We start from the raw sequence: 72,089 nt of genomic DNA, 5'->3' as shown, positions 1-72,089 counted from the left end.
TTAACAAAATGGTAACACCTTCCCTGAACTCTAAGTAGATTCATGTATCTACAAAAGGAGCCATTTCTTTTATGTTATTTTCCCCAAAGGTCATTTTGTTCTTTCCTAGGGCTGTGGCTGCTTGAGGCTAGTTCCAGTTTGATCGGCTGGAAGGAATTCTATTAGAGCCAGTGAAAATAGCTCTGAGAGTGAAAGGCTATCCAAATGAAGGGATTAACACAGAGCCAGGGAGACATGGGATAAAATACAAATAAGATTCAAGAACATGATCTCTTGTTCCCTTGTGTAGACACTTTCCCATGCAAGAATTATAATTTTGTGTGACATTCTCAGTTTCAGAGGATGGCAGTGGCAACCCTCACCCCCTGAGAAAACATGCCAAGAAAAGCCCATGATAGGGTCTTAGGATTGCGATAAATCTAGGGTTGCCATCCCCGAGGACCTCCAAACTGGGACAAATGTAGGACAATGTTTTAAAATGTAGGACTTTTTTTTAAAAAAAATTCCTGGCCAGGAAATTAAAAAAAAAAGGTCCTACTTTTAAAACATTGTCCAATGCCTCGCTGGGGCCTGGGAGACAGCGTCTCGCAGGCCCCAGCGAGGCCTTGGAGGACTCTGCAATCGTGGAGCCGCTTGAAGGCTTTGCCGGGGCCTTGGGAGACAGTGTCTCCAAGCCCCCGGCGAAGCCTTCCAGGGCTCCGTGATCGCCGGCCCAGGCTTCCTCCCAGGCCGGGAAGGAGGCAGGGGCTCCTCATCGCGGTGATCGCCACGATGGGGCAGTCTCCGCTTCCTCCCCGGCTTAGGAGGAAGCCTGGGCTGGCTCCCAGGCCGGGAAGGAGACGGGGGCTGCTCCTCCATCGCGGCAATCGCCGCGATAGGAGCAGTCTCCGCTTCCTCCCCGGTTAGGAGGAGCCTGGGTCTGGCTCCCAGGCTGGGAAGGAGGCGGGGGCCGCTCCCTCATCGCGGTGATCGCCGCGATGAGGCAGTCTCCGCTTCCTCCCCGGCTTAGGAGGAGCCTGGGCCTGGCTACCGGCCGGGACAGAGGCAGAGGCCGGCTCCCATCGTGGCGATTGTCGCGATGAGAGCAGTCTCCGCTTCCTCCCCGGCTTAGGAGGAAGCCTGGGCCTGGCTCCCAGGCCGGGAAGAAGGTGGGGGCTGGCTCCCATCATGGCGATCGCCACGTTGAGAGCAGTCTCCGCTTCCTCCCCAGCTTAGGAGGAAGCCTCGGCCGGCTCCCAGGCCGGGAAGGAGGTGGGGGCCGCCCCTCATCGCTGCGATCGCCGCGGTGGGAAGCAGCCTTCTCCTCCTCCCTGGCCTCGTGGAGGCCTTGAGGACCCCGCGGTCGGAGCTCCGACCGCGGAGCCGCCTCCAAGGCCTCGCTGGGGCCCAGGAGGGAGCGTCTCTGCGGCTGGAGCTCCAACCGCGGAGAGCCCTCCCAGGCCTCAGCAAGGCCTTGGAGCCGCCGCGGCGGCTGAGGTGGCCGCGGCGGGCGGGGCCGTCCCAGTTTGGGCGCCAAATCGGACCGGGACCAGGATGGCACTGCCCAAACCGGGATTGTCCCGCCCCCCGGCGGGATATAGCAACCCTAGATAAATCAGAAATGACTTGATGGCACACAACAACAACAACAACAACAACAGCTTGTCTGAAATTAAAGCTCAGGAAAATTACCTGGAACTTGATAAAGTTGCTTATGGGACTGTGTGTCTGTGTACTGTGTGCCTTCAAGTTGGTTCTGACTTTTGGTGACCCTGAGGCAAAACTATCATGTGGTTTTCTTGGCAAGATTTGTTTACAGATGGTTTGCCATTGCCTTCCCCTGAGGCAAAGAGCATGTGACTTGCTAGAGGTCAACCAGTGTGTTTCATGGTTCTGGTCAGCAGAGTGATAGTTTAACACTCAAACCACTTCACCATGCAGTTTTATGTGCCAGACCCTGACATTACTGGCTGAAAAGTTCAGTATCTTGTGTTAGGCCCTTCTACATGTTTTCTTGGCAGGCATTTATAAACCAGTACTTGACACAGAACAGTGATGTCAGCCAGATGTTGCATCAACAAACTTCTCCCATAAACAAAGGTGAACATTAGGGTTGAAAGCTAGTTTGAAAGAAATAGATGTGAATGGTTTAGAGACATAGGCTTCCTCCTCTGCACCCTTCACCTCTACTTGCTTTAATGTACTGTCCAGTTTTCCTGCAGCTATTTGTTCTTTAGTTTAGAAGATGCAGCACCTCCTAGTTCATCTGTGTGTTGTCTTCTGGCCACGAGGAGCTGAGGGAGTGAGTTTGGGGCATGTCTGCAGCCTTCCGAGGCCCTTGGCTCCACCTTTCCCTCCAGGAGCTGCTGGGAGTGAGTTTGGGACGTGTCTGCAGCCTTCAGAAGCCCTTGGATCTTCTGGCCACTGTAGGAAGGATTGGACCATGAGTTATATGGATGTGACCCAAATTCATTTTCAGTGATAGCCCTTGGATACCATTGCCTCCTTCCTTAAGTCTCCCAAAGCATTTATAACTTCATATTGTATGGTTTACTGTTGGGGGTTTAATGTGAGGTGCCTTAGTCTAGTTCATATCTTCCAACATTTCACAGATGAAAACCAGGAAATATGATCAAGTAGTGTGTAAAGAAATACAGCTGAACACTAAAGTCACAATCATTCAAGCCATTGTATTCCCTGTTACCATGCATAATTGTGAGAGCTGGACAGTGAAGAAATAAAATAGAAATAAAATTAATTCATTTGAGATGTGGTGCTGGAGAAAGTACTGAGGATACCATGGACAGCTAAAAAGACAAGCAAATGGTTCCTAGAACTGATCAAGCCCGAACTCTCCCTGGAAGCCAAGATGACTAAAGTGAGGCTGTCACATTTCAGCCACATAATGAGAAGGCAGAATTCATTAGAAAAGACAATGATGCTGGGGAAGGTGGAGGCAAGTAGAAAGAGAGGGAGACCACATGCCAAATGGATAGACTCAATCAGGGAGGTCATGGGCCTGAGATTGGAGGACCTGAGTAGGGAGGTAGAGAATAGGAGGGCTTGGTGATGTCTCATTCACAGGGTCGCCATGAGTGAAGATTGATTTGAAAGCACCTAACTGCAACAACAATATCAGAGGGTGTCAAGATGCCTCAATTTCTCATGGAGGAAGAACAAAACTAGGAGAAGCTGCAGTAGTTTGCTTTGCCTGAGCTTATTGTGAATGGGAAGATTCTGCCCTCTCCTCTCCCATCTGCTGAGTTAACTGAGCACAAACTAATTTTACATTTTGCAGCAATGGAAGTGAGGACAAAGGGAGAAAGTGGGAGGAGAAAAAAGAGGCTGACATATTTTAAAAGCAGCTGAAAATGTTGGATAGCAAAGGATTAATTGAGGTTGTCCCTGTCAAGTCAGGACAGCTGGAGGATATGCCAATTCAGTCCAGGGCTTGAAAAAGATCCATTTTTGAGCTCTAACTCCCAAGATTCCATACCTACTAGAGCCACTGCAGAAAGGCAAGAAAAGAAATAACCATTGTAAAATAATAAAGAAATTGGCTGGTGTTCTCAGAGCATTTGTCTTCTTCCCATTCACAGGTGTTCCTCTCAATTTGAGATGCTCCCTCAAGTGATTCATTCATGAGTATGGATGAAAACCAATTGCGCTATGATGTGCGACAGTGTGAAAATACTGAGCACTACAGAGCAACTGTTGCTCTTTATTTTCATTACCACAATTATTGTTAAATTGGTCCTGGTGTGATAATCTCCTTGGTCTCTAGAGCCCAGTTGAATGATCTCTTCCACAAGTTTGCAGTCAGTGAATATAGAATTTAAAAAATCTGATTAAGCTGCTTGTCTGTATAAATGCACATAGGCTTTTCTGTCTAGGCAAAATTTTTACCACTCGAGTATATTTTCAGAGGTTCAAGGGATGCTTGAGGATTTCATTTAATTTCAGTTTAATGTGAACTGATCTAGTCTACATTTCCCAGACTAATGTATTTTTGGACACAGTTATTCTTTGGATTTTGTACTTCTAATTTTGTAGTGTGGTTCTTGGATCAAAAATATCAATGTACATAAAAACATGTGTTTTAGAGTAAAATAATTCACAAATACATATTTTAGAGAAAGTATGTTTACAATAATGAATTTTGTGATAAAATATGTGCACAGAATATTTAAAAGTGAATTTTCAAGCACCAGTGTTACCTGCGAAAGCAGGGCAAACCTATGAGAGAAAACAAGCAAAACTGACACCAGCTGGAGATCAATTAATCCATCCATCCTTATGTGTTAGTTGGTTTATACTGTGCACATTTTAGCAGACTGTACTTCAGACATTTGTGCAGATGCAGACTCATACAATACTGCCTGTTAACTTTTGGTTTTGACTTTTACTACCCTGCCATTTTCTACCCCATCATCTCTAAACTGTGAATGTGGGTCTTTTTATTTGTTTGTTTACATTTTATATTGTTAGATAATTGTATGTGAACAATGTCTCTTTAAAAGTAGGCATCACCACATGGCACTATTGTGAGGCTGCACACCATTTCCAGCTCCCTCCAGTGTAGCTACAGTGGGCGGGTGGGGAAAAAATGTGCCCCCCCCAAATTTTTTGCTTCAGCCCCCAAATTTGTAAAGCATTGAAGAGAGTGAGATACTGAAAACCAATCACCTCTAGAATGCTTATATTTGCTGTGTTTTTCATTTGCTTGGTACCTTTGCTTGTCCTTTTTCTTTGCTTCCCTAAGCTATTTCTAAATTCTGAATTTTAATTTGTTGCAATGCTAGAAATCTACATCCATGTCCCTCTCCCCATAAATATTTTTATACAGGATATCAACCAGACCTCCCAGATTATAACAAAACTCAAGGCATGGCCATATTTACTATAGATCAAGGAGGGGGGGGGAATGTGTTTCCTTCCCAGTATTGTTAGGCTGGAACTCTCATTATGCTTCCTCATTGCTATGTTGGCCAGGGCTGATGGGAGTTGCAGTCCAATGACATATGGAAGGCCACATGTTCACCATGTGTGGTATAGGGCCAAATTTACCTTCATAGTGTTTGCAGGTGTAAAATGACCTTTGGCAAAAGAGTTTTGAGAGAAGCAGCTAGTTATCCCCCACATTCCATCCACAGCCACCACCATGTTTTGGACTGCAACCCTATCATCCGTTAACATTAGCAGCTGAGGCTGATGGCCATTGTAATTCAAATGTTTGAAGGGCACCAAATTAGAGAAGGATGTTTTGCTGCATGCTCACCTAATAAAACTCAAGCAACCAGCTGTGCAGACATGACTGATACTTGTATTGATTCTCTTCTGGCCTTGACTGGGGGATGGATACTGCAGCTTAGAGAAGGCAGCTAATCTCTGCTGAGAGAGCATATGTTATGTTTGAGATGTTTATTAGCCTGTGTTAATCTATGCTAAGTACTTTTGAAACAAATCCCAATCATGAGGTAATTACCAGGTTTAAATATATATCTTTTTACATCTGAATATCCTGTCAGTGCTCAAGTTTTATTTAGACTTACAATAAAAGGAAACTGCATAGGGTAAAATCCTCATCACAGTGAAGTACACAGAAGTACATACACATACACGGATGGCAATTTCTGCAGTTTCACGGTACATGAGTATAGCTTTAGCCTTCAGCTCTTAACAACCAGACAAAAACAAAATAGAGAAATCTGAGTAATTTGAAGTTTGGATGATCTCAGAGCTCTAAGGATTTGCTTTTTACTCTGCTGGATGTTAACAATGATTTGGACACACTTCTGCCAGTCAAGCCTTACACTCATGTGTATTCATGTGTGGACTTATCATACAGATAGATATATCAATATAGACAGATAATATTTGTATAATAATATCAATATGGATACTTACAAGCATTATATGAAATTTATTTTTCAAAGAGGAGCAGATCAATTGGCCAGTGTTGCTTTAGAGAACCTAGGTTGAGTGGTTAAAACTTTCTTATTTAGAGATCTTTTGTTATACTGAGGAAGCAAAGAGGGCATTTCTTTGTACTAAGTCCAACAGAGGTAAAGTGCTTTGCATTACTGCACATAGCCTGAGCTACACTCAAAGAATGGTATGTACTTTGGGATGCTACTGAAAAGCTAGACTGTTTCAAAGAATGAAAAAGAGTTTTAAGATTCTTAGGACAGGAATATGGATGCAGAGTATGCAGCTGCTTTTCCTGGCATCTGGCACCTCTAGTGTTACTGGCATCTACTCCCTCCTTTGACCTTTGGCAGAACAAGTATTGCTCTTACTGACAAGGATGGATTTATGCTTGTGCTGCTATTAGTATTTGCATTTGAGCTTTCTCTGTCTTGGCTAACCATATTGATATAAGACATTCACAACATCTTGGAGACAAAAAGTCTCCATGAGCTAAGTTGTTTAGCTGCTTCTCCCTGGGCTATAGGCATGTATATTTTTAAACTCCCATCAGGAGTCTTGCCGACTGTGTTTTTATATTCTAGCATGCCTGTAAGGAGGGGCTGTGCTTTTTCATTTTAGAGCACCAGACCAGTTGGGGGCACTGTTATTTCTTAATCCTTCCCCCCCCCCCCCTTGCCTTCATGTTTCATGTTCCATGTCCGAAACGCAGAGACTCAAGTTTTGAACAACTTATGGTGACCTCATGAATTTTATGGAGTTTTCATAGACCAGGAATACTCACAAATGGTTTTGCCAGTTCCTTCCTCAGAAATATAGCCCAAAGTACCTGGGCTTTGGCAGCCTGCTAGTTCCTAACTATTCCTGGTTCAGAATTTAAACATGGTGGTAAAAAAATAGAGCAACAGGGGTCAGTGATAAAAATGATGAGCCAAGACTACTTTAATCTATCAAAAGGATGTGGCCCAGAAAACAGTCCAATCGACTCCTAACGCTGAAAAGTATATCTGGTTCTCTAAGCAGTCTGCACCTGAACCTTCTCCAAAGCCATTCCCAGCTATTTGGAGGAAAAGTAAATATAAAATGCTTTATGCAAAATTAACAAAACAAACAAAACAGACTTAAAATTCTTCCTGTGGTTTGCAAGGGGGAGGGAGAGGGCATGGACGCGGGGAGCGCTTTGGCTGGGGAGGAAGAGGGTAACATCGATGTAAGCGGAGCTCCCATTGAGGTGGTGTGGGGCAGGGGGAGGTATGGCGGTAGGAAGGCGGACTTGCGTTACAGAGGAAGGTGAGATCGATGCTTAATATCTATCTCTCCTTCCGGTCCCCCTCCTAACCAAAGGGACCTGAGGGTCATTCCAACCGTGCCACAAACCCTGTCGCTGTTCCCTGTGCATGCCAGGTCGATCAACAAGTCCCACACCGCCAGATCTTTGGGACAGTATTGCGACCTGGCTGCATTACCGAACCTGGCTTGGGCCTGGGAGATTGCTGTGTGGGCCAGGCCTTCCCTGCCAGGTTTTCGGTGGTGAAGGAACAGCCCAAGGTTAGGTGGGCGGGTGTGGGTTGGTGTATGTATCTGTTGTTGTTGCCTTGGTCCACAAAAACACCTTGTCTCTCACCAGGAACCACATCCGACAAACTTCTTTTATCGAGTGTATCTACCTGACCCTAAAGGTTAGGGACAGTCTAGGGATTCTGTTGGTGTATCGGCCACCCCGTGCGCTAACGGACTCCCTTAACGAGCTGACACAGCTGGTTGCGGAGCTGATGTTGGAGACGCCCAGGCTGTTAGTCCTGGGCGACTTCAACATCCCCTTCGCGGCCAACTATGTTCCATCTGGTGTGGCTCGGGAATTCATGGATACCATGGCGGCCATGGGCCTGTCCCAGCTGATTACGGGCCCAACGCATTTTGCGGGTAATACACTGGATTTGGTTTTTTGTACGGATGCGGAAAATCCGTGGGCGGAAATAACTAATATTTCCCCCCTGCCATGGACGGATCATTTCCTCGTGGAGGCAAAAATCAAGGCCTCTACCCAGATCCCCCCCGGGGGTGGAGGACCTATTAGGATGGTCCACCCTCGAAGGCTGATGGAACCTGAGAGGTTCCAGGAAGCCTTAGAGGGGCTCATGGTTGGAAATGACGGCGACTCTGTTGATGCCCTGACTGGTATCTGGAATACCGGTCTCTCCAGGGCTATACACAGTATCGCTCCCAAGCGCCCTCTCAGGCCTGCTTCCAAACGTAAGCCCTGGTATACGGAAGATCTCCGGGCAAGGAAGCGGGTCCTGTGACGGCTAGAGCACCGCTGGCGGAAACACCTACGCTTAGCCGACAAGGCTCTCCTAGACCGCCTTTTGGAGGACTACGGAGAGGCGATACGAGCAGCTAAGAACTCGTTCTATGGTGCTCGTATTGCATCCGCGAGTCGCGTCCAGCAGAGTTGTTCAGGGTAGTCAGGGAGCTAACTCAGCTCCCTCCTGCCCTGAACCAGATCCTTGAACCTTCAAAGGCCTGCTGTGACCAATTTAACAACTTCTTCGCGGATAAAACCTCTCGGATAAGCGAAGATCTAAACGCCGCCATTATCGCAGAACGTAGGGTAGAGGTATCCAGAGCCTCCGTGGACTCCATTAAACTGGATCAGTTTGAGTTGGTTAGTACCGATGATGTGGACAAGATCCTTGGAAGCGTTCGGAAGACAACCTGCTCCCTCGATCCCTGTCCCTCATGGCTAGCGGCTCAGGGGGGACCGGTGGTAACCTCGTTGTTACACCGGATTATAAATACATCTCTTAGGGATGGGCAATTTCCATCCAGCTTGAAATTGGCCACTATAAAACCGCTGTTAAAAAAGCCCTCCCTCGATCCCCTGATGCATAGTAATTATCGGCCAGTCTCACTGCTGCCATTTTTGGGGAAGGTGATCGAGAGGGCGGTTGCAATCCAGCTTCAATCGATCTTGGATGAAACGGATTATCTGGATCCATTTCAAACTGGCTTTCGGGCGGGTTACGGGGTGGAGACGGCCATGGTCACCTTGGTCAATGATCTCCGTCTGGGCATCGACAGGGGAAGCGTGTCCCTGTTGGTGCTCTTGGACATCTCAGCGGCTTTCGATACCATAGACCATGGTATCCTTCTGGAGCGCCTGGTAGAGGTGGGAATTGGGGGCACTGTGCTCCAGTGGTTCCGGTCCTACCTCTCCGGGAGGTTCCAGATGGTGCAGCTGGGAGACGTGTGCTCCGATAAGAGGGCCCTTACATCTGGGGTCCCTCAAGGAGCCATTTTGTCTCCCATGCTTTTCAACATTTACATGAAACCGCTGGGAGAGATCATCCGGAGACATGGGGCGCGGGGTTATCAGTATGCTGATGACACCCAAATAGTCTTCTCTATGTCTCCGACTGATGCAGTGACCGGGGATGGCATCTCTTCTCTCGTGGCATGCCTGGAGTCAGTAATGGGCTGGATGAGGGAAAACCGACTCAGTCTGAATCCAGAGAAAATGGAGGTGCTCGTGATAGGTTCTCCTGGCCCGGGGATGGCGGTGGTTCCACCTGTCCTGAACGGGATCACGCTTCCCGTAAACGACTCGGTACGCAGTCTGAGGGTGCTTCTTGACTCGTCGCTTCACCTTACATCTCAGGTGGATGCGACGGTCAGGAGCACCTGTTATCAGCTTCGGCTGATTCGCCAGCTGCGTCCCTACCTGGGCCGGAGGGACCTTGAAACGGTGGTACATGCTCTGGTAACCTCTCGTCTGGATTTCTGCAACGCGCTCTACATGGGGCAACCCTTGTACCATACCCGGAAGCTACAATTGGTACAGAATATGGCAGCCAGACTGGTTACTGGTACATCCAGAGCCAGTCATATAACACCTGTACTTAAAGATCTGCACTGGCTGCCCATTCGCTTCCGGGCGCAATACAAGGTGTTGGTTATAACCTATAAAGCCCTACATGGCTTGGGCCCAGGATACCTTGAGGACCACCTCTCCCCATACAATCCGCCCCGCACACTCAGAACATCTGGGCAGCAGCTACTGAGGGTACCTGGGGCAAGACTAGCCTCCACTGCAAGGAGGACATTTACCATCTCGGCCCCGACCCTCTGGAATACGCTGCCCATAGAGCTCCGCTCGACTACCTCCCTAGCCCAGTTCAGGAAGGATTTAAAAACCTTCCAGTTTAAGCGAGCGTTCCCCGATACGGGCCCTAGTTAGCTCCCCCCCCGATAGCCAATATTGAGCTGGCTAGTATCTGTTTTTAAGGTATATTTTAATCTGTTTTACTGTCTTTGTATATTGTACATTGTATATATTACTATGCTGTGCACCGCCCTGATTGGAAGAAGGGCGGTATACAAATAAAGCTTCACTAGGGAGGTAGTTCTAAATAGCTAAATACATGTAAGCCCTTTCCTTATTTATCACCTACCACACCTTTAATAATGGGAGCATCAAAAGATGACTGTGGAGCATGGGCAGGTTGATATGAGAGTGGGAAATCCTCTTCGAGAACATTTTCCCCTTTATATGTGAGGATGCATCCTTCACATGGTATATGTCCAAATATTTTGGTCCCAACAACATGCAGAAGATAACAACTTACCAAAAAGCAACCCCACAGATCAATTTTGCCCATTTACAGTTTAAAAATTACAGCCAGCAATGCTGAAATGGGTTAAAGATTTCTACTGCATGCATCCAGATTTTACCATCGAAGAACTTGGAACAACCTTGAGTAAACGAATAGCAAAAGTTATCTCCTTAAACCACGAAAAATCTATTCTCCAGGGTATAAAACAGTGTTTCCCAAACATTGGTCCTCCAAGTGTTTTGGACTTCAATTCCCAGAAGCCCCCAGTCACTTGGGTCAACAATCAGGAATTTTGGGAGCTGAGATCCAAAACATCTGGAGATCAAATTTCTTCTTTGAGTCATGAGGACTAAAACTGGATCATATTTAATGTCATTTGCAGGTGTTTGGGCCTAGTTGCAATCAATTGAAATATGGACAATTTTTATTCTGGGGAAGATACAAAGGGCAAATCATTAGTCTGAGTGATAACTTAATCCATGAAACAGAGAACCATTGATTTTTAATTGACTTACCATAAATCTTGCTGCAAAGTTAGAATTATTACACAGGTTAAACTAAGGTGACATGCTGCAAAGATGTGCAAAGCCCAGAGCCATTTACAGACAACTCTTGGCACTGTAATTTGTTAATTTCAGTTTGCAATATAGTGCTGACCTACTGAAGACTAAGAGCTAAACTGTGCAATACATGAAAATATGTGTTATGTAGATAGATGAGATACTGTGTGATTCCAAACAAGAGGTGAAAGTTACTCAGTGCCTGACAGTATACTAGCATTTCAGCATTTCAATTCTCTATTCATGTGAAGCACACAAACATCAGAGGTCATTGGTAACCATTCCCACAGTCTCACACCATCACCTTTTCTTTTGCATGACCAAAGTGACAATTTAAATTGGTTCCGATTGCAGCTGCATCTTTTGGCTGTGTGTTTTGCTATCCTTTGTTTCTATTGTTCTTCTCCCAAACTAGTGACATTCTGGTCTCATTAGCAAAGCCCTTTCTACCCTCATTCCGGTGGCCAGTTTTGGCCACATCCTCTGGTTAACTTCTTGTTGGCCATGGAAGAGGTTGTCGGCATAGCAGTGCCTCCTGGTTCTTCCCATCATAACCCACTCACACTATCCTCTTTCCCCCTTGCTTTTTTTACCTTTCTCTCATAGCCATTCAGGCATGGTGGACCTTTGACTCTTTTGAATAGGAAAGCTGACAGTTTGGCCAGGTGGAGCTACATTTCTCAGGCTGTCCTCCTTAGTGTAGGAGGAAGGGAGGGCAATATCCCAGCAGTATTTGAACATCATTCCTTTCTCCTGGATTTTTGTCTTTGTCCTTCCTCTGTTCTCTGCAGGATGAAGGAAGGGGTTGCAGAGACTCAGGTTTTGAACAATTGAACTTTTTTCATTTTAATAAGCAGTGATACACTTAAAACCTAAAACCAGCTTTTAAGAAAGGAGAGAGAAATTGCTTCAGGCAAGCACATTTGTTGTTGTTGTTGTTGTTGTTGTTGTTGTGTGCCTTCAAGTTTTTTCTGACTTATGGTGACCCTAAGGCTGACAATGTGTGACGCACCCAAGGTCACCCAGTAGGTTTCTCCTCCTCCTCCTCTTCTTCTTCTTCTTCTTCTTCTTCTTCTTCTTCTTTAATTTTATTTTGACTTAACATGATATACAAAACATTTCTTTCCCTCACCCAGTAGGTTTCCATGACCAAGTGGGGACTTGAACTCTGGTTTCCAGAGTCCTAGTCCAACATTCAAACCACTACAACACACTGGCGCTAGTGGAAGAAATTGAAAATGGTCAAGCCAACTCTCCTAACCTGGATTATTTGACTGTACGCTCCTTCAACTATGCATGTGATTGCTTGCTCACAACTACTTTCCCCTGGCTCTCCAGGGAGAATCAAGAAGTCTGAATGAACAAAAGTGTGTGTGTGTGTGTGTGTGCGTGTGCGTGTGCGTGTGCACGTGTGTGCTGGTATGTGAGTTTCTGCCTTTCCCCCTGTGGGAAATAGAGTGATGGATACGCTGATGCAAATCCACTTTTCTGTCCTCTTCACTAGGGGAAGTGCATCCAAATGTCTGAGAAGTCAAAGCACCAATAAGGATTAACAGAAAGGTTATACAAAAGATTTTTTAAAAGCTAAATAGAAAGCATTTCATCAGGATAATATGGCATCATACACTTTATGCTTATAATTTGGGAGAGGGAAAGGAGTGGGGAACAACTATACTGGTACACCAACAAGGTGGTCATATATTATTATTTATGCCTTTAATCACTCCCACACTGAGAGAACCAGAAATTTCCCCCTTCTTTTGTGTGTTTTGGAGGGCTTTGGGGGGGACTTTGCAGGGTTGGAGGAAACAAAAACACTGCATTTTAAAGCAGTTTTGGCCCAGTTGGGGTGTGTGTGTTTACTTGAAAATTGCTGTCCCAATGATTACCAATTAGCATTAGCTAATAGCTCTTTTGCATTAGCCTCTGAGCCTGAGGCCTGCCATCAGCAACAGAACAATACACATGCAAATCACTCCTGCATTCCCAGGCTCACACAGTATGTGTATGTGTATACACACACACACACACACACACACACACACACACACACACACAACCTTTTCCAGGCAAGCATTCTCTGAAGATGCCAGCCACAGATGCTGGTGAAACGTCAGGAAGAAACTCTTCTAGAACATGGCCACATAGTCCGGGGTCAAGGAAGGTTGCATTCTATCACATTATTTGTTCAAATTGTATGCAGAAAATATCTTATACAGAGCAAATTTAGACAAGGAGAAAGGAGAAGTGAAAATCAGAGAAAAGAATATAAACAGTCTGAGATATCAAGACAACAACATATTACAGTGCGCCCGCGTTATATGTGGCTTGAGTATATGTGCTCAAGCTGTGCAGGAGTGCGCAGGGCGCAAGGGGTTGTGTGTTCCATTCAACTGAATGGGGCTTGAGCATAGGCGGAATTCACGTTATGCGGGGGGGGGGGTCTGGAACAGATCCTCCGCGTAAGGCGAGGTTCCACTGTACTAGCAGAAAACAACAAAGACTTGGAACAATTACTAAAGGATGCCAGACAGGAAAGTGTCAAGGCAGGCTTAGTGTTGAACGTTAAGAGAACAACCAAATAATAATAATAATAATAATAATAATAATAATAATAATAATAATATAAAAAAAATGACCACAGAGGAAATTCAATCTAGATGATGAGGAAACTGAAATAGTTAAAGATTTCCCATACTTTAGCTCAATCATTAATCAGAAAAAGAAATCAGAAGAAGATGAGGACTGGGAAGCGCAGCTAAGGAAGAAATAGACAAGATCGTAAAAGTGCAAAGATATAAAACTGAATACCAACGTTAGAATCATCCAAGCCATTGTATTCCCCATACCATGTATGGCTGTGAGAACTGGACAGTGAAAAAAGCAGATAAAAAGAAAATAAACTCATTTAAGGTGTGGTGCTTAAGAAGCATGCTAAGGGTACTGTGGACAACCAAAAAAACTAACAAATGTGTCCTAAATCAGATGAAGCCTGAACTCTCCATGAAAGCCTCCAATTGAGGCTTTCATACTTATGTCACATCATGAGAATGCATGACTCATTAGAAAAGACAATAATGGCCCGTTACACACGGGCACCCTAGGACGGACTCAGTCTGTGCTAGGGTTAGAAAGGGGCGTCTCTTCCAGGCGCCCCTAACCCTACCATGGACTGAGTCTGTAACAAATGGCGGCGGCCATTCCACATGGCTGCCGCCATCTTGACATAGCGGATGCTCTGTGTTCACACGTTGCGCCCCAGAAGTGATGCCGCAAGTGCGCAACTAGCACCTCGCGGCGTCTCTTCCGGGGCCCAGGAAGGAGCGCAATTTTCGCGCTCCTTCTCTGCAGCGTCCGGAAACCGTGCCGTTTGGCTGCTGTCGTTCCTGGACACTGTAACCGGCGGTGGCAGCAGACCGCCGCTTCTCGGAGGTCTGTAATGGGCCAATGCTAGGAAAAGTAGAAGTAAGTAGAAAGAGAGGAAGACCGCAGGCCAGATGGAGAGGCTCAATCAGGGAGGTCATGGTCATGCACCTGCAGGACTTGAGCAGAGTAACTTAGGAAAGAGGGGGGTTGGAGTGCCTCATTCATTGGGTTGCTGTGAGTTGAAGTCAATGCAAAAGTAGCTAACAACAACAACAACATAAGTGGCTATTTCAAATAGAATACAGTCTCATCCAGAAGGGGTTGAACCCATTTCAATCAGATTGCAGGTTGCAGATCATTAGATATTATTGGGCTGAATCTCCCTTAAGTCCTAACCAGTGCAGCCAAGAATGACAAATGCTGGAAGCTGCAGCCCACCAACTGAAGATCTGTGCTTTTCGTATCTCTGACCTAGACTGATAGAGCCTCAATTAATGGTACCTCTGGATGAAGTTCCAGCTTGGTGATCTCCATACACTGTAGGTATTAATGCAATTTAATTTCAGTGGCTGATACAGTGATTCAGCCAGCATATTTTTTAGATATTGTAGTCTTATTGTTTCTAGTGAAAGAAAAATGTTGCTCCTAAAGCAGCAATATCAAACATACTTACCTGGAAGAATGTATATAACTCAAGTTAGTGGGACATACTTCCAAATGAGTATACTTAAGACTTAAGCTGTAGGTATGAGGCAATTTCCCTGATGATAGCCCAGTGTCTTCTAACATGTAACTGTAGAGTGATGAATGTTGTTTGATGATATACTCTCTGTAACATTTCCTTCAAACTATGATAAACTATTTCCATCAGACTGAAAGAAAGTAAGAACAGGTATTACTAGTGGATGACATCTCTAAAGAATCTTTCTGGTAGCTATTGTAATGAAATCCCAAGTGAGGTTTTCACACAAGGGAAGATAAAGTGCAGCACATGAGCATCACTTGGAAAGCTGTAGGGCCCCCTGTATACCCCCCATCAGCTTCCTTCCTTCCTTCCTTCCTTCCTTCCTTCCTTCCTTCCTTCCTCTTTCTTTCTTTCTAGTGGGCGAACTTGGGGTCCCCATCAACAGTGTCAGCAACTCCTTGGTATTTGGGAGGAATTATTAGCTCAAAGGAAAGTCTGTGAGAGGTGAGCAAGGGGGATCTTTTCACCTATATATACCAGTATATATACCAGTATGCAGAGTGTCTCCAGTTTCAACAAATAGAAGAGTTTTATTTTAAAATGTGCAAAGGTGCATGCGAACACACAAATCCAATGCAACTTTAAGAACCATACAAGACTAACAGACAGGAAAGGTGTGAAAGGTTGCTTAGAGAGGAATTGGGAATTAGAAGGTGCGATTATTACCACCCCTGAAGAGAGGATTCCACAGAAGATGGAGAGTGATTCAGACAGAGTCTGAGGGATATACAGAGAGCAGAGCTCTGGTCTGCAGAACAGAGCCTTGGTCTGTAGCAGCAAATTAGCTATGTGTAGGGCAGATATTTATATCCTGTTTTGCACCCTCAAGGAATACTTGATGTCCCTACATGCTGTGACAAAGACTTTCTCATGGACTTGACAAATAGATTCTGGGATGGCTGATGACTTTAGCTTCAGTGTGACAAAACTTTGATAACCCCTGGATAGTTGGATAGGAGAGGTTAATTGGGACACAGCCTGGGTTGAAGAGGAGGCAAGGTCATTAACTGCTTTGCGATGGGGTTACTTCGTCTTCATCACAAGATGATATGCAGAAAGCCTGGGGGAGGTGGGAGTGATCAGCAAACCCGTTCTGCATTTACTGTAGTATTATCTAAGTCTTACACATGCCCTTGGGCCAGCGTGCCTTTTCCATGTGAAACTTCCTAGTGTTTCAAAGGTCATAGTGACCTCTCAGAAACATGTCTGACACTAGATACCAAACATGAAAATATGAAAAAAACATATTCAGAGAGAGAAGCTTAGGGTAGGCTAAGAAAGCCACCCCCACCCCCAAGCAGAAGTCATGTCTTGTCACTTCCTGGTTTTAATAAAGGCCTCACCTGGGCCTAAAACAGGCCAGAGAGTCCCAAAAACACAATATGATTATGAAAAGGGCAGAGACATTTTATGATGTTAGAAGGAAATACTGCAGTCCTGAAAAGTAGATCTGAATTGTATTACACACATACATACATACACACACACACACACACACACACACAAATATGCAAATATAGAAATGTTAGAGGTAGGATCTCTGAGTGGGATCCTACCTCTACTCTTGCAAAGTGCACTTTGATCTAAGGGAAAATTAGTGTTATGTTTCAAAAAGGCTAAGAAGTGATTCTGTCATCTTCTCTTTTCCCCCCCCCCCCCCCGGGGCAGTGGGGTGGGATGGAACCCTGGAGAGAAAACTACAACTAATTGGGTCACTTTGTAAACTAACATTCTGTTATTTAATATCCAACATAATTTCCCCCGAACTGTTCCTATGCATTACATTCTTGTCCTAAGGGGTTTACATTTACATAGACAAAATGAGAATTTATAACTGGAAATAAACCTACATTCTTATTAGTTTATCCCCATACTGTAAAACAGTGCATCTTGAGCTTTCTGATGTAGGGAACAAGCACATGGTGAGGCCAGCACTATATTTATATCCATTAGCTTCAGTTTTCTTTCTTTACTGGAAACTCACTGCACACTGGCAACCAATTGTAGATGGCACCAGTTTACACACCATCAATTTGAATACCATTACTGTAAAATAAGGAAATGCCCATGTCCCTGGGATCCATCAGAACCCTGTTCAGCTCTCTAAGCAAACAATGTACTTTCAGGCTCATCACTAGCCACATTTCCCAAGATGGCATGCATTTCAGACTCTTATAAGGGTAAGTACTAAATGTCCTTCAGAACTTCCATGCTTATTGTCTTATAGGATGTATATATCCAGTGTTGCCAATCACCCTTGAAGGAAATCCCCCTGAAAATCCCCGAAACGCCCCCAAATTCCCTGGGGCATCTGGATCAGGGGTGGGACATCTGGGTAAGGGGGGTGGACCTCTGGGTCAAGGGACCACAAAGCACCATGGGAAGGCAAAAGGTGGTGGTGGTTGGGACTTCCGGGTCAGCCATTTTGGGGGGTGGGGACTTCCGGGTTGGCCATTTTTTGGGTGGGAAAGGCATTTTCGGCCATTTTTGGGGGGCGGGAAGTGAAATAATTCCCCATAAACAGAAAGGCTTTTAATTACCCAACGGGAAGGTTTAATTCCCCAGAAATTCCCCATATTTTTTGAATACCCGGAAATTATGCAGAAAAATTACCCTCCTGGTACTTTCTACTAATAAACTCTCTGGGTTTCCCCCTGTTTCTCTGGATAAACTCTCTACGCTGCTAAATTCTTCCAAACCTACTACCTGCTCTCTTGATCCTATTCCCTCCCATCTCCTAATCTCTATAGCCCCTTCTCTTCTGCCCTCGCTCCTCTATATCTTTAATCTCTCTCTCTCTATGGGTTCCTTCCCTTCTGACTTCAAACATGCTCTCGTTTCCCCAATTCTGAAGAAACCCTCTCTCAACCCCTCTTCTTTGTCTAGCTATCATCCAATTTCCCTTCTTCCTTTTCTTTCTAAGGTCCTAGAACGGACCGTTTATTCTCGCTGTATTAAGTTTCTTGAAGCCAACTCCATCCTGGACCCTTTCCAGTCTGGCTTCTGCCCATGGCACTCTACAGAGACAGCCCTCACCAAGATCTCAAACGATCTCTTGCGGGCCAAGACAAATGGCCTCTACTCTATTCTCATTCTTCTTGATTTGTCTGCGGCCTTTGACACTGTTGATCACTGTCTCCTGGTTGATTTACTCTCTGACCTTGGGTTCTCCGACTCTGCTCTCGACTGGTTTAAATCTTACTTGTCAGACAGATCTTTTGCAGTGATCACGGGTGGTCAGACTTCGTCCTCTGTTCCCCTATCTGTTGGAGTTCCCCAGGGCTCTGTCTTGGGTCCCCTTCTGTTCTCTCTATATACACTGTCCCTAGGTAAACTCATCAGTTCTTTTGGTTTCTCCTATCATCTGTACGCTGACGACACTCAGCAAGCTGTATCTCTCCACCCCTGACCTTTCGACGGGACTTGAACAGCAAGTTTCTTCTTGTCTGACTGCCATCTCTCAGTGGATTTGGCTTCAGCGCTTGAAGCTCAACATGTCTAAGACTGAGCTTCTTGTCTTTCCACCTAAACCCACCCTTCACTATTCCTTTTCTGTTTCTGTCGACAACACTTCTATTCAACCAGTTCATCAAGCCCGCAGTCTTGGCTTCATTTTTGACTCTTCTCTGTCATTTATTCCCCAGATCCAGGCCACCGCCAAGTCCTGTAGATTCTTTCTCCACAACATTGCCAAGATCCGTCCATTCCTCTCAGCCTCTACTACCAAGACTCTGGTCCATGCCCTAGTGGTTTCGCGACTAGATTATTGTAACCTCCTTCTGACAGGGCTTCCTCTTTCACACCTCCAACCTTTAATCTCTGTCCAGTATTCAGCTGCCCATATTGTCACATCCGCTCGCCACTTTGACCATGTTTCACCTCTTTTATCCTCCCTTCATTGGCTCCCCTTCCCCTTTCGCATCCGGTACAAGCTTTTATTATTGACTTTCAAAGCCCTCCATGGATTGGCCCCTCCTTACTTATCTGACCTTCTTTCTCCTTACATTCCTACTCGCACCCTCCGCTCTTGTAGTCAAGGTCTCCTGTCACAGTGTAGGACTACCACTGCCCCCTCCCAAATTTGTCCCTTCTCGCTTGCTGCCCCTTACTCCTGGAACCTTCTTCCCCCACATGCACACCTCATCACTTCTCTACCCAGTTTCAAAATTGAATTAAAGACTATATTGTTTAGAGAAGCATTCCCAGAGGTGAGCCCCTCTCTGTACAGCGCTGTGTAAATTTACAGCGCTTTATAAATAAAGGATAATAATAATAATAATAATAATAATAATAATAATAATAATAATAATAATAATGGCTTTTTATTACCTGGAGACCGGGGAATTCCCCAGAAATTGGCAACACTGCATATAACAGAGTCTCCTGAGTTCTGGTTGGTCAGTCTCTGCCTGTGAAGAATGTGGGTTCTGGATGGGACAACTGGAGGAAGAAGTATATAGATGTTGGAGGTGTTTGTAAAGCCAACTTAAGTGCTACTCTAAGATTTTAAAAAAGGGCAAAATAAGGAAGCTGTGGAGAAACTGTACATACCCTCCAACATGTCATAGGTGAAAACCTGACATCAGTTTTCAGATAAAAATGTAACATCAGTGTGTGGTCAATATAATAAAAGTTATTAATGAGGGAGAACAAACACGCTAGGAGAAGCTTCAGCAGTTTGTTTTGTCTGAACCTACTGGGAAAGGCAAAACTCTGCCCCCTCCTTTCCTCCCCCTTCCTGAGTTAACTCAGTGCAAACTACATTTGTGCTTTCAACTCCATTTGGAGTAATGGAAGTAAACTTAGTCCTGTTATTTAGAAACCTCTGTCATTTGAAAAAATAATCCAAGCCAGAGAATTTCAAAGATTCTCAGTTAAATGACAGACTGAAATTGGTATATGTGATCATGATTAGCAATCAAAGTTGAAAAAAAATAACCATTGCTTATAATTTTTTAAAATGCCTAGTAGGTGTGAGGCCAGAGTTTGAAAGTGACTGCTTGCAAAGAATGAGATGTTTGTAATAAGTGGCTTTTTGTAGTAACTATAGCATAAACTAAGACACATAATTATATCATAACAAAGGATGACTTTTTACCTTATGTGGTATAACTGTTTTACTTCCTTTAATAGTTACAGTGATATGTGGCTTTACTACTTAACTGTGTTTTTTTTTTTTACTACAGGCCAATAACTTGTGGATGTGCCATCTTAACAATGCTACTAAAAAGTAACTATTTTATTTACTGTAGATTAATAAGAAAATACTAACACTTAATTATAATTAATTATAATATCAATTCACAATTTTGGGAGCCTTGAATCTGTACACAAGTAATTATTACATAATATAATAATGTTTGAATTATAGATAACCATTCTATAATGGTTATCTATAAAGTTTTCAAATTCTACACTAAGTATTTCACAAAACTTAAGCACAAGGCCCTGTCCACAGATGCATAATGTAAACATTACTGTAGCTGTAGCGATACACTGTAATAAAAATTCATGTGCACTAGAAAGTTTAAAGCGTGACTTATGTCCAGGCAAATACATATGGTTGAGTTTCATGTTGTTTCTTACAAATCAGTTTTAAAATAACTGCACAAAATACATGTGAGTTTATGAATTCAGCATCTTGCCTCAATAGTAAACATCACTGAACATATATCACTACTATGAACTGTTTGTAAAAAGAAAATAAAATATTGGCATGATCTTAGCTCTTCAATACTGTACATCTATCATCAGTCTAGCCCACCAACTGTCCACTGGAGGTCACTGGTTGTTTGCAGTGTGATAGCACAGTCTAACTTGTATTGATCTACTGTGGAGTAGGCTTAGTAAGAAGTTAGTTTGTTTTGTTAAAAGATCCCTTTTAATGAAAAGCAACATTTAGATAAACTGTGGGCACTTTGAAAATATACATGCTTTCTGAATCATAGACACTGGTTTTTGATGGTGTCAATGTGAGAATGTACATTGTATGTATAATTTCCACACTTATTCAGCCCCCCATTTAGAACAAATCATACCATGGGTAGTTCTTTCATTACAGTGGGATGGCTATCTCAGGCAGCAGATTTTGGATGTGATGAAGGCAACAAATTTTAAGCTATTTAATTTGTTGCTAATGTGTTTCTGTTGCCAAGTATGGTACATCTGAGATTTCCCGTTTCATGCGCTTTGTGATGAGAAAGAAGAACACCATTTTCTGACCTGCCTCAGACTGTAAAATATCTTGATGTAGTCCTGAGTTACACAGAAGCTGCTTCTACTTGTTGCAGTAACTATACCATGCAGAAGTAGCTTCCATATTTCTGGGATTGTGTGTGAAGATGTAGGATTGTCAGAAATTCTGAACCTGGAATAGACAAGCATTGAAGGAGCATAGATACATGAAAAACAAGCCTTATATTAGTGTGTATTTTACAGACGGACAAACCATTAACCTTTATGAACATCTGCATTCTATTTTTGTATGCTTATGTGTGTCACTTGATAACCATCTTAGCTTCTCATTAACTTCAGCTGCTCTTCAGAGCATGACTGAGGAAGTTCCTCCCTGGGGTCTGGGTAAAGGAAAGTTGAATGGTGTTGCTGGAGCAGCCTCAGCATTTAGGAGTCAGAATACAGTATGTACAGAACAAAGTTCAAACCAAACAAAAGGAACATTTTGTACACTCACTACATCTGTGATATTCCCATGTAAAGCTGATTCATGTCAACCTGGCTTTGTTAATTTGTCACCTTTTTAATTTTCCTTACACTCCATACAGGGATGTACAGTGGTACCCCGGGATACGAATTGATCGCGTTATGAAATTTCCGGGATACGAAAAAGTTAGATTGGAAAAAACTGTTCCGGGATACGAAGGTTTTTTCGGGTTACGAAATTTTTTTCGGCGCAAAATTCAAACGCGCGGCTTTCCAGCGCTAACGGAAAGCCTTTTCGGGTTGCGAAATGCATCGGGTTACGAACGGGGCGGCGGAACGAATTAATTTCGTAACCCGAGGTAGCACTGTATTCCAGAAGCTGATGTCAATGCAGGCAAAGTATATCTAAGAAGTTTTCTGTTAGATGTGAACTTGTGGAAGGAAAATGATGCATACAAAGGGTACATAGTCAAACAGTGAACCTAATGTGGATGTGCAAATCACTGCATTTTGGGCAGTGCGTAGCCTTCTCTAGTGGATAAAATTATGTAGAAACTTGTTTCAAGCTCATGACTCTGTCCTAAACACTGCAGTGTATCTTTTGGGCAATTATATTTTCACACACCCAAACAGTAAGCAGAACTACTACAGGGCTCATCCTAATAAAATAAGAAAGTACAAACCTAAATGGGGATGGGTACAATATCTGCTTTGGGGAATAGCGAACATGTTCAAATAATGTATGCAGAAATACACATCATTTTTTAAAAAAATGTTCAAAAATTGTTGTTGTTGTTGTTAGGTGTCCTCAAATTGACCTCAACTCATGGTGACCCTGGGGATGAGACATCTCCAAACTCCCCTGTTCACTGCTCTGCTTAGGTCTTGTAGATTCAGGCCTGTGACAGCCTAAGTGAGTCTGATCTGTAGCTTTCCTCTCTTTCTACTGCTAGCTTTGCTAGCATTATTGTCTTTTCTAAGAGTTGTACCTTCTCATGATGTGACCAAAGTATGATGGCCTCAATTTAATCAACTTGGTTTCTAGGAAGAGTTCAGGCTTGATCTGTTCAAGGGCCCATTTGTTTGTCTTTTTGGCTGTTCACAGTATTCTAAGCACTATTCCCCAGCACCGCAGTTCTAATGCATTGATTTTCTTTTTATCAGCTTTATTCACTGTCCAGCTCTCACATTCATAAATGGTGATGGGGAATACAATGGATTAGATGTGAAGTCGAAGGCCTCAGAGCCTGACAACCCCCACAAAAAAGCAATGGATTAGACGATTGTAACTTTAGTACTCAGTTGTATATCTTTACTCTTTAGGATCTTGCTCACTGCCTTTTCCATTCCTAGTCTTCTTATTTCTTGACTGAAGTCTTCATTCTGATCAATGTTTCATCCAGGATACGGAAAATCTTTAATTATTTCGATTTCCTCATTATCTAGGTTGAATCTATGTAGATCCTCTGTGGTCATTATTTATGCTTTCTTTATGTTCAGCAACAAGTCTACCTATGCACTTTCTTCCTTGACCTTTCTTAGTAATTGTTCCAATTCCATGATGTTTTCAGTTCATAGTATGATATCATCTGCATATCTTAGACTGTTGATGTTCCTTTCTTCTGTCTTTACTTCTCCTTCTAAGTCTAAACTTGGTCATCAAATGATATTTTCTGCATACAGGTTGAACAAGTAGGATGACAATATGCAGCCTTGCCTAAGCTCCTTGCCAATTGGGAACAACTCTGTTTCTTCATATTCTGTTCTAACAGTTAATCGCCTCTTGTCCTGATTTCTCATCAGGACTATCAAATGTGGTAGCACTACCATGTCTTTAAGTCTGTTCCATAACTTTTTGTGATCCATGCAATCAAAGGCTTTGTTATAGTCTGTAAAGAACATGGTGCTTTTCTTTTGGAATTGCATTAGCCATCCTATGTCTGCTATGTGGTCCCTAGTGTCTCTGCCTTTCCTAAATCCTTCTCGGACCTCTGGAATTTTTCTCTCCATGTATGATTGTCATCCTCTAAGGCTGAGAGAGTGTGACTTGCCAAAGGTCACCCAGTGAGTTTCCACAGCCAAGGCAGGACTTGAACCCTGTTCCTCCTGTGTTCCAGTCCAAGGACCTTTCCACACAGGGCACAGAAGAAGGGTCAGTTCGCATTGGTCGGTGCATATTCGCATCATATCGCATCGTTCATTCACACCCGCGCTCTCTGAATATGCTTTGCCGATTCGTATTTGCGTCATATCGCATCGTTCATTCACACCTGGGCGGCCTTCCGAATTGAGGTTTTGCGAATCGGCCAATGCGTATTCAGGCAAAATGAGGCAAGTGCAGATTGGATAACCACACCAGCCCAATACAATGTGTATTGGCCGATTTGCATCGGCAGCCTTGCGCATGCTCTGTGGGGCTCTGAACAGGGGCAACATTTTTAACTTCCGGGGTGAAGAATGAGGTCACTGTTTAGCGCATAATATCGTGAGAATTGCTGCCTTTAGCAACTTACAAAAGGGGTATGCACCATCTGTATATGTGTGTGTGTGTGTGTGTGTGTGTGTGTGTGTGTATGCACACACACACACACACACACACACAGATATACACACATGTACACATAGTGGTACTGCCAAAAGTGTGAAGCCGTATTTATATGTGTACACACACAGCTCTGTGTATGTGTGTGTGTATATATACACACACACATATACATATACATCCCCCCCAACACAAAAGGTTTCTGCTTCATCTCGTTCAGTGGAAAAATTGCTCCCCAGCCCCGGCGGTTGTCCTGAAAGGGGAAAGGGCCAATGGAAGGAGAAGGGGGAAATTCCAGCGCAGCATCATGGGAAATTTGTAACCCGGTGGTCTTCAGGAGAACCAGCGGATTGGATGTACACACCAGCCAAAGCAGCAGAAGTTTTGCACTGGCCATCAATACGGATCCCGTGAATCCACTAATTTTGCGGACTCACAAAACGGAGGAGCTGGCTGCCTTCAGTTCGGAACCCAGCCGTGAATACGCATTGGCCAAAGCGTATTCACGTTATATAGCATTGGTCAATACGTATTCTGAGCTCACAGGTGTGGAACACCAATGCGATATAACGCGAATACGCATTGACGAATGCAAACTGACCCTACTTCTGTGCCCTGTGTGGAAAGGTCCCAAGTCTAAAACCACTGCACCACCTTGGCTCCCAGTGTTCTAGCCCAATGTTCAAATCACTACACCATGCTGGCTCCTAAAGTATAGGATGATTTAAAAAGAATGGTTCAAAGGTAAAGCTCTTCTTTTTTGGTTTTGTACCATTCTTTTTTCTTTTTCTTTTTTTATTATGGTTGGGTATTACAATCAAAAGCAGAAAGCTTAGCATTTATTAGATTCTCTTTTAACGGAAACCAGCTAGGTATCCTGTCTTTCAGATGAAATCAGTGGCAAACTCCCTCTGAACAAATCTTGCCAAGAAAATCATGTGATAGATTTGCCTTATGGTTGTCTTAAGTTAGAAATTACTTGAACATACACAACAACAAATCCTGCCTTTGTTTGTGTTCTTCTGCCCTGTAAAGCAGTTGGTAGTATTCTGTAACACATGAAGCAGAGTTGATTATTTTAAAAACCAAAAATACACTGAACAGGCTGATCTTTAGAAAAATAGTGACACCAATAGAACATGTGTAGATGAATGCATGAATGTGTGCACATCTGGGCTGACATGGTTATAAGTGTGCACATACGAACCTTGCTAAAGAAACAAGTGAAGAGTTCCATTCCAAAGAATGAAAAAGAAGAACATTAAAAAAAAGAAAGCACACAAGAAGCAATGTAGTTTCCTGAGGACCAATGTGTTTTAAGTAAAAGATCATTGCTTGGGGCAAGTAAACCTATTTCCTGCAAGGAACTGCATGAAACAGTAATACATCGTTTGCTGAAATACCTCCTAAGACAACCCCAAGGGAACTTCATGCTGCTGGGTTGAAAAGCTGAAAGATAACTACAGACACGAATGTTGTTCAGCTTGTCAGCATGATATTCTCTGATTTATTTTAGCAACCAAAGAGACTACTGATCTGCACTGGAAATATGTTGGATGAACATGTACCATGACAGCAAAACCTGCCCATGCCATAACATGCCTGCATATGTGGCAACAGTACACTCACACGCATACATGTACTCAAGTCTCTTGTAACAAAAGGCAGTCTCTAGCTGTTTCCAGTCTTTCCCCTGCTCAGCTCTTTGGAAAACTTTTTGAAAGTTTGGTCTAAAATCTGGACCAGATTAATCATCCTATTTACATGGAATGCCAGCCTCTATTGGACTCCAGCATCCCCTACACACCTATCAGTAGATAATTTGCATGCATTTTGGCACACTGAAGCCATGCAGATGCTCATGAATCCAGAATGTGTGAAAGGATTGCCTCCTGCCTCCTCCTGTTTATCCATAGACATAGCCATGCTAGTCTGGAAAATCACTGTGCAAAGGGCTCTTATAGCACCTTTGAGACTAACAGAAAGAAAGAAGTTGGTAGCATGAGCTTTCATAGACTTGCATGCATTTGAATAAGTAGTCTCAAGTCTATGAAAGCTCATGCTACCAACTTCTCCCCTTCAGTTAGTCTCAAAGGTGCTACAAGATCCTTTCTACTTAAGTTCATTCTATGCAGACTTGAATATCAAACATATGAATATTTGATGCAGTTGCTTTCATATTTTATTTTACAGGAAGAATCTTTTACTCAAAATAAATTTAACCTCTTTACTTCTTGGGTATCATTTTGGGGTGGATAGCGCCCCCCCCCCCCCGGCTATCATTAGGCAGAATGAGGCAACTGCTTCAAGAAGCAGATGTTGGAGGGCAATAGTGGCAATCCTCCAGCCATTTCATTAGTGTCACCTGGTGATTTCCTTCTGGACAAAGTTGTCTTTGTCAAATGGTCTTTACTGCTGCCCTCAGGAGCTATGGAGGATATTATCCCATTGTCATGCTGAAGTAAGATTCTTCTGCCACTCTAGTGCGCCTCTTTTTGTTGAAAGGATGGGTGAGTAGGCACATCTTGTCTTTTGCCTCAAGCTGTATAATAGATTTGTTATTCAAAAAAGCACACATGCAGTAGTCTTACTGTAGCACTCAATCCCTTACGCAATTCCAGGCAGGTTGCAGAAGTAGGTGTGTGTGTGCGCACATGTGTGCAATTTGTAACCCATTGGTCTCCCTCTCTGTTGGTTGCTTGAGTGTACCCCTATTACTTTCCATGCATTGGAGGAGGAAGGTCTAAAGCAGAGGCTAGGCTTATATAGTTCTCCCCTCCCTAAATTAGAACTCTCCATGATCTGAGCTCTAAACTACAGGGGGATCTGTATGTATACAGCAGCCTCCTCACTTCAGAACTTGCCCCTTGAATAAGCAGAAGGTGGCCAGGCTGGGACACTGGGTTTGTGACAGAAGCATCCATTTGTGCCCTGCTGCCCACCCGTGGAATACTGTTGAAGTGAGTTTCTAGTGGGGGGGATATACTGGGGCCTCAGTGACACTCTAAAAAAATTAATCATATCCATTTTGCTTTAAGAAAAACTGTTTTGATTCTGTACCAGCTAAAATGGTGCATCTATTGCTGGAGTTTGATATTCTCTGGTTTGGAAGATGAATGTGTGCAACATGTTAAAACTTGGCACTGTTATAATTCCCCATCCCCAGAGATCTGGTTTCAAATGTAAGATGAGATTCTGGACATAGGAGCTCAGTATTCAGATTAATTAGGCTGATTTGAATGTGCAGATGTTCTTCTAAGGTAGCCCCTTCTCACTTTAGATCAATGATGGGAATCATGAAGTTCTCTAGACATTGTTGAATTGCAGCTCCTGGCATTCCTAACCATTGGTTATGCTGGCTGGGACTGACAGGACTGCAATCAAACTACATCTGGAGGTCTGCATGAGTCTCACCCCTGCCACAGATGAAATTTTCCTAGAAAGCTGACTTCCTCTGGTCAGACAATTTGTTGATCTAGCGCACAATTGCTTATTTCAGTAGACCGTACCTCTCCAGATGTTTTTCACACAACCTGCCACCTGGAAATGCCAGGCATCAAGCATCAAACTTTCTGCATGTATGGCATGTGTTCTGCCACTGAGCTATGGCTTCTTCACAAACACTTATTGAATTTTTTCTTGGTCACTGTGAACCCATGTAATCTATGAAGACAGCAACTTCCTAGGGCTATGAGCAGAAGTCCTTTAATGCTAATCCATTATTTCTGATGAAGCACTTGTTGGTTGTTGAGAACTATGGGGCCACACCAGTGGAGCATCAAGTCTTTTGAGGATCTTCTCTCTATCTGGGACAATTATTTTGCTTTCCATTTTACATGGCTGCTGTCACCAATTCAAATCTAACCCCACCTTTTGTTCCTGGATGTTTAAGCCAGCAGAATTTCAAAGTGTCCTTCTCAGCACTTGGGATTGCAGTTTTCAGGATAGTATGATAAGGCACATGGCAACATCAGTATACATGCACCAGTATAATGAGACAGGAAATAACTCTTGGCAGCTGCCCTGTTTTTCTAAATTCCAAGAAAGCTAATAAATTTTAAGCCAGCTCCAAACAGGGATACAGCTCAGTGTTGACAGAGAACACACTTTGCAAGTGGAAGGTGACAGCTTCAGAATAGCCACTTCCAGCCAGTATACCATAGTCTTGGGCTGTATAACTTGTGGTGGCTGTCCAGATGTTGTTGAACTCCAGTTCCCATCAATCCCAGTTAGGCTATCCAATGACAGGGGAGGATGAGATCTGTAATCCAAGCTCTCCCCACCCTTGGTGTAAACCATGTTGAGCTACTTAGATAAATGGTCTGCCTCTTCCTCTGCTGGACTGAGGAGAATATGTTCACTAGTGGTTCTTGTGAATCGTATTGCAAGGCTAGGGAAAGTCCTCGCCCCAATGAACTCCTACTGTTTTTAAATATTGTCCAGGCTGGGTGGAGCTGATGGGAGTTGTAAGCTAAAACATCTGGACAGCCAAAGATTCCTCTACTTTATCATAATGAAAGCAAAATTTTAGTCATAACTGTTTTATTTCAGGGGAGAGAGGTAGCTGCAAAATAACTAGCTCCATAATTTTTTACAAATTACTTGCACCGCTATCACATGTCCAGTTGTGGCCTTCCTAATGCCAAAAAGGAAATAAAACTCAAATTCTTGTGAGAAAATCTTTTGAGGCTCAGGCAAAAGCATTCTGTTTAAAAGCAAACTTTTACACAAATGGAACAAGCTTGATATAGACAAACCATATGTTGAAACTTCCCCCTGCTGATTTAGAAACTCTCCCAACATTTCACAAATGAAAAGCAAGACATGTGCCTGAGCAACATTAGAGTGTGGTCAAAAGGGTGTGACCAGGCACAAAGAGAGCAAAAAGAAGTAATGAGGAAGAACAAACAAAATTACTAACTTAAGCAGAGAAACTCTGGAATTTATGAATTCAATATAAGAAAGTTGATTAAAAAAAACAAAACAAAACTTTAAATCAATATGTATAATACTCTGTGTGTGTGCATGCATCAGCACAGCATGATTAATAATATGTATATTATATGTATTATAACTATAATATTATATGAAAACAATTACGATGTAGTGGTTTGAGTGTTGGACCAGGACTATGGGAGATGGGTTCAAATCCCCACTCAGCCATGGAAACCCACTCGGTGACCTTGGGCACCCTCTCAGCCTCAAAAGAAGTCAATGACAAACCACATCTGAACAAATCTGTCCAAAAATCTTTTCCGCCGGGCCTATCCATCTGATCTCCTCTAATTTGATTTTGAATAATATCTTACTACGATGACTCGATCCTTATGTTTGTGAGCAATACTGTTACAATCCCTCCCTTTTTATTTCTTCTTTTGATTAATGTATTTCGAATTATATGTATTTTATGACGCTTTTACTTGTAATCCCGCTTCGATCCGAAGGAAGAAGTGGGAAATATAAATAAAATATTATTATTATTATTATTATTATTATTATTATTATTATTATTATTATTTCAGAAAGCCCATAATAGGTTCCAGGAGGGTAGCCATAAGTCAGAAATGACTTGGACGCACACAGCAACAACAACAACAACATTTCATAATTCATTATTCTAAAATCAGAATGCCTTTATTGAACATGCTCAAAATTACAGCTTCTCTCAGATCCACTATGAACTCTGTGTTCATACCCACTGTCTGCCCAATGTAATTTGTTGATCAGGTCAAATCCCAGTTTCTTCTTAACCTTGAACCAATTGTAGATTCTCAACCCATCTTTCTTCAAAGGGTTATCTTTTAAAATACAAATGTGGTGGCAGTGGGGATAGGAAAAATAATGAGCAATTCTTTTAGTTCCAGGAGACAGGCTGTAATTAACTGTAAGAAAGATGTGGTTGGAAAAAACACAATTATAAAGAATAAATAAAGAAATAATTAAACACACTCAATTGCTCTTTTAGAAGGCTACAGTCCTGTACACATTTACATAGTAACAAAGCCCACTGAACACATTGAGGAGATATATGTAGAATTGCATTGTCAATTTACTGTAAAGGGAACATTGCTTCCCCAAAGTAAGTAGACAGAAAAATCTCTCCCAATGTTCCATCTCCACAAATTACAGTTTATTTATTTATTTAGTTTCTTTTCTGTGGCACAGTACAGCCCTAGCACACAAGGGATTAACAAATCAAAAGGGAGGGATGGAGAGAAGAAAACCAGTAAAACTAAAGCTGAAAATAAAATTTTTATGCATCATAGAAACAAACAAACAAAAGTCAAATCAGGAATGCCTCTCTGCACTATTGATACCATTTTACAGGAATGGGGGAAAGGCAAGATTTATATATCTGTAAGAAAGAGAGATTGAAAGAGTACCAGGTGCACCATTCTGAGAGTACTATAATTCAAAGGGGATATCCTCAAGGAAAGCCCCTCTTAACTGAAAGAGTGTCATGCCCTAACTGGAAGAGGCCTCCTCAGATGAAGAAGGGGAAACGGTGAGCCCAGATAACAGCCTCCACTGAAAACCAGAGAAAGCTGCCAGTCCTGCCCTGGAAGCAAGGCCTGGACCATCACATACTGACCTTGACAAGAGGGAATTGGAGGCTAAGGTACTTCATTTTTTGGAACACTGAAGACTAAGGACTGTAACATTGTGTCAGTTTAACTAAAATGAAAACACCCTGGTTTCTGAGCAGCCATTATCACACATTTTTGCAACTGTGCAGCTGCTGTTTCCACCACCGGCGTCCTCTCTTCCTGATTCCCCCTTAACCCCACCTCCCTGCCCTATGCCTTACACAGCATGCCTTTTAGGTTTTTATGCTATATTTATTTACTTTTCTTTCAACTTTTTCACACATTTCTGTAGTTCTGTTATTTTAATTTAAGTTGGAATAAAAGAGAAAAGGAATAGAAAAAAATTAAAGGCAACCAGGCTGCTTGGGAATAGGACAGAGGGGAGGGGGACAGGGGAAATGGAGAAGACTGTGACAACACATCCCTGCCAATATTGCAACTGCTCCGATTGCAATATTTCATACCTGAGGACCAAAGCGGCTGGGAGGTCATTGACAGGTTTTCCCCATCAATGAAAAGGGATGCTCTTACCATGCTTGGAGGACACAGCAGAGGCGTTGTCGTGCAATAAGTATTGCCAAAACTGTTTCTCTGTCCCACCACCTTCTCAGACGCATTTGGTGGAAACTAGGGAGAGGAGGGCCTTCTCAGTGGCTGCTCCCAAACTTTGGAACTCCCTCCCATGAGAGGCCCGGATGACCTCATCCTTGTGATCTTTCAAGCAGCAATTTAAATCATTTTGTGCCACCAGGCCTTTACAAATGGTTGAGGCTGAGCTCTCAATGCTGTGTGGTGCTAGTTTTGAAGTTTTAAAAGGTCTGTATATAGTTTTATTTTTTATTGTTTTAATGTGTTTTAGTATTTTTAATTGTTTTACTATGTGTTGTCTTTTTATCTTTTTAACTGGATTTTATTTTTTCAATGAGTGATGTGTTTTAATACTGTACTAATTTAATTCTATTTTAATGGTCACTTTTGTATGTTTTTAATTGTATTGTTCTTTTAATTTGTAAGCTGCTTTGTGTCCCAATTTTGGGAGGAAAGCAGGAACAACAACAATAACAATATTTTCCAGGTCTAATTGTGGTTTAAAAGCCATGTGTAGTAATTTCCTAAAACAATAACAAAATCACCAGCAAGGGAATGGCCAGCCTTAAAAGGAGAATGCTGGGATAATGAGGCCAGCTGTGCTACATTACAGGAAGGTGGCTATAAATTAGCACAGCTCAATTATCTTTGTCACTGCGGTGGTATCTGCTGTCTAGTTTTCTGAACCTTGGTGATTTTTATTTTTTTCACATTCCTCTTTGTTTATTCCCGGACTGGGTTTTGACACTGCTTGGACTGTTTTTGTGTGTAGACTCTGGACTGCTTTGACCACATATCTTCTTTTTTGGATAGGACACTAGATGGCTTGGGTCATCCCTTGCCTTCTTCTTAAACTAAGTTGTGTACTCTCCAGGGCACTTGTTGCCTTTAAACAAGACACTGTTTTATAAAGTGTGTTTATTCCTTACCTCAAGAAGAAATTTGGCACATTTAGCCTTTGCCCAAGCCTACTGGGAAGGAAAAACTCTGATCTCTCATTTTCCTCTTGCTCATCTGGGTACAAATTACTATTGCATGTTGAGCTCACTTTGTAGATATTGAAGTATGCTGAGGAAAAACAAGGACATTTTAAAAGCAGCTGAATACAAGGGATAACAGAGGATTAATTGTTATTTCTACCAGATCAGGACAGTTGAGGGGGTTTACTCATACATGTTTTATCCTCTCATCCATTTCAGGCATATAGAGGTTGGTTCTGGAATTCCTAATGGAGTGTGTGTATAGTGTTTATAAAATGCACAAGGAGGAAGCACAGTAAAATGGATATGGATGTGTCATGTTGCACAATCAAGTACACTAAGAGTTGGGAACCTATGGTTTTCCAGATTTTATTGGCATCCAAGTTCTATTAGCACCAGTCGGTATAGCCAATGGCCAGGAGAGGTGGGAGCTGTAATCCATCAGCATGCCCCCCATGTTTGTTCTTTTTGTGTAACTTCAAATAATTTCCAACTTATGGTGACCCTAAGGGGAATCTATCAAAAGGTTTTCTTGACAAGGTTTGTGCAAGGGATTGCCTTTGCTGCCCTCTGAAGCTGAGAGAGTGTGACTGGCCCAAGCTGAACTTCCCTGGCTGAGCAGAGATTCAAATCCTGGTAGCCAGTGTCCTAGTCTAAGCCTCAAACCACTGCATCAAACTGGCTCTCTTAGGTGTAAATTACAGTGTTTCTTATGACACGGTTTAGGTTGATGCAATTACCTTTCTTGGTTTTGACTTTAAGAAAAATATATAAATACATAAATGTATAAAAATGTGAGTATGTCAGGTAGAAAATAAGATATAACAAGCTTCTTTTCTGTTCTCTCCCAGCCCCTTTTTAATTTCTATTTGAGGAAAAATTTCCTTGCCTTTTTAATAGCATCGTTGCCAGTGCAATGTATAGGTTTTGGCAGATGTTTTTAACTGTAAATTTTGAAGAAGGAGAGAAGTGCACACAGTATTATATTTATAGGCTATGTCAGAATAAGCGCAGTGTGTAGGTGTAAGCAAATAACAATATGGTTGCTGTAGTTTCATTTTGAAGTTTGAAAAAAATACTCCTTATGTAAGAAACATCTCAAGCAACGCATCTCTTTGAATAGTAGATATAAAACATTAAAACAACAACAACAGACATATGGTGGTTTCTACCAAATTCTGCTGCAACCCATGTGGGGAGAGACTGAAAAAACAAACCAGGACTCATAAAGTTACATCCTTTTTGTGAGTCTCTGTTTGTAGTGTGTACTCTGGTACCCAGGCAATTTTTATGTGCTTTTGAACTTGAAGCAAAAGAGCCACTGTGCGCTATGATAAACTGCTGCATTTCAGCCAGGGAGGCTTGGAACCAAATATAACAGTTGTAGCCCATCTTTCTAACTCCCAAAACACAACTGGGTTACTTTTAGAATAAAATGGGGAAAACTTTTAAGTGCTACTCTAAGATCTTTTGAGCAAGAGCAGGATATAAATAAGTCTTTCTTAAGGCCGGAGTGACCTCGGATGAAGGAATGCCATAACATGATCATTCCTCAACTGGTGTAGCATCTGTGTTGATTCCCATGTGCTGTGTTTTGACAGACAGAAGCAGGTACAGGTGGATGCATTTCACAGTAGCTCTAGGTCCATGGATTTTTGCCAGACTACATAGGCCTTATCTCATTCAACCCAGCCTATCTGGGTCATTTCATAGCCAGCCTGAATGTCACATAGTTTCAAAATTATAACCTTCTAGATGACCTGGAAGCAAACAGACGAGACCCAGCTGACAGATGAGAACAGTGTGAAGCATTATGCAGCATGGCCAGTTTGGAACGAATGCACACCTATTTTATTCCACACTACAAGGGTGGGAATGGGAAGTTCAGAGTGAGAGGGACATAAATATGGCTGAACTTATGCTTTCTTGCTTTCTGCTTCTGTACATGGCTTTGCAAAAGAATCAGTGGTTATAGTAGACTCATAGACTGAGCTACAGAGTAAAGTGTACATGGGCTATGATGGCCCCCTACCTTTTGCTCCTGTGTGTGTCCACCGTACACACTCACACCGCACACACGCACCCCTCCCTTCGCCAGAGCTTTGAAAATACAATGCTCTCCCTTTGCTGTGGCCTTGAAGGGAACAGGATCATCCTAGCTAGTATCTCTTTGCATTCGAGACTGCTAGCAAATGTAATAGCAAATGTAATAGCAAATGTAGAGCCAATAAGAAAATGTGTGACCATTGCGTGGACAGTGAACGCAACCAATTATTTGTTGTTTAGACAATAGCCAATTAACTGCCTGTTGTATAATCATGTGTGTACTAAATAGCCAATTAGGCTAATGCTATGTAAACAATGAACTGTGTTTTACTATAAAAACTTTTGGAAATGGCTATTGGGCGCGGCAGCAATTTTATCACCATCTGCTGGTGTGCTGTCGTCTTGGCCAAACTAAAGTGCATATTGCCTATGGAGATTTCGGTTTCTCGTATCTTCACTCAAGGACACTCCTTTCAAATGAACATATTGGGAATGTTTCCCTAACAAGAGGTCATGACTCAAGTCCATTGATTCCAGTAAATTTATTCTATTTATGATCTAGTCTGGATCCAACTCACTATATGAGCAAGCCTAATCCTAAAGGGTCATTTTTACCTATAGAAGCTGGTTTGTACTACTGCAGATACAGTTGGTCAGGTAGACTCTACCTAGTTATAACAAATGAGATATTTATTTATTTATTTATTTATTTATTTATTTATTTATTTATATTTTATTGGTTTATATGCTACCCTTCCTCCAATAATGGGACTCAAGTTAGTTTAAACAATATATCTAGTTAAATCAAGGGGTGGGCAAAGTGTGGCCTGTGGGCCTCTAGGGCTGTTATTGTAACCCCATGGCTCCCAAATGGTCAAAAAAATTTCAAAGATTTTAATTTTTCTCCAAATTGTCACAACATGACATGCAGAGAATGTACAGGGCATTTCCACCTCGCTTGAAACTCATTTTTTTGCAAAATTGTTCAAAGACATTCTTTTTTGCATCAAAAATGACCCAAAATGCCATCTAAGGGTCCAGAAAGGCTCCAAACATGGTGAGAATGCCCCTCAGAAGTCATTTGCCCACCCCGAGTGGACAACTGTGGAAACTTGGGGGGGGCGCATTAAAACTATCTGAAATTCATTTAAAAAAATAGACAATTAAAAAGCAACAAACAGCACTCATTAAAAGTTAATCACAGTAAAAGTCTGATAATAAAGAAGTTTTTACTTGCAAGCAGAAGGAGAACAAGGAGGGAGCCATCCTATCCTCCCTAGTGAAGGAGTTCCAAAGTCTGTGAAGAGCAACCATTGAGAAGGCCCTATCCCTTATTCCTGACAAATGAGCATAGAAAGATAGTGGGGCAAAGAGAATGGCCTCTATCAAAGGACTTTATGACAAAGGGGAAATCAGGGGTTTAAAAAGCCATTTTCCCATGACATTCACACAATCGCGGCAAAGATTTTCCCACGATGTCAAGATTAGAGAGTACTTATCCTGGAAAGAACCAGGAATGCTCCAGCAACAAATCATTCACAGGGAAATCCTGTGAGTGATTGATTTGTTGCTGGAACATTCCTGGTTCTTCCCGGGATAAGTCCTCTCTAAGTGCTTATCCCGTGTAGGAAAATATTTGCTGTGATTGTGTGAATGTCCCAGGAAAATGCCTTTTTAAACCCCCAACTTCCCACCATGTGATAAAGATCTTGCAGCTCAGACAAACCCATAGAAATTTGGTCCTTCAGATAGCTTGGAACCAGCCCATATAGGGTTTCATAATCATAACCAACATTTTAAATTGTGTCCAGAAATGGAATGGCAACCAGTGGAGCTGTTCCAACAGGAGAAGTGAATGTTCCTTGTAGCCAACTCCAGTTAGCAATCCTGCTACAGCTACTTGGGCCATCTGAACTTTCTGAGCACTTTACAAAGGTAACCCTAATGCAGAATGTAATCCAAATGGGATGTAGCCAAGGCATGTGATACTATGGCTAGATCAAACGTTCCTAGGAAAAGTTGCAGCTGGCACAGTAGCCTTAGCTTTAACTGTGCAAATGCACTTCTGCTCACTGCCAAAAGCTGGGCCTCCAGGATGAGGGCAGAATCCAGGAACACACTCAAACTGCAAACCTGCATCTTCAAGAGGAGTCTCTATTGGGATAATAGCCATTTCCTACTGCATAGCCTCATATATTACACAGATGAAAATTGGGATGCGTATGATCAAGCAACATCAGAGTGTAGCTGAGATGTCAAAAGTTATTAATGAGGAAGAACACGCAAGCTTGGAGAGATTGCAGCAATTTGCTTTTACCTGGGTCTACAGGAAAGAGCAAGATACTACCCCTCCTGAGTTAACTGAATGACCTGCTGTGAACTCTCTTTTCAGTAACTGAAGTAAACTGAGCATAAAGGGGGAGGAAGAGCAGGGGGAGGAGACAAATGGGGACATTTTAAAAGCAGGTGAAAAAGTGGGTTTTTACAGAGGATTAATTGGGGCTGTTTTTGCCAAACTGCATCAGTTCCAGGGTATGCTACGCTCTTGTCATTGAAATTGTCTGAAATTATACTGCTGTTGATTATCCTGGAATGTATTGTACCAGCACTGGCATTGCTTTAAAAGGGAGTGGAGATGTTGTGTGAATACTGGGATCCTGGTGCATAATTCTGCAAGATACATGTTCTATAAGCTGATGTGAGCAGGGAAGGATTGTCATTCCAAGAACCATCAACCTCTGAAGGAGTTGGAATTCCACCTGTCATATGATGGAAGAAACACTGAAGGAGGAGAGGATGTAGGAGAACTTATTCTATTTTCACGGTATCATAAAATTCATTACCAGATTCCCCCCCCCCAAACATAGTCACATATTTTGTTCTGCCCTTCATATTCCCTCCATCTTCTACTTTGTAACAAACATAAAGGTCAACCAGCTGCAGGTATATATTCATGAGAAATTGTGATTGATCTCGTTTATAAAGGTATAAAACTCTGGCCCACACTTTTCTGAATATTATATGCAGATTTAATATCTTTTTATGATGATAGGATGCTTATAGAATTTCTTAAGCAAGGGATATACAAGACTTGTTTCAGGAATGTGAAGGGCAGGACTTATTATGCCTAGAACAGGCAGAATGATCAAAGGTGATACAGAAATAAAAAACAAGAGGTGGCAAAATCAGGCTATCCTGTCTACTTACGGTATCTATCCATCCCTCCATCCGTATAGCTACATACATACAGAGCCCTGTGTGGTCTAGTGATTTGACTACAACTCTAGAGACCAGGGTAGAATCATACCCCCAGGGCCATCCAGTTCAACCCCCTGCCACGTAGAAATACACAATCAAAACACTCTGGATAAATGGCCATCCTGCTTAAAAATCTCCAAAGGAGACTCCACCACATGCTGAGGCAGTGTATTCTACTGTCAAACAGCTCTTATTGCCAGGAAGGTTTTTCTAATGATAAGGTGGTATTGCTGTATTCATCCCTGTTCCTAGACCAAGTAGCAATGGTGGCCTGGTGTGCTAGTGTAGCTTCATTTGATATGCCAGCCACACACTTTCTTGGATGAATCACACCTACCTTCAATAGTTAATATTCCAATTGCCACAAGATTAGACTATCATAATGTCCTTTAAAGGAATGACTGTCTTTGAAAGTCTGGAAAATGTGTTTGTTTCAAAAATACAGGTGTTAGGATTTTGGTTGACCAGATTACAATGATCTCTTACTAATTATAGTGACCATTAAATGTTTTAATCTTTGAACGACTATACTTTGGAATCAAATATATTCACCATCTCCTCCTATAAAATAAAATACCAACACTCTGCTTTCAGTTCCCTGACCATTAGAAATATAGCACGTGGATATGTAAAACAGGGCTTTTGCAACCATGACACAAAAGATCTGGAATGGCCTCACTAGAGAGCTCTGCTAATCATGGCACATTTTCAGATGGGGACACTGAAAGTAGTTTTATTTCAGTAAGTTTTTAATACATTATTGTTCTAGCTGGTTTAGTACTCATAATGGCTTTAAATTATTAGTATTCTGTTTTATTGAGTGGTTGTCATCTGTGGTTTGTTATTTTTATTGTTGTGTACTATTTTACTTTTCTTGGATTGTAAGCTGTCTTCAATGTTCTATGTAAAGGAGGGATACCCATTTTTCAAAAATAAAGGAGTAAATAAATTGCAGATTTGTTCATGGCTGTTTAGAATATAGTGATAGAAATTATGATTGTTTTGCTTTACTTCAATGATATTTCAGGTGTGTGTGTGTGAGGGGGAGCTTTTACATGACCACATATACCTTTAGTTATGACAGAGTACTATGGGAGCATTGTCTTTTTGGCTGGGCATTAAAAAAAATTTTTAATCCACAACTCTGGAGACAATGGCCCCCAGACAGTACCTAGACAAGGGCTACAGGAGGGAATGAAAGCCCCTCCCCACGTCTGATCTTGAAAGGAGAGAACTAGAAGCATAGAGCTGGAAGAGACCACAAGGACCATTCAGTCCAACCCTATTCTACGATGCTGGAATACACAATCAAAGCACTCCTGAGAGATGGCACCCAGCCTGTGTTTAAAAAACTCAAAAGAAGAAGACTTCACTAGACTTTGAAACAACACTATCAAGAAGCTCTTACTATCAGGAAGCTCTTCCTAATATTTAGATGGAATCATTTTTCCTGTCATTTGAATCCTTTGCTCCGGGTCCTGTTCTCTGGAGCAGCAGAAACCAAGCTTGCTCCATCCTCAATATGACATCCCTTCAAATATTTAAACAGGGCTATCATGTCACCTTTTAACTTTCTTTCTCCCAGGCTAAACATACCAAGCTCCCCAAGCAATTCCTCACAGAGCATGATTTCCAGACCTTTCATCATTTTGGCTGTCCTCCTCTGGACATCCTCCAGCTTGTCAACATCCTTGGATACCTCCTGCTAGCCTTTCATAGTCAATATAGCTTTCCCCATCATATTGCTCTGCTATTGCTAGGTTAAGAGCAGATTAGGGTGTGAAGAGGCAATGTGTGGTTGAGGCGGGGAAGGCAAGAGTGTGGATCCACACCCTTAGAATCAAAGGCCTGTTACAGACAGGCCAAAATAAAGCTGCTTCGAGTCACTTTGGAGGTATGGTATTTCAATGATGCATGCATCCTAAGAGTCCAAAAGCCGCACCAAAGCCACACTCCAGTCCTAAGGACTGGAGTGCAGCTTTGGTGCAGCTTCCAGACTTGTAGGACGCGTGTATCATTGAAATACCATTCCTCCAAAGTGACTCGAAGCAGCTTTATTTTGGCCTGTCTGTAACAGGCCATAGAATCATAGAATCGTAGTGTTGGAAGAGACCACAAGGGCCATCCAGTCCAACCCCATGCCATGCAGGAAATCCAAATCAAAGCATCCCTGACAGATGGCCATCCAGCCTCTGCTTAAAGACCTCCAAGGAAGGAGACTCCAGTACACTCCGAGGAAAGAGTGAGTCCCACTGTCGAACAGCCCTTACTGTCAGGAAGTTCTTCCTAACGTTGAGGTGGAATCTCTTTTCCTTCAGTTTGCATCCATTGCTCCGGGTCCTAATCTCTGGAGCAGCAGAAAACAAGCTTGCTCCCTCCTCAATATGACCCTTCAAATATTTAAACAGGGCTATCATATCACCTCTTAACCTTCTCTTCTCCAGGCTAAACATCCCCAGCTCCCTAAGTCGTTCCTCGTAGGGCATGGTTTCCAGACCATCTCAGCATTTAATTCCCTGAGGTGCAGCCCTGAGGCTGATCTAAATTAATTCTGTCCCATTATTAGAGATCCTATTTTAAAGATTTTATTTTAAGCCTTGTGAAGGGGAGGGGAGTTGATAAACACATTTGCCTTGTGCTTCTACTCTTAGCTCTTAGAGCTCTTCCCTCTTAGGATTGCAGCCTTAATAAGGAACAAACCTAGCCATGGTGTCCATAAGGCGGGGAAAACCCATATTATAATTCCTTTATAAAGCAATCTGGAAGGGTACACAAATATGTGGAAGAGAGAACATTCTGGAGAAAACTTTGCTGCTGGCCACAGCCATTGGTGCAGAGAGGTAACTGACAAGAGAACCTCTGCTGCTTTAAGCACTGTGAAGGTAATCATCTGTTACCAGTGTCTTCAGCAACCCACTGTTCTCTAATAGCATCTAGAAGTTGTCTGTGGGGCAGTGGGGGTGATGGGTGGGAGCCAGCTCATTGCACCAGAATACTTTGCAAAAAATTAATCAGCAATGCAGAATGCAATTCACTAGTGTGTAACAAAGAGCTCCCATTGTTGTTACCCTGGCAACGAACCAGTGAATTAGTCAGCACTATCATTGTGAATGTGCTATTTTGAAAGAATCATTAAATGTACTCTAGTATTTTTCATTGTATTCAATGTTTTTTTAAAAAATTATTTTCATAAAATCAAAAATCTGTATTGTTTTTGTAATTTCATCAGGGGAAAAACACACCCTTAAAGTATACAGTGTCCAATATTTCCTGGCACTCCTTGGTATGTTTTATTGTGGGAGAGAGCAAAAGGCCTCCAGTTAGCCATCAGCATAAATTGTCTTGTGTCCCAAAATCTTTTTAGAGTGTGAATTTCCTTGAGATCTCATATACACCTGCAAGTGCTTTATAACTGTGTCAAGTCCTCCATGAACATGTTCAACTTTCTTCCCCCATAATGTGGAACTAAATAAACTCTCAATATATTCAACAAACTTCAAGCTCTTCTTGGGGGTTTTAGTTAAGTCATCAGGCAAATCTGTTATGGTCAAGGCACAAAACAGCTCCCATGTCTTCAGTGTAGTCAGGGAGGGGAGGTCAAGGGGAGGGTTGATCGGGCAGAGTTGCAGCAGGAGGGGAGAGAGGACCCAGGGGAAGCCTGTGAAGGAGGGGCAATGCCCTTGAGGAGGGGGATAAAAGGTGAGGGACAGGAGAATGCGGGGAGGAGGATGAGATTTGGAAGAACTGGACGCGGAGAGGTGGTTGGAGGAGGGCTAGAAAAGGTAACTCAGAGCCCTGGTGGGGAAGGCCGCTCCGTGTCTCTGCAAGGAAGACACGGGCTGAGAAGAGTTGGGCCACACCTGGACGTAAATCTCCGTGACCCAAGAGAGGAAAAGGACTTCCAATACCCTCACAAAGGGGAGGGGAGGCCAAGACCAGGGGAGACTCTAGGAGAGTGGTGGGACCCGAAAGCCGAACAGTGGGAGCAAGGCCCAAATCCTGATGAAGTGGACAAAGCTGAAATGGAAGTCCTCAAGAAATGTTTTGGACGGGTTGGCAAGCCAGACATGGCGTCACAGTGAAGTAATTGGAAGACTCCGACAGGCTGTGCGGTGCTTGGGTGACGGGAGTTATAGTTTGTGTTGAGTAAAGTTTGAAGCATCTATACAAGTGTATTTGTGAGTTTGCTGGCTGAGAAATCAAAACCTCCTGCCCATGTGTAGGCAATGTCGCAGGGAGTGAACGTCCCGCCCAGACTCAGATAATGTTGGACAGTGGGAGAGCAAGGTGGATCCCTACACACCTTAGTGCACTGGCTTCAGTAGCAACTGGTAGTTTCCATGTCAGTAGGTCAGTGAATCCATTTCAGGTTTTAATCCATACTTTAAAGATGCTATCCAAGACACATGATCCTTTCTACCAAAGACATTCAGTACCTTGGCCAGCACCTTCTGTTTTTTAGCTGAAACCTGGAATGGATGCCCTATTGCTACAGAAGCTGCTATAATTGTGAAGGATTTCCATCACATTCTTATATGTCTCTGGATGCCCCTGAGATTTTGCAGGACCTAAGAGTCTTCATTTCCATTTGAGCCTGTTTGCCATCATGTAATAATAATAATAATAATAATAATAATAATAATAATAATATGTTTTATTTATAAACCGCTATTCCAATTAGATCATAGCGGTGTACAAAAAAGATCAATACACAGAGCAACACAAAATACAATAAACAATATACAATACATAGTTAAAACCACTAAAACATTACACATTAAAACCACTAAAACAAGACCAGGCCAGCTAAAATACTTGAAGATATTGCACATTATAGGGGAAGGATCACATTAACAAGGCACGTCAGGGAAGGCATGGTGAAATAAAAAGGTCTTCAATCTCTTTTTAAAGAGGTCTAGGGAGGTGACGGCACGGAGTTCCTCAGGAGGGGTGTTCCAGATCCCAGGTGCTGAGATAGAAAAAGCTCTCTGTGAGGTAGACACATATCTAGACGAAGGGATCCTCAGCAAATTCTTCCCAGATGACTGGAGTGTGCGGGGTGGACTATATGGGGAGAGGCGGTCCTCCAAGTACCCTGGGCCCAAGCCATTTAGGGCTTTATAGGTGATAACCAACACCTTGTATTGTGCCCGGAAGCGAACTGGCAAGCAATGAAGATCATACAGAACTGGTGTTATATGGTCAGCCCTGGAACATCCAGACACCAACCTGGCTGCCATATTCTGTACTATTTGAAGCTTCCGAGTTTGGTACAAGGGTTGCCCCATGTAGAGTGCATTACAGAAATCCAAGTGAGAGGTTACCAAAGCATTTACCACCGTTTCAAGGTCCCCCCGGTCTAGGTAGGGTCGCAGCTGGTGAATCAGCCAAAGCTGATAACAGGTGCTTCTGACCGTCGCATCCACCTGAGAAGTCAACTGGAGCGACGAATCCAAAAGCACCCCCAGACTGTGAACTGAGTCCTTCAGGGGAAGCGTGACCCCATTCAGGACAGGTGGACAAATTGCCCCACCCTGACCGGGAGAGCCTATCACTAGTACTTCCGTTTTCTCTGGATTCAAACTGAGTTTGTTTTCCCTCATCCAGCCCATTAAAGACTCCAAACAAGCATTTAGAGGAGAGATGCCATCCCTAGTCACTGCAGCAGTCGGGGGCACAGAGAAACATAGTCGGGTGTCATCAGCGTATTGATAACACCGCGCCCCGTGCCTCCGGATGATCTCTCCCAGCGGTTTCATGTAAATGTTGAATAGCATGGGGGACAGAATAGCTCCTTGGGGGACACCAGATGTAAGTGCCCTCTTATCGGAGCAAACGTCCCCCAGCTGCACCATCTGGAATCTACCCGAGAGGTAGGAATGGAACCACTGGAGCGCAGTGCCCCCAATACCTAACTCTCTCAGGCGTTCCAGAAGGATACCATGGTCAATGGTATCGAAAGCCACTGAATGTATGCTTGAATGGCATCAAAGAGCTATATCTGGATCCTGGAGACTGGACAATAGTACCTTCAGAGGCTTACTTTTCCCACTTTCCTTATAATCAGAGCTTGGAAAAGTTACTTGGGAAAAGTTACTTTTCAAATTATAGCTTCCAGAATCTCCAAGCCATCATGCAAAGGTGAATTTTCTGATCTCTGCTTAAAGTCTCTCTTGTGAAAATGGAGCTGATCCACTGTAACTATTTGCCTCTTTCCCCCAAGATCCACTTGCGAGTATCTCTGCAACTACTCTGCTTTGTTAGGGTTCTCATTGACACAGGACACTGTAAGTGTGTTGATATCCTCCTTGGTGAACATGGAAGTTAAGGAGTGGAGTAATGGAGTGGTTTCAGTGTGACCTTTTCACAGATTCTGTTTATTAACATCTGAATAGGATGCTTAAGTATCCCTAAATATGTGTTGTCCTTATAGAAGCCTGGATAGCAGCAGGTAAATGCAGAGGCGATGAACCATGTTTAAGGAGAAGAGGAAAGGAGATCTGATTGGAGCATGAAGCATGAAGGCAGGTGGGAGGGACAGCTTAAAGACAGCATGGATTTGGTTGGTTAGCAATTAGAGCTGGAGTGAGGAAAGGTTGGTATACCAATGCACCACCCTGAACACACCTGATTTTAGAGGCTAAGCTAGGTTGGGACTGGTTAGCACCTTGATGGGAGAACACCAGACTAGGAAAGAAACCTGCCTCAAAACCTGGAGAGCAATTGCTACCAACCAGAGTTGGCCATATTGGGCTAGACTGGCTAGCTTTCTGTATTACTGAAAAGGAGGAGGGAAGACGGAATTAGCCAGGGGAGAAATCTAATAGCATTCAACCTAGACTTCAACTACTGTACTGTGTATTTGTTTTCATTGTCCCCTAAATAAGTTTCCTGTCCATTGTTTAACCAGAGAAAATGGTCAGTATTTTAAAGTGTTTGTATAATTACCAGTATCTATATCTGTGTGGCATAGTAAGACTGTGACATAGCATATTGCGCATGATTGAGAACGGTTAGTATAATCTTCCTAAATTGTTTTAAAATTCAGACAGATAAATATTTCTGTTACCCTCACAATGTATGGTTCAAGTCTTATACATGTAGTTTTAAAAATAGAGAACCTGTCAATCTTTATTTTGGCTTAGTGGGGAGAAATTTCAAGTTAAATTTTCCAGGCCACCATTGTCAAACAGTTGACTAATAGCTATTTTTAGATGAACTATGAATATCTATCTCTCTCCCTCTCTCTCTCCCTCATTTTTTTAATAATATAAGCTGTGGCATATGGTGCTATCCTACCAATATTTTACACCTTATTCATATTAGGCTGAGGTATCAGATTTACTACTTGTGTAGCCTAGCCAAGGGTATTTTTGGTTGAACATGTGAGGAGATGTTCTGCATTAAACAGGAGTGGCTGGCCCTGCATCAAGGACTAAAATGCAAGCCACATGGGGTATGAAATGAAATGTATTGGTTGGAAGCATTCCATGAGCCTGGTCTAGTTGTTTAATGCAAAGGAAGACCAACGTTTGAGTCTAGTCATAAATTTGTCTACTTCTGAACAATGAAATACATTGTTCTTAGCCAGTTCTCAGAGCAAAACTACATGTGATGTGCAGTTGCATGGATTTTTCCCCCTCTGGTTTCATTTAATGAGAAGTAGTCCCAGAGGCTGGGACCAAGAGCCAGAAGAGCTTTGTCTCTATGGGAAAAGAGAGGTGTTTACCTCCTCCCTGCCATGGGCTGTTCTCCAAACTATTTTTCTTCCCGCAGGGTGTGTGTGTGGTGCAGTCTGTTTTTTTCCCTATAGGTGGGAAAGTAATCTTTATATGTAGCCTTCAGTGAACAAATGTTAGGAAGAGAAAGAGTTAAGCAGGCTCCCCTCCCTTACTGCTCGTGACCATGGCTACTGGGGCTACATTTTATTTTATCTTTTTAAAACAACCAGTTAGTAAACTAATTATACAACAACATGCCACAGTTTTTTCTCCAGTTAATGAGGTGAAAGGCAATGTGGTGTGGTGGTGTGAGAGTTGGACTACAGCTCTGGAGAACTGGGTTTTAATCTTCATCAGAGACAAATATCTGAGAAGTATATGAGATTATATGGTGGTTGATGGTGGTGCTAAACACTCCTCAGAGGTCCAGCATAACCTAAAGCAATGTAATTTGCTTTTTTAGTTGCTGGTACAAATAGTCTAAGACACACTTGCCCCGAATCCAGACCTGGAATGGATTGCAACAGGTCTAGATAATCCATTTCATCCCTGTATCTGAGACACCACTATACTCTTAAACTCCTTGCCCAAGAATAGCACATTTGAGACAAGATGAAAATCAGTCTATGTTTGAGATTGAGGCTGCATTTGCACTGCAGAAATAATGCAGTCTGAAAGCAGTGTCGATGCTATGGAATCCTGGGATCTGTAGTTTGTTGTGGCACCAGAGTTCTCTGACAGAGAAGGCTAAATACTCACAAAACTACTAATCCCAGAATTCCACAGCACTGAGTCATGGCAGTTAAAGCAGTGTCAAACTGCATTATTTCTGCAGTGCAGATGCAGCCCTAGATAAGCAGTGATTGCTAGTAGCTTTCATGCCAGTGTGATAATGGACCCACTTTGAGATTAAGGCCAGACACTGAAAACATAATTTAAGATGCTTATCCCTATCCCCAAAACAGGTTCAGCACGTTTAATAATAATAATAATAATAATAATAATAATAATAATAATAGATTTATTTCTAGCCCGCCCAATCACGAAGAATCCGGGCGGGTTACAACAATAAAATACAACAAATTACAATAGAGTTAAAAAAAAAATCAAACCCTAGACCTACCACCACCCCCCATTCCCAGTACTAAAACAGAATTAAACAGTAATAATATTAAAACATTTAAAACATTAAAACATTAAAACACTGAACAACCAAAAAATAGGCAGAAACATTGGCGGGGGGAAATAGACAAATGAGGGGACAAATATCTCTATATCTGGGGAGGGTAACTAGGTTGGAAAGGCCTGCCGGAAGAGATCCGTCTTGAGTGCTTTCTTAAAAGCTACCAGAGTGGAAATGTGACGGATTTCCTCTGGCAGGTCGTTCCATAGTTTAGGAGCAGTAGTAGAAAAGGCCCTCTGGGAGACAGATGTTAGCCTAGATTTTTTTGGCTGTAGTAGATTTCTTCCAGAGGACCTTAGTGTGCGGGACGGACAATAGGGAAGAAGGTGTTCCCTCAAGTACTCTGGGCCCAAGCCATGTAGGGCTTTAAAGGTAATCACCAACACCTTGTACTTTGCCCGGAAACTAATAGGCAGCCAGTGCAGGGACTTCAAGACCGGTGTTATATGGTCATTCCTAGAAGTTCCCGTGATCAATCTGGCTGCTATATTTTGTACCAGCTGAAGTTTCCGAACTTGGCACAAGGGTAGCCCCAAGTAGAGCGCATTACAGAAGTCCAATCGAGAGGTTACCAGTGCATGTACTACTGTTTCCAGGTCCCTCGACTCCAGGAAGGGGCGCAGTTGGCATATCAAACGAAGGTGATAGCAGGCACTCTTGACTGTCGCATCCACCTGAGCTGTCAGTTGGAGCGACGAGTCAAGAAGCACTCCCAAGCTGCGAACAGAATCCTTCAGGGGAAGTGTGACCCCATCCAGAACTGGCTGACACAACTCCATTCCTGGATTCGGGGTTCCTATAGCAAGTACCTATAGCCCCTTTAAACTTCACACTGAAAAGACCTAAAGCAGATTGAGCACCTCATTAACCCAGGAGTCACCACCTACCATTGTGTTACAAGGTACTCCCTAAGAGCACCTGAATGTACTCATGTTCTGAGTACACAGGATCTTGTGACCTTGGCCAATAGTACATCTCAGGCAAATTGGAGTCAATATACCATATTCACACAGAGCTCTATAAAAGGAGAATTTTATTGAACATACAGAAATGAAGCTATGCACAATCGTTGTATTGGGGAACAGCAAATATTATGATAGAGCTTCATAACTGGCATGCAGTACAGGCGAAAGACAAACAAATACCTAATAGAACACAGTTGCTTTAGGTTGGGAAAAACTAACTCAAAATGAGCAAATTTCAAAGGATTTGGAATTAAGCAATTTGAAACTGTAGGGGTTGCAAAGAGTAGGGAAAGATGAGAGATAGAAAGAGTCTCAGAATTAAAGGCAATGTAGAATTTTCACACATACACACACACACACACGAGGGAGGGAGCAAGGGAGGGAGTTGCAATATGCAGGAAAAGTACTCCCTGAAAGATAGCTTTTAGATATGACCAAAAGTATCTCTCCTTTAGTCCTGCTGTACCTCTCTTGTGAAAAGCTAAAGAGCACTCCTGGTTGGGACAATGCAAAGACAAGGAGGTAAACTGACCAACTTCCTCTATGAAGCCAGGACCTTGAGAAAGAGAATGAGCTAACAAGATTCTTCGGTCTTGGATTCTGGGACTCTGATTCAGCAAGAAGTAGCAAAGCTTAGCCCAGGCAGTGATTTCAGCAGGAGATAAGCAAATCCTACCCAGTGATCTCAGCAGGAGGCTGGGTCTGTCTGTCTGTCTGTCTGTCTGTCTGTCTATCTATCTATCTATCTATCTATCTATCTATCTATCTATCTACCCATCCATCCAAAACTTAATACAAAACTGTTATAACATATAACTATCAAGTTAATTATCCCAATAACCCACATGTTAATGTTCCTATCTGAAGGGCCATACATTAAACAACACTGCTACAGTTGTTATGGTCTATACAACATATATATGTACATCTGCCAAGATGTGCATGATATACATACATATATGAGAGCCAGTGTGGTGTAGTGGTTTGAGCATTGGACTATGACTTTGGAGACCAGGGTTCATATCCTGGCTGGTCTATGTAAAGCCACTGGGTGGCCTTAGGCAAGTCACACTTTTTCAGCCTCAGAAGATGGAAATGGCAAACCCCTTCTGAAGAAACATGCCAAGAAAACCCCATGATAGGTTCACCTTAGGATTGCCATAAATCAGAAATGACTTGAAGGCACAAAACTATCTATCTGTATGTATGTAAACATAATTATTGTCAACTATCCCAAATAATAATGATTATTTAAAAAGTATGGCCCTTCAGATGCTGCACGGTAGCTCAAAGTCAGCATAACCAGTGGGAAGGCATGGTGGGAGTTGCAGTCCAATAATGCCTGCAGGAATGCCCATTTCCATCTCTTCTCTATATATTTACTTGGCATTACATCCAACTCAGAGAAGCTTAACTTACCAGACATGCATAAGATTGAGCTCTGAGAAAGCTAACATCCTTCACATCAGAGCACGCTTGCTTTATATAAGAAGGTGTGACTGATCTCATTTTCTGAAGACAATTATATCAAAGAGGGAACAACTGTACCCTGCTTTGGATCTTTCAGTCCTTAAGGCCTTGTTCTTCCTTTGAAAAAAATTCTTCCCTGCTGTGGCAAATGTACAGTGTTAGCACGATACGCAGCAGTTTATTTTACTTATAGAATCACTACCATACACTATAAAGAGCTATGGATATTTTAACACTGGCTGCCTAGTCACCTTCTGTTTGCATTCTGCTGAACCTTTCTACTAATGTAGGTTGCCAGAAGGAATGTTTGTGGGAACATAAAAGGGAATGCAAAAGTATAAAAGTGATGCGGTGTCTGCTTGTTCTAGGAGCATTCAGAAAAACCAAATGGCTAGCCTTTCTTCCAGCCTGTGAATTTGGCAAACACATCGGCAGTCATGTCCAGGTTCTAAGTGAATTTTTAAGTCACATTTCTTTCAGTGTGGGGGTCACTGATTTTTACCCCTGGGGCAAATAAGCATGATTCCCTGCCAGCACTATTTTGGAGCATAAGTAACTGGGGAATTTTTACCACATGTTTTTCTTTAAAAATTCCATGTAAAGGTTTTTGTGTAACACAAGTGATGTGTACAGATGTGCAGCCATATTTTGTTCTGTAAAACATGGAGCGTTAGGTGATTGCATTCAGATAGTCTGATAAATTTTCAGTCTTTAAGTAATCAGCAATCTAAACCTCTGTTCTCTTTGCATGCCCTTCTTTCCAGCTGGAATAGAATCTTCCAGCTGGCTGCAAAACACATACTTGGGAGTATGTGTGCTTCCCAACAAGGCTTCCATGATGCAATAAGCCTGCCTTATTCACGGAATTTTATATGGAGTACAGATGACATGATCTCAAACTTGTAGCCCTCCTGTGTTTTTCATTCATTCCTTCATTTCATTCCTTCATTTAGCATGCTGCCTTTCTTCCAAAGTGGGACCCAAGGTGGCTAGCAGAAGGAAATCAATTAATTGGTTTTAGTTTTTAAAACAATGAAAACAGTCCAAATTAAAACAATATAAAATTATTTAAAAACATATAAAAGTTTAAAAAATAAAACAAAACACCTGCCTCCAATAAAAATGCCTCCCTGGCACAGTTACATATTTAAAGCCTGCTAAAACAAACAAAATGTTTGCCTAGTGAAAGCAAAACAGGGAGGCAGCCAGCAATGTTCTATCCGTGCTTCTTTTATCTTTTTCTTACCAGAAGGAAAAACTATTAAGAAAGGCAGGCAGGCTTGGACAATAGATTTGAACTTATAATAAACTCAATATAGAATCTTCCTGTTAGCACTGTCTAACTGAACTTAAGCAGGGGATAGGGAGGGTAAATAAATACAATTTGCTCTAATTTACCCGTACTGTATTTAAAAATAGAATGCTACATCTCCTTTTGTTCTTTCAATCTACATCATTCTAAGGGAGCATGTGCAGCGGTGGCTTCTTTTTCAGGGCCCCTGGAGTACCACCTAAAGCATCAATTGATCACTATCTTATGTTTTTATGGCTAACATTTAAAAATTCCATTATTTTTTAAAAATAAACAAGCATATGCATTATTTAATACATTTCATTCAAATGTCTAAAAGTCTGTGGCCAGTGGCACCAAGACCACTGTGTGAAAAGAATTGGATGAGTCAATTCCTTGTGCCCCTACAGATGATGCTTTTTAACATCTACATGAAACCGCTGGGAGAGATCATCCGGAGACATGGGGTGCAGGGTTATCAGTACGCTGATGACACCCAAAAAAATTTCTCTATGTCTCTGACTGACTCAGTGACCAGGGATGGCATCTCTCCTCTCGTTGCCTGTCTGGAGTTGGTAATGGGCTGGATGAGGGAAAACAGACTCAGTTTGAATCCAGAGAAAACGGAAGTGCTCGTGATAGGTTCTCTGGGCCCGGGGATGGCGGTGTTTCCACCTGTCCTGAACGGGATCACTCTTCCCGTGAAGGATTCTGTTCGCAGTCTGGGGGTGCTCCTTGTCTCGTCGCTCCACCTTACACCACAGGTGGATGCGACGGTCAGGAGCACATGTTATCAGCTTCGGTTGATACGCCAGCTGCGTCCCTACCTGGGCCGGAGGACCTTGAAATGGTAGTACATGCCCGGGTAACCTCTCGTTTGGATTTCTGCAATGCGCTCTACATGGGGCAACCCTTGTACCTTACCCGGAAGCTGCAATTGGTGCAAAATATGGCGGCAAGACTGGTCACTGGTACTTCCAGGACCAGTCATATAACACCGGTCCTTAAAGACCTCCATTGGCTGCCTATTTGCTTCCGGGCGCAATACAAGGTGTTAGTTATTACCTATAAAGCCCTAAATGGCTTGGGCCCAGGGTACTTGGAGGACTGCCTCTCTCCATACAATCCGCCTCGCACACTCAGGTCAGCCGGGAAGCAATTGTTAAGGGTCCCAGAGGCTAGGTATGCCATCACTACTCAGAGGGCCTTTTCTATCTTTGCCCCCAAGCTCTGGAACTCGCTTCCCAGCGAGCTCCGCTTGGCCGCCTCGCTGGACCAGTTCAAGAAGGGACTGAAGACACACTTGTTCCAGCAGGCATACCCCTGACCCCTGAAGTACCCCCCCTCCCCTCTCAGCAGCATTGGAAGCTGGCTTGAGATTTTTTGGGTGACGATGTAATTGTGTTTTATCTTGTTGTCAATTTTAACTGTATGTGGATGTTTTTAACTATGTTGTTAAACCGCCTTGATCTTTGGAAAGGCGGTATATAAATAAAATATTATTATTATTATTATACAATTTGGGCTGCTGGGCAGGAGGACTAGCACAATACAGTTTGCTGCCTGCAGTGGACATATATAGAGAAGGTGACCTGGCTGGCAAGCCAAACCCATATTTCAGCGCTGACAGTCAGAAAGCAGCATCCACCACTTTGGAAAGCAGCAGGTTGGTGTATGAGTATGACGATGACTTTTCTCCTCTTATTTTGGGAGGAGCTAGCAGGAAGAAGAGAGACCAATTTTTGGATGAGAAATCAATGTGAAGGGCACACATTTTTAAAAGAAGGATCTTGCAGAAGGCATAATGAACTAGAAAGAAAAAGATTTTTTGAAATCATGGTAATAAATATTTGGGAGAGGATTGTTTGAAGTCATTTTAAAAAACAGTATAAAACTGGGATGGAGGCTACATCAGGATGATGGGCTAGGAGAAAATATCTAAGGCTACATGGATAGTGAATTAGCATATGTATATCTGAAAGAACATTTTATGCTTTAAAAATGGGTGAGTGTGAAATAACTTGTGTATTAGAAAGATTGAAAGAGTAGTCTAAAATTGTGTGTATAAAAGGTTAGTAGATGAAGATGAAAAATCTTTAGATTCCCCAAGGCACTAATGGATGAGTAGGTGTTTTGCGATTACTCATTCCAAACCTGTCTTTCATGAGAAGCACTACCTGTTACTTACATGTGGCCATGGCTTGATCACAGAAGCTGTGCTGTTCCAGTGTCAACACTGTGGGCTCCTATAGAAAGCACTCCTTATCAGGGATGTGTTAGGATTGGACTCCGTAGCACAGAGGATTATTTGTTCAGCCAGGATGATTATGGCGATTTCCCCTGCCCCCTTTTGGCCCAGACTAGATTTTCCAAAGCTCAGAAATGAAGGTCAGGAAGTAACTCTATCTGGCGTTATTTATAAACCAGGTGTTTGCCACTTGGAACAGTGATATTTTGACATACAGGGGGCAGGAAACACCAGTGTAGTTTAACAACTGCCTCCTTTCAGGACTTCACTAAATGGCTAAAATGTAAGAAAGTGTGAATCCTGCTGCCGGACACTCAGTGGCATCAGTGATAAATTTAACTCTCTTAAAATCCAGAGAAACACCAGCTGTCTGCATAACACATCTTTCATTCATGTCCAAATCATCAACTACTAGTAACATTTATTTCTCTTTCTTTAAACTGGACTGATGTGTTGCCCTCAGCTTAATCATTTCCTTAGGGTGTTGTGCTGTGTATGGTTTAGTTTATGCAGCTTTTGTTTACATTTTAAGTTCTAGGCAAAATGAGATGGTTTAAATTTAGTGCTAGTCAAAGATTGCATGCTGATGGTCATGGAATGGGGACTGTTGATTTTTTAACAGCTGTCTGCAAACAAACCTTCTTCTAAAGCCCATGCAACATCTGACCCTCATTTTGTGCTTTATTGATCCAATAAAGGTATCACTGTTTTGTGGGTTTTGGATTTTTGTTGTATTTTGTTGCATGGCCAACGCAGATTTGAAGGTACTGAATTTAGCTGCAACAGAAGAACCTTTAACAAGAGTAAGTTAATAGAGTGGGGATCAACCCTTTGAGGTTTCTACCTCCAACAGCAGTAAAACTTTCATTTGAACTACAGTTGACAGGTTTTACTTGATGCAGACCTAAAAGGTTTTTCCCCCCAGATGTAACAGCACAGAGTCTTCTTGAGAAATTCTGCCTAAGAAAGGAGAAGTCAGCCCTTCACAGGACAGAGTGAACCTGGATCAACTCAAGGGAAGTTAGTTTGATGCTGCTACTGGAGTTGAAATTTTATAGCCTGTCACTTACTGCCCTGCAGGGAGGTCACAGGCCTGAATCTACAATACTTAAGCAGAGCAGTGGAGGATAGGGAGGTTTGGAGATGTCTCACATATAGTTGCCATGAGTTGAGATCAACTCGAGGATAGCTAACAACAACAAATCCCCAGTCCTCACATAGCCAAGAAGGGGAGTGGTTGCTGCTTGTCTTGATATTCCTCTTGACTATTTTAAGTGACAACAGAAATAACATATGAGACAAAATGTAGGGCTGTGACTTAACACATTTCTTCTCCTATATAATTTTTAACATCTTTGCCTGATAAAGAAACCACTGAAGCTTCAAAAGCTTACATGATATATTTTGTGCTTTTTAGTTGAAGCAATGAAAAAGTATCACTGTTTTGTAGATTTTGGATTTTGTTGTATGTAGCTCATCCTCTGGGCTATGCTGACCCTTGGAAGTGAATTCCACAATCAAGACTCTGATGTTTTTGGGAGTCAGTTCTACAACTGAGGTGAACTGAAAAGTTCTAGCTTGTGTATGTACCAACCTTGCCTCTCAGAGTGGTTGGACATATAACAGGGTCCCCACTGAAGATTCCCAATTCTGAACAACTTCAGGATATCCCTGTCTAAACTTATTTAATGACATAGTCATTTGCAGAGTTGTGGACTGCACCTCTCACAATCTCCCAACCAGTGTGACTCATCCTATGCATATTTACACACGGATTGGTTCAGTTTGAGTCTAATGGGAAAAAGTGTGTTCAGGACCGTAATCTTGGGAAAAGGCACATATTTAAATATTTTATTGGATTACCAATCAGTAATTCTGCTGTGAACTTGGTGCTCTGTACATTCTGAGCATACCAATATCTTATTTGAGTAGAAACGGACTAGCTGCAGCCCCAGTCCCTGAACCTTGGCAAACAGAGCTCAGCTAACAGGTGAGGTCAACAAGGGTGTTTTTCATGGGTGTGGTGGAAGAGACAGCATAGGTGTTTATCAGACGAGCTCTTAAAGAGGTACTATTCCAGTGTGACTCCTCTAGCTGTCTCCTGTTGCATGCTGGGATTGGCAGTTTTAAGGAGGGGTATTTAGAATTCTCAGGCAGAGAAGTTCAGCTCCTTAAAACTGCCAATCCCAGCATGCAACAGGAGGCTGCTAGAGGAGTCACACTGGAATAGTAGCTCTTTAAGAGCATAGTGTGATAAACATCATAGATTGAAGTCAAGTTGGTTGGGTTAAACCTCCCCAGCTCCAGAGAGTCTTTTGGGAGAATTTGTTGGGTCAAAGGTGAGGGTCAGTTGGGGTTGTTTTGTTTGAGATTAGTGGAGTCTTGCTTGTGAATGCATTAGTGTCTATTATTCTATTGTAATTTGGTGACCTTGTGTCTGTTGGATCAAGGCTGGTTGTTTGTGTGAGCTGAGTGGAGGTATGATTGTGTGCTCATTAACATTCTATTATTCTGTTGTGGTCTCAGGGAGGCGGGGCTTGTGTTCTAGTTTCGTATATTGCTCCGTGTTCTAGTTTCTGGAGCAGCAAAAAAAAAAAGTTGGTAACCTCAGCAACATATTGATGAAGACAATATGACTTTCTTCTAAAACTCTAATTAACATGTGCCAGTTTGAATTCTGAATGTTAAAATTTTTAAAAAAACCATCCCAATATAAGAGGGGTTCAGACTGGACATTTTTAAGCATACTGAAAATAAAGGAAAAGATTGATCTCAGCTGTTAGCTAATAACCCAAAGCATAAGATCAACTTTCAGAATGTTCTTAAGAGATTAGAAAGATGGGTCAAAACTGACAAAATGAATTTAAACAGGGGAAAAATGTAAGGTACTACACTTATGTAGAAAAAATGAAATGCACAGATATAGGATGGGTGACACCTGGCTTGACAACAGTACATGCAAAAGGGATCTGGGGGTCTTAGTAGATCACAAGCTGAATGAGTCAACAGTGTGATGTAGCAGCTAAAAAGACAATATTATCATAGGCTGCATCAATAGGAATGTAGTGTCTAGATTGAGGGATGTAACAGTACCACTCTATTCCACTTCTGTCAGACCTCACCTGGAATACTGCATCCAGTGTGGGGCACCACAATTCAGGAAGGATATTAACAAGCACGAGTGTGTTTCTATGAGTGTGACCAAAATGGTGAAAGGTCTGGAAACTATGTCTTATGAGGACCAACTTAGGGATCACAGTATATTTAGTCTGGGGAAGGAAAAGTTAAGAGATGACATGACAGTCCTGTTTAAATATTTGAAGGGATGTCATATTGAGGATGGAGCAAACTTGTTTTCTGCTGCTTGAGACTAGGACATGGGACAATGGATTCAAACCACAGGAAAAGAGATTCCACCTGAACAATAGAAAGAACATCCTGAGGGTAAAAATGTTTGACAATGGAATATGTTGCCTTGGAGTGTGGTGGAGTATTCTTCTTTAGAGGTTTTTAAACAGAGGCTGGTTGTCTTCAGTCAGGAGTGCTTTGATTATGTACTCTTGCATGGCAGGGGGTTGGACTGGCTGGCCTTCGTGGGCTCTTCCATCTTTATGATTCTAAAGGAGATAATGTGATCAGGTCCATGTGTGTACCATACACGCATCTGGTTTTCCTTTGATTTAGCTTTTTCTCCTTTTCTGCTCAGTGGAATGTTGGCTTCTGTCGTGTGTGTCTGTGTGTGTATGAAGTATCATAGAATCATAGAATCGTAGAGTTGGAAGAGACCACAAGGGCCATCCAGTACAAGCTCCTGTCATGCAGGAACTCTCAATCAAAGCATCCCTGACAGATGGCCATCCAGCCTCTATTTAAAGATCTCCAAGGAAGGAGACTCCACCACTCTCTGAGGAAGTGTGTTCCACTGTTGAACAGCCCTTACTGTCAGGAAATTCTTCCTAATGCTGAGGTGGAATCTCTTTTCCTGTAGCTTACACTATATGTGCCCAGTTATATAAAGGACTCTATTTTACTACCCCATTATACAGTATATAATGGGACTTGAGCATCCATGGATTTTGGTATCCATGGGGAATCATGGAACCAAACCCCTGAAGATACCAATGACCCACTGCATAGCAGTATGATTCCATTTTAAGTACCATGGTTATGGAATTTGCAGTTTAGACTTCTCATCCAGAGAACTGTAGTGCCTCCTTATCTATATATATGTATAGAACACAGTTATGATGTATGTATAATAGCATGCAGTCTATGATGTGCGCATATATATGTGTGTGTGTGTATAGAAAGAGAGAATAAGTGTGTGTGTGTGTGTGTATTTCTATAGATACATACACACAAAATTATCTATAGAATGCAGTCTATGGCTGCAAAAGTGCTATAATTCTCTACTATGAAAGGGCCCCATTCATAACTGAGTCTCAGTCCCACCAAAGGTTTAAGAAAAGTGCAGTCAACATTGACAATATTAATGGTAACATTAAAATAATCCACTTAATGTGTTCAAGATGAATATGCTTACAGAGGGCGGCTGAAAGACATAGAAGGAACTGGAACCACCTAGAGAAGAAAGAGCCTACACTGATAAGCAGTCACGGCTGTCTTTGTTGTTCTACAACTATTGCACACACTTATTTGGATAGGTGGGGGTGTAAAATAGTTCCTCTAATGGTTAGGCTGTTAGACTAGTTCACTGGAAGACCAGGATTTGAATCCCCACTTTGCCAAGGAAACTCTAAATGACATACACACTGACCATAAAGCAAGGTGTACATTCAATTCCTTACTCAGCCTTGGAAACCCACTGAGTGACCTTGGGCAAGTCACATTCTCTCAGCCTCAGAAGAAGGCAGAGGCAAACCTCCTCTGAACAAATCTTGCCAAGAAAACCCTGTGATATTACCTTAGCATCACCATAAGCCAGAAATGACTTGAAGACACACAACAAAAACAACACATTTGGAGAGAGTGACAGTCTCAGGAATCCTCACCAAGAGGAGTAGATATAGATTAGATATTTATATGCTATTTTATTGCAGAAAGTTCTGTTCACATCATGTTCTGTTCACATCATAGGCACACACACACAATGTGGTCAGTGTGTATAATCATTCAGAGAACATAGTATGTCAATAAGCATTTTTTCCCTTTTTAGTCAATTAAGTAAAAGCATATCAATCTGATGAAAAATAGTTTATTAATTCCAAAAATACCATATAATTAGATCCAATAAAAAGTATTGTGGGTACTAGATGTTCCAACACTCTATGTATTTGGAAGTGCGATAAGATAACGTTTCTTCAGAAGCTGAGAGTATTATTATTGTTTGGAAGAGACAGGAATTTTGTAGGGTTATTGATGATATTTTTGATGGGATAGAAAATGAAATCACTCCTCAAAGATTAACCAGCATAGAACAAAGTCATCTATAAGCAAACTCATAATTAAGTATATTTATTTATTAATTAAGTATACGTAGTTCCCAAATTTTATCTTACATCTTCATTTTTGTGAATGGATTGAGATGATGAGCTCATCATCTAGTTTATAAGTAAACGGTGAGTTTTATTTAGCTCATCCTGTTCTTTGAAGCTTTTTGATACTGGCATTTTGCCAAACCTCAGGCGCTCTCCCTTTTGCCTCTTTTTAAAAAAATACAAAAAACCCAAAAATGTTGCCTGTCATGTTAATACAATGGACTGAAGTCAAGCTGCTTTCTATTTATAGCTTTCTTAGAACCAAGAAAATGAGGCAGACTGAAAATATATGCTTAATCACCCCCAGGAAAAGCTACCATTATATTTTTGGTTGCATAAGCACACTAGATTGGAAAATCTGGGCTCTGTTCAAGACTTTTTGATCAGGGGAGCTTTGCAAGTGCAGAAAATTAAAAAACACAGACAGATGGGGATTAGAGTTGAGCATCAGGAGAATAATTTCCTTTTTTTCATTTTAGTTCAACCAATGTATAAAAAGAATTAAGAGTCCAGTTATGTAACTTGCATCAGAGCACAACTATATATGGAACAGCAATGCTAAATGTAAAAAAGTCATTGCACATTCTGTGTTTATATTCGGGGGTAGCCGTGCTGGCTATACAGCAAAATAATACAAAATACAGAATCCCCAAAGGAGTGATAACTTTATCAGTCAGCCAAAATGTATAAAACACAGATGGCAAACTTTCAAAGTTCCTCTGGGTTCTTCATCAGTGTCGCATCTGCACTGCAGAAATAATCCAGTTTGACACCATTTTGTATAGATGTTGTCTCTGCTATAGGTCAGTTGGAGGGATATCAATGTAAACACAGGCCACTCCCCTTCTTGTTCATGGTGGACCAAGGCAAAGGACAGTAAAATTTAAACTCATTTTGCAGCAGTAAAACAACTCGTCTGTGGATCCAGGGTGTCTCTTGTGAAGGCATAGGCTCCTTTCTTGGGCAGAGAACATTGAATTTCTCAAGAAGTCTGTGTACTGCTACATCTGGAAAAATGTTTAGGTGTTGTGTAGGTAAAACTCAGCCAATTATAGTTCAAAAAAGACTTTACCTTTGTTGTTTGTATTTGTTTGGCACAATACTCTGTTTGTTTCTGTGGAAGTAAAATTCCTTTTACATGAATAAAGGAAATGCAATTAAGGCATTCAGAAATACAGCCAGATGGCCATAAATCAATCATCCAAAATCTTTGGAACCTTTGGATTCCCCCATACCCTTTTGAACTGTTGTGGTTAGAGTGTCAAACCTGGATCCATATGTCCACTTGGCCTGAATCAACTTGAGCCAGAGATGTCCCTGTTTCCCAGGATACTTCTTTCCATTCCAGTCTCTTCAATGTAGAAGCCCATGTCAGATTTTCCTGATCAAAATTGAAAGGTTAGGACAAGAAAATTGAGGTTGGTAGTGTGGCCCATGAGTTGCGGTACCCTCTTCAGGCATAGCAGCGGAACAGTTTCCTATTAATACATAGAAGGGACTGGAAAAGAGGAGTTAATATAATTGAAATGATGAACAGAACATATTAGGTGAGCTGAGGGGTTCAACAGGGAAATGAAAGACATTGAAGAAAAGAAGTAGGAATGGAAGACCAATAAAGGGGGCTGCATATTATTCTTGTAAGACAAAATGTAAAAGTGAACAAGAGCTGAAGTTGCATGAAAACAGAGAAAGAAGAGAATGAATTTTGTAGCTATTATGAAGACGAGAGCAACAGCATTGAAGTGGATATGCAGGAAGGAAGGAAGAAATAGAAGAAAAGACGTTTTGAACATAAGGGCAGAAGAAATAGTAGAATGGCTTAGTAAAAGCAAAGGGCAAAACAGAAGAAAGTAGAAGGCCTGGTTTTCCATTCTATCTATATTCAGTTGTAAGAAACGAAAAGTCATCCAGAAGGTAAGAGAAGGTGCCAAAAATCCTAGTTAGAATTCTAATCCGACAACGTGAAGCATATCTTTTGCCCCTTCACTATTTTCATTGCAGAATGCACACAAAAGCAGAACTGTGACCTACAGTGCAGAGTTTGTCGTGCACAAGATAATAGACAGTGTCTGTAAATTTAACCGCTTACCATTTACAGTCCTGTTTTCTCTTTGTACACAAACAACACCTGTTACAAATAATGTCCACATTATGAAATCCAAAAGAATACAGTACTTGGTTGGGGAATAATTTTTGTCACTGTAAAACACTGGGTTAATTCTCTTTCCCAGGGAATAATAATCATTTGAACCTTTCCCCATGCTAGGCAATTCTTTTAGCATACTTTTATATATGAAAGACAACCTGTTAAGAGATTAGGATATGAAAGTGATTTCTTTAACACAATTGTTTCCCTGATTCCAACATTACTGCAAATACATGGCCTCACAGAAATCTGTGAACTTGACTATAGGATCTTTTCTTCACATGGTTATTTAAATGTTGGCATGGTATCCATTTTTTTCCTGATTGTTGTACCACAGCTAATATATCAGATCTTTCAAAATCTATATACATATAATTGTTTAGGACTGGTGGCACTGGACTTCTCCATACTATCCTACTTCTGCAGAAACAGCAGCATCAAAACTGTTTGGGTAATACCAAGATGGAAGCTGTAGGAGATTTCTAGGATCTGAGTAATTTCCTACAAGAACAATCAATTGTATTTGGCCAAAATGGCTGATATTCTGAGAAGTATTAGGGAATAATGTAACTGCTTAAGTGTGACTAACAAAGTAGAATAATAAAATTACAGAATTATAAAGTTGGAAGGGCCATCCAGTTCATCCCTCTACCATGCAGGAACACATAAATCAACCCCCCTCCCCTGACAGATGGCCATCCTGCCTCTGCTTAAAAACCTCCAAAGAAGGGGACTCCAACACACTCCAAGGGAATGTGTCCAACTGTCAACTGTATGTTGACATACAAAAGTATGTTGAAAGTATGTAAGTCTTCAAAATATATAATAAACATTAAGTCAAAGGCTTTCATGGCCAGCATCCATAGTTTTTGTGGTTTTTTCAGGCTATGAGGCCATGTTCTAGAAGTGCTTTTTCTGACGTTTCACCAGCAGATGTGGCTGGCATCTTCAGAGAATGCTAGCATGGAAGAGAGTGGGATTAGTTGAGAGGAGGTGATGTGCATGTTATTCTGTTTTTGAATGGCAAGGCCTACAGGGTGCCTATTTAATTAATGATCCATTGCCTGCACCAAAAAATCCCACAACATGGTTCTGATATGTGGGTGATACTTTCTGTTAGGGTGTGGAAAGATGCACCACGACCACCTACAGAGTTGAACCACATCGACAGGACGTCAGGGAGAAGGAATCTGAAGAGATGTCTGCAAAGGTATTCAGGCCAAGAAGAAAAATATTCCTTCACCACTGCAAACGGCCTTTGGCTCCTGGCTTGAGAAATAACGACAAGAGCACTTCAAGCCTTCCTTCTACACGAGGGCTTTAATAAATAAGTTACTTTAATAAATAAATTACTTTGCCAACCAAACAACCATAACAACAAAACAGAGAGGCAATTACTCTAACACCAACTGTCATAACTGACACTCTCTCTCAGAAGGACTGACAGCATCAACATTCCATAATGCAAGTGTCAACTGTCAACTGCCACTGGAACTGTAATAGGTTCCTCTACAGCTCTATCTTGTGGTCACATACATGTCATTTTCTAACATTTTCACCATCTGGAGCCATGGAGAAGAAGATCTGACTGTGTTTTTTAACTATATGAAAAACATCCACCCAAACACCAATTCATGATGGAAAAAGAAAAGGAAGGAACATTGCCATTCTTGGATGTCCTGGTCATCCGCAAACCAAACCAATGGTTCGGCCACACAATATACAGAAAACCTACACACACAGACAGATATCTACACAAGAATTCCAACCATGACCCAGAAGCACAATAAAACGCTGGTAGACTGGGCAAAAAGGAACTGGGAAAGCCATTTCCTGGAAGATGAATTGAAGCACCTAAACTGTGCTCTACAGGCTAATGGTTACTCCAGCTCAGACATCAGAAGGCCTGCCAGACCCCCCAAAAACCCCAGAGGAGTGAAGACAAGCAACCACCAAAAGAGAAGGTATTTTTACATACATCAAAGGAGTCACAGACAGAATAGGGAAACTGGTGAGGAAACACAACCTCCAAATGATCTACAAACTGACCTAGAAAATCCAGCAATTGCTGCACTCAGTGAAGGACAAGAGAGAGCCTCTCACGGCAGGACTTTACCATATACTGTGCAGCTGCAGACAAGTCTACAAAGGGACCACCAAAGGCAGTATTCAAACACAAATCAAGGAAAACGAGAGACACTGCAGACTGGATAAGCCAGAAAATTCAGCAGTAGCAGAACACGTTATAAACCATCCTGGGCATAAAATGCTCTTTGAAAACACCAAAATTCTGGACCATATCAGGTCAGAATGCACAGGGAAGTCATTGAAATCCATAAACACCTGTACAACTTCAACAGGAATGAAGGAACCTTTAAAATAAACAAAGAGCTTGTACAGACAGACCAAAATAAAGCTGCTTTGGGACACTTTGGAGGTATGCTGTTTAAATTATGCATGCGTCCTAAGAGACCACAAGTCACACCAAAGCCATGCCCCAAGGACTGGAGCAGAACGTGACCCGAAGCAGCTTTATTTTGGCCTGTCTGTATAGGCCCAAAGTTTGGCTACCAGTCCTGAAAAACACCAATCAACAATCAAGACCCAGCAAATGCAAATGAAAACCACCCAGGGAGAGGGGGGATTCCCAGCAAACAATGGATCATTAAGTAAATGGACACCTTGAAACCTTGCCATTCAACAACAGAACAATACACAGATTAACATGCAAATTGCTTCCCCTCAACCAACAGTATATATACCCCACTCTTTTCCATGGCAGCATTCTCTGAAGATGCCAGCCACAGTTGCTGGTGAAACATCAGGAAAAAACTCTTCTAGAACATGGCCTCATAGCCCAAAACGCCCCACAAAAACTATATATGAAATGCACAGTAATTAAAGTGGACAAAATTCTGATTATAGCAACCTTGAGGGTAAAGCATTAGTACTCTGCCAAACAAAACCAAAAATATCAGACAGCATAGCAGTGTTACGTTAGAATTAGCAAACACTTGTGGCACCTTAAAGGCTATTCAACTTATTGTGGTGTAACACAAGAGGAAACATGCTTAACTTCATTTTGGGGCCATTTGTTGCCTCCTTCAAGGCTCTGCTTCCTGGCTTTGTTTCTTTGATAATTTAGAAAAGCAAACACTGAGGGAGGCCAGGCCACTTTGAAGCCCTCCAAATGCCCTCAGAGCTGCTAGTTGAGGACAAGGACTACCTATTTTGTTGCTATAAATCTCTGGGAAGGAATGGGTGGTGGGAAAAGTACAATTCCAAAAGCAAGGAAAATGTCTTGCTACTCCACAGGGACAGAATGCCACAGCTCTTGGTATTTTCTGGGCACATATTGTGTGAGCTGCTGGATGCCCATTTATGGCAAAGGACACACTTCAACACAAATGTGTGTTTATCCAAGAGCTATCTAAAGAAAAGCACTGCTAAACTTGTGTTTTGCATTATTTCTAGTATCTGGAACCTGTTCAAGAAGCTTGGCTACACATCGATAAAATGCCCACAATCAGTGATGGATCCTGTATCATCATTTGGTCACTAATATATGGAGGATAATAATCACTTCTTGAACAGCCCCACAAGACCTCACCTTTTCCTCACAGTAGGACAAAAACAAAAATGAGAATAAACATGTTAGAACATGGATAGTAGAGCAGAAGGGGAAAATTGTGAGGACTTCTAGATGTTGTTGGACTACTCTCCCAGCAGAAATGGCCAGCATAGCCAATGGAAAGTAATTCTAAGATCTGCAGTCCAGCAACATTTTGAAGGTTGCACAATTCCCACCCAATAGTAGTGGGACACCTTAGTACCAACACAGAGTGAGTCTAAGCAAAGACTACAGCTCAGTGTGGTAGAGCAAGCACTTGGGATGACGTAAGTCTGGGGTTATTGAAAATATTTTTTTCTGACTCCAACTGAACAACATTAACAATACTGTCCTGAGTACACAAAATGGTCTAGACTGATCCTATACTCAGCACTTGAAAATGCTACAGTACTTAGGATTTTGAGAGTGGTAATGGAAAAAGTAACCTTTTCAGTCTCTGCCAGTACAGTACTATTAAATATAACATTAATGATCTTTTAAGGGTTCTTCAGATAGATGACTTACAAAATTAAGTTATTTTGTTCAAACCATTTAATTTTGCTAATGTAAAACAGAATTGTGTTATATATATATATATATATATATATATATATATTTTTTAAAAAATACAACAGACAAAGTTGATGGAAGCTGCAGCTCAATAATGTCTGAAGAGTCCCCTCACTGGAGACGAGGAAATGGGCAGAGATGAATAAAATAAATCTTGATGTTCTTCAAATATCATGGTTACCTACCCAACCAAATTCCATCACAGCCATACTCTTTTTGTTGTGTGCTTTCAGGTCATCCCAAACTTATGACAACCCTAAGGAGAACCTATCACAGGGTTTTCTTGGCAAGTTTCTTCAGAGGTAGTAATGTATAATTGGCTTCTTTGTCAGCAGAGAATTTATACTCTCAGTCTGAGTGCCTATATTTATTAAAACATAGACACTCTGAAAATATAGGTTCTTTCTAAGCATTGTTTTGTTTCCACTGCCTTCTTTTATGGAAGTGCTTTGATGAGTTTGCTTTTCAGTGAACCAGAAATGAACCAATAGCAAAGCTTGACCTTTGCAGTGAATTATCAGCAAAGCACCTGACTGTCTGGTTTTGGAGCAAGAGATAGAGAAACTACTTATCTGAGGAGGATAGCTGAAAACATCTTATCCTTGGGTACAGACTATATCAAAAAGGTTCACTTTTGAATTAAAACTCAAAATGCAGAATATCTAAGCGGCCATACTGACTGGGGGGTTCTTGGAGTTGTAGTCCACAAAAGTAATGTTTCCCAGTTCTAGAAGTTGGCTGAGGTCATGAGTGGGCAACTTGGATCCACCAGATGTTGTTGGATTGCAGCTCCCAGCATCCTTCCTCACTGATTGCTGATTGGGACTTATGGGAGTTGTCGTCCAAAAGCATTTGGAGGGTCTTAGTTCCCAACCTCTAAGTTTTGGTCAAGGTCTAAAAACTTGTGATTCAGCTTCCTTGCTGATCAGTGCCAGTCAAAGATCTTCACAGGTGGGGGGGGGGGGGAGAGAAAACTACAAAAGTATCACATTCAAACACTACATCTGAAGGGCCTTTCAGCCTACAGCCCCCACACTGGACCCATTCAGATACTCAGCCTATTCCATCTTTTCCTTGAAATGGAAATGCTGGTGTATTTTGTGCTCTGTACCTAAAATAAAAAAAGGTGCCATACTTTTTTGGAAAAACTCAAGCTATTCATAACAATGTCTCTGTTGTTATGCAGCAGCTGATCGAGCATCATTTGTCTGCCTGGACTTTGTCCTGGGGCAGTGTGTTGCAGTAGTGTAATAAAGACCACATGTTAGAATTTGCATGTAGTTGGTTAAAAAACACAGAAAATGCAAGAGACAATGGCCTGTTACAGACTGCCAAAATAAAGCTGCTTTGGGTCTCTTTGGAGGTATGCTATTTAAATGATGCATGGGTCCTAAGAGTCCGGAAGTCGCGCCAAAGCCACACTCCATTCCTAAGCACTGGAGTGCAGCTTTGGTGCAGCTTCCGGATTCTTAGGGTGCATGCACCATTTAAACAGCATACCTCCAAAGAGACCCGAAGCAGCTTTATTTTGGCAGTCTGTAACAGGCCAATGATTTTAAACCAAGGGCTTTACCAGACATTGCCTTTCCTGCAGAAAGGCTCCATTGCTGTCTTGAATGAACTGGCCATACCATACTGCATTATCATAGCAGTGGGGGCTCTTTTCCTAATGCATGTTTTTGTGTGATGTCAGGATGATTTCTGGCAAAACTCTGATAGAGACAAAGATGATTTAAACATCACCTCTTAGCATTCTGTGGTGCTGATCACTATCTCACCTTCCAGTTGTAAAAAACAACAACAATGTGGCATGTTGGATAATTAAGTTGTTAACCTTATGTGTATTTCAGCCTTGCTGTGGGGAAACTCTTGTTCAGAATTAGTCATGGCTCTAGCTAGCAGAATGATTATCTCATCCAAATAGCGCTGCTGTCACATTTCTTTACTGTGGTGAAATGGATGGGAGCCTAAATTTATAATATTGGTCTGCCAAGCTATACCATTCTGAAAGTGGTTTGACACTTCTTGTTCCCCCACTGTTTTCCCTCCCTCTTACTTTCCAGACACTGTGCACTCACTCAGTTGAGCATATGATTGGTACATGTGTGCCTTCAAGTTGCTTTTGATTTATGGTGACCCCATTAATTTCATAGGGTTTTCTCAGCCAAGGGATACTCAGAGGTGTTTTGCCAGTTCCTTCCTCTGAAATATAGCCCACAGCACCTGGTATTCCTTAGTGGTCTCCCATACAGGTTCTAACCAGGGCTGAACTTGCTTAGCTTCCAAGATCATACAAAATCTGCTGCTTTTAGGGTATTTAGGTTCCACTTGAGCACATAACCCCTTACAAAAAGCATCTCACTTATGCAACATAGTTACAAGATACTGGTGCAGATAGCTAATATTGTTGGCATTGTGCTAAATGACCTTTTTTTTTTAAAAAAAAAAAAACTTTGGCAATGTGTTCCCTTTCTTATTATCAAATCAGCTTTGGCTCATGGGACCCTATAAATGACAGACCTCCAAGAGCCTCACTGATCAACTGCCCTGCTCGGGTTCTTGCAAATTCAGACTTATGGCTCCTTTGATTAAATCAATCCACCTGGAATGTGGTCTTCCTTATTCCTACTGCCTTCCACCTTATTAAGCAGCATTGTATTTTCCAATTGGTCATGTTGTCTCATGCTTATATTCAAAGAATGACATCCTCGGTTTAGTTGTCTTGGCTTCTAGTTAACTGTTCTAGGGAACAAAATTGAACTGTTTACTGTTTTATGATATGACAGTGTTATGCTTTTTGTTTTGATCTTAGGATGTTACATAGCTTTCTTCTATTTTTAGACTGTATGCCGTAGGCAAGCTTTTATCTGTATTTTGGCTACTAATATTGTACAACACCGTGCAAATCTATTGTGCTCTATAAATAAAATTTAAATAATAATAATAATAATAATAATAATTTATAATAGGCAGAGTTCAGGACTGATTTGCTCCAGGACCCATACATTTGTCTTTTGGGAAGTCCATGGTATCCAGTATATCTGAGATCAGATGATCTGCTTCCTAGCTGCCTTCTTTACTGTCAAGCTTTAACAACTATACATAGAAATACATAGTCTTCTTCTGATTTCTGAAGTCCAGTTTGAATTTTGATTAATGACTCCTTCTAGGGCTGCCCTGTGCCCAAGCATGTACCAACCAGTCAGAAATGCAATATAACTCAATTTAGCAGGGAAAATTGTGAGCGGGCAATCTGTGTGCCAGTCTGCTCACCCTATTGCCCAGATGCTAACTCCCGATGGGCAACTCCAAGGCTTGTTCACCCTCTTAAGAGTTTGTATTTCAACCATATTTTATTGGAGTGACCAGGATTGACCATGTTTTGACCAGAACTAGCAGGACTGGAACAGTGAACATAACACTAAAAGAAGGAGAGTTCTCCTTTGTGGCACTTTTGCAAGGTGAGGAGGTTCAGCATTTCATTACAAGCTGACAACTGTGAGTGTTATGTAGGTAGCAATAACCTTTCCCTTTGTCTAAATTATATTATTCAGAAACATGCATATTGTTTGCAAGGCTCCAAAATACTCTGGATTTTACTTTAGGAATAAAATGTTCCCTGCACAAAGAGGCTCTTTGCATTAAATCAGTGAGCATGTACCCAGGAATATCAATTAAAGTTAATAAGATTCTTTAGCATGACATCAAGGAAAGGTAGAATCATTTTAAAACTGTTAAAGCTGTTTCTCCCCAGTGCTTATAACAGCAGGGTAGCTATAATCCTTTGTTTTTCTCTTCCTCCCTTGAAACAATAAAACCCCCTGAAGTTTACCTTTTGAAGCATTCTTCAAGTACAATTGTACTACTCTTTAGTGCTGTAGCCAAAACTACCTACAGCAGCCCTCCCCAACCTGGTGCCATATATACTGTACATATTATCCTACAGTTTCCATCATTGCTAGCCAGCATGGCTCCAGGTTGGGGAAGGCTTATCTACAACCACTGCTTATCTGGGACTCTCCAACTTTTTTTGTACCCGTGGGCTCATTTGAAATTTGGAGAAACAACCATGAGGACCATTAGAAAATGGCTACAGTGGATGTTGGGGTACCCATTTTAAAATGGCTGGCCCGGTGAGCCAGTCACAAAACATGTCTTTCTCTCCTGACGAGGTAAAAGATGTCAGTCATGTGATTGTCCTCACATTTTGCTTTTTGTTTTATGGTTGATTGCTAGAAGGTAAACATGACTTTAATTTGCAAGTATGACTACTAAGGCATGCATCTATGTAGAAACACAAAAAAATGTGTTTATTGCAGAGAATATGGATTCCACTTAATGTCTAGTTTGTCATGCCTACACCCTGATATCTTTCTATTTTTTCTCCCCACCACTGGGTTTACCCACTGCTCTCCCCAGGTTTTCTTAGCATGTATTAAATAATATTAATTCTACCAAAAAATAGCCCTATATGACTAATATGATTGCTTAATTATCAGTTGTGATCACTTAGCTGTCAGTTTTGCAATGCATTTGCCTGTCTTTGGCCCAAATTCTGGAAAAGAGAAGCAACGTTATGCCTTAATGAGAAACCAACAGAACACTGTTTGAACATTTTCTATAGGCTGCTGTAAACCAAGGGCTAAACATAATTCACTTTTACAAAAATAAAACATTCAGGAAAAGTTTCCAGAGAATATCTTTGAGTGGAATGTCCCTGCAGCCACCATCTCCCATACTGGCAGCCCTGCCACTAACCTGACTTTTCAGGTATTCCAATCCTAGAATGTACCAATACTGCTTATATAAGTGGAGATGTTAGGATAAGAGATACAAGAGAAACAGGAGATTGCAGAAAAAATGGATACAGTAAATCCACAGTAGGACAATCTATTTCAATGAATTTCAAATGAGCCTCCTTTGTATGTCTGGATGCATGTCCTTGTGCATATGCGTTTGTGTATTCAGCTGAACAAACTATTTAGAAGACATTATTCATACTATGTAACTACACAAAACAGAAGATTATATTATGACTATAGTGCTAAGGTGGTTTCAATGCTTTCAGATTCAGTGCTGTTTCTCCTCCTCCTCCTTTCTATTGTTGTTGTTGTTGTTATTATTATTATTATTATTATTATTATTTCCTTTGGGACCAAGCAGCGTTCATTTCATCACTGCACTGTACTGAACTGCAGCATACAAAACTTGTCATGCAATATGCAGCAGTAGCAGAGGAGAGAGGATCTTTGGGATAGGTTTCCATAGAAACATTGACGTATGGCCTGGCTAACAGGACATTGAGTTCCCTGAATAAGAGGCAGGTTTTTTTTGGTGTGTGTTTTAAGAAGCTGTTGAGTGGCTGAAAGCCAATACAGCTAAGCCATAGTTTTGCATCTGCCACTAGGATACAGCTTTAAAAGGTAGGGTGGGGGAGAAAGGAGAACTATCCTTCACTTTATACAGTTATTACTCCTGGATAGCTGTTGTAGAACTAAGGAATGCACTTACAGAAAATAATTAAGCTGCTGATCACAACACAATCAACCGAGAGACTGCCAGAAATATGTCAACACTTTAAGGCAGTAAAATGCTTAAAACTGTCACTTTTGTAGCCAGATGCAGTTCCCTGATGGCGGTGTTCATTTCCATACAAGTGTAAGCTTGAGAGGCTGCAACCCAGTGGCAAAATCCTCTGTTTGCCCTGCAATTAAACAGGTTTACTCAAGCTCTGCATCTCTGTTTTGAAATGTATTATTCTCTTGCCTAAGCAGAAAGAACATTTTTGGCTGGGATATAATAGATCAGGGTTAGCATGCTCAGAGCATAAAGCAGCATTACTATTCTGCTTTCCCCAGGTATGAAAAATAGGGTTGCCGTTCTTACCACCTTTGTTTTTGTTTCCCTAACACCAGTCTGCTATACAGAAATAAGGGAAGAAATCAGGGAAGAAAAAAGAAATCAAGGTGGGAAAGCAATGGGAAAATTTTCACCTGTAAATTTTGGGGATGTGTTTAACAGCACAGAAACAGAGCCAATAAATCAACAACCCTAAATGAACCCTTGTCCTGCTTCATGCTGATAACCTTGGCATAAAAAGCTATAGTTTATTCATTAGGCAAGAATGAATATTATGTGTGCACTCTCCCTTCTCCCCTTTGTCACATGCTATAATGCCATGGCTAATTAAGCCATTTTTCCTCATCAGAACCATTATTATTATTATATTATACTTTATATAGCACTGTAGAACCAGGGAAACTGTACTTTCATATACTAATCAGGGTATGAAATCTAAAACCATTTAGACCTCTAAAGGTCAAAGCCAAAGCCATGAGCTGAATCAGAAAGCAAACAAGAAATCTGTGAAGTCAGTAGCAAAGCAGTGTAACATGGTCTTAATGTATAGCATCTGAGGGCTCGTCTACATGTTTAAAATACTCCTCATTCTATGCAAATAGAATCTGGTCCAGACACATGCAGTTCACAGCTGTTCAGGCTTTTTGCACCCCCCTCCCCAAACTCCTTAAACTCGGTGGGAAAAGCCTTCACGGTTTTTATTGGAATATCTGGTGAAATCTGCAAAAATGCGTATTATTGCACATGTGGTCATCTGTTTGCTTCAAATGCATCTGAATGGCTGTGCATTTTCAGCAGAGGGAGGGTGAATAGATGAAAAATTGTGCAGGAAAATGAAGACATTTTTTGTCAATATTAATGTCTGAAAATGCACACCAATTTGCACAATACACTTATGTGTAGACTAGCCCTACAAGAATAATTGCATCTGAATTCTGGAGCAGTTAGAGCTTCTGAACCTTCAAAAAGGACACCTCCATCTAAAATACATTATGGTAGTGGTGCAAAAATGGCTGAGGCTAGAGACTTTATCACACGGGGGAAATCGGGCAGCGATTAAATAGCCATTATCCTATGCAAAACACGGTATCACACTTAAAATTTTCACACGCAATAAATTTTAAACAGGCAATAAAAAGTCAATACACAGCAACAAATCATTCACTGGGAAATCCCAAAAATGATTTGTTGCTGTTTATACCCTGTTTAATAAGCGATGTGTGTGAAAATCTTAAGTGCGAGATTGCAGTTTGCATGGGATAATAGCTGTTTAAACCCCAGATTTTCCCCATGTGATAAAGTCCTAGGTCTGATTTCTTAAGAAAGTTGGTCAGAGCTTGAAAAACTAATTGTTTAGATTATAGCTTGTGGAACCCCTCAGTGAGCATGGGACCTGTGGGACTTTGGGAATTGTCATCCAAACAAGAAAGGTCCAACTATATGATAGGGGTATAAATACTGTAAAATAAATAAATAAATAAATAAACAAATAAGTGCTGAATGATGTCTGATTGTTACAGCATGAGTTTTTCAACCTTACATAGCTTCCAAATTACCTTGTTTTGTTTTGTAATTGACCATTGGCAGGAAAGCACAGACCTCGCCTCCTCCTCCTCCTTTGCAAGTCTGATTGCTTCGGCACAAAACTGCTGGAACTATGTTTCTGGAGCACTAAG

The 72,089-nt window shown here is 41.8% G+C and overlaps 1 long non-coding RNA gene across 1 annotated transcript; it reads right to left on the bottom strand.

Annotated features, from left to right (window-relative positions):
* Positions 1-30,007: 30,007 nt before the first annotated feature.
* Positions 30,008-52,790, bottom strand: LOC121923593. The gene is made up of 3 exons (XR_006102406.1): positions 52,671-52,790; positions 32,498-32,636; positions 30,008-30,275 (listed from the first exon to the last, which is right to left on the bottom strand). It is a non-coding gene; the product is annotated as an uncharacterized LOC121923593 (long non-coding RNA).
* Between the last annotated feature and the right edge of the window lie 19,299 nt (positions 52,791-72,089).

The sequence above is a fragment of the Sceloporus undulatus genome, chromosome 2, assembly GCF_019175285.1.
Source record: "Sceloporus undulatus isolate JIND9_A2432 ecotype Alabama chromosome 2, SceUnd_v1.1, whole genome shotgun sequence".
In the NCBI taxonomy this organism is placed as follows: Eukaryota; Metazoa; Chordata; class Lepidosauria; order Squamata; family Phrynosomatidae; genus Sceloporus; species Sceloporus undulatus.
The sequence above is the reverse complement of the archived record's forward strand: the minus strand, read 5'-3'. Positions and strand labels throughout refer to the sequence as shown.